The 72089-nt window shown below is 32.3% G+C and overlaps 5 protein-coding genes and 1 pseudogene across 5 annotated transcripts; 2 read left to right on the top strand and 4 right to left on the bottom strand.

Moving 5' to 3' along the window:
* Positions 1-24: 24 nt before the first annotated feature.
* On the bottom strand, positions 25-1899 carry LOC107872585. The gene is made up of 2 exons (XM_016719228.2): positions 1177-1899; positions 25-238 (listed from the first exon to the last, which is right to left on the bottom strand). Exons 1-2 carry the CDS (start codon positions 1559-1561, stop codon positions 201-203), a joined length of 423 nt encoding a protein of 140 aa, XP_016574714.1. The 5' UTR covers positions 1562-1899; the 3' UTR covers positions 25-200.
* Positions 1900-1986: 87 nt separating this feature from the next.
* On the top strand, positions 1987-3883 carry LOC107871996 (annotated as a pseudogene).
* A 7907-nt stretch (positions 3884-11790) lies between these two features.
* On the top strand, positions 11791-12772 carry LOC107872586 (phytosulfokines 3). Its single transcript, XM_016719229.2, has 2 exons — positions 11791-11968; positions 12509-12772. The coding sequence occupies exons 1-2, from the start codon at positions 11861-11863 to the stop codon at positions 12650-12652; spliced, it is 252 nt and encodes an 83-aa protein (XP_016574715.1). The 5' UTR covers positions 11791-11860; the 3' UTR covers positions 12653-12772.
* Positions 12773-17392: 4620 nt separating this feature from the next.
* LOC107871039 (protein PHLOEM PROTEIN 2-LIKE A10) lies at positions 17393-20019 on the bottom strand. Its single transcript, XM_016717833.2, has one exon. It carries the CDS (start codon positions 18778-18780, stop codon positions 17500-17502), a length of 1281 nt encoding a protein of 426 aa, XP_016573319.1. The 5' UTR covers positions 18781-20019; the 3' UTR covers positions 17393-17499.
* Positions 20020-25760: 5741 nt separating this feature from the next.
* Positions 25761-33849, bottom strand: LOC107871040. Its single transcript, XM_016717834.2, has 3 exons — positions 33155-33849; positions 27115-27302; positions 25761-26904 (listed from the first exon to the last, which is right to left on the bottom strand). Exons 1-3 carry the CDS (start codon positions 33723-33725, stop codon positions 26371-26373), a joined length of 1293 nt encoding a protein of 430 aa, XP_016573320.1. The 5' UTR covers positions 33726-33849; the 3' UTR covers positions 25761-26370.
* Positions 33850-38260: 4411 nt separating this feature from the next.
* Positions 38261-40847, bottom strand: LOC107871041 (U-box domain-containing protein 30). Its single transcript, XM_016717835.2, has one exon. It carries the CDS (start codon positions 40217-40219, stop codon positions 38864-38866), a length of 1356 nt encoding a protein of 451 aa, XP_016573321.1. The 5' UTR covers positions 40220-40847; the 3' UTR covers positions 38261-38863.
* Positions 40848-72089: the final 31242 nt, after the last annotated feature.

A 72089-nucleotide genomic window follows, 5' to 3' on the forward strand; every position in this document is an offset into this window, starting at 1 on the left:
AATATCCCACAATATCTATCGATATCTGAACAACCGTCTGCGAAATCTCTAATACATGATTGAAACTAATTACTGTCTGAAAACTGGGACAAGGCCCCCAGTAGACCTTAAACTACTAAATGATAAATGAACTGACAGACATCAGGCCTTCCAAAATATAGAAGCTCACCACTTGATTCTGTAAATCTGTCGGAAGAGATCTACTGGTTATCTGGACCCCTAAACTGTGCCTCCAAACCTGGGAGGGAAGGGGGTCAATACAAAAGTACTGGTACGCAGAGAAAATTATTTTTTTTTTTCAAATATAGGTGAGAGCCATTATAAAGCAGTTTCATATCAAATCATTTGAAAACACATGGGCATAATGTAATAGTTTTCAACAACAATGTAATGCAGCTGAGCTAGGTGAAATACCCTACATATAAAATTTACATCAACTGTCAAATCTCGGTTGCCGTTGAGATTAGAGTATAAGTGAGGGGAAGACACACAAGATCACACAGCAGAGTGTCTCAACCCAATAAAGTATAGTAGCGCCCAAGATACTTATCCTGGGCTCCTAACCATAGTCCCAATTTGGGAATGACATAAAGTCAAGTACACAAGATCACTTAGCCTGGTACTAAATCCCCATATCGGCAAACACGGTTTCTAGCGATGAGCCCTTACACTCAAACGCCTTCTTCGGGCATCCACCTATCTCTTGTAAAATCAATGCATCAAACTCCATTTAATTCAATCACATATCTTATTCTGTAGGGTATCGTCATACCCGACTTGCAAGCCATCAATATCACATTATTCTTTCATGCAACCATTATATTCATCATTTTTCAACATAACAACCCTCTCATTGAAAGTCAAAACTATGACCATTTTCAAAATATTTCATGTCACGCTTGTCAAGATGATTTCAAACATTTCACATCATATGAAAATTTAAGATGAGATCATATAACGAGAGGAATTTCATATAATTCATGCTCTCAAGTTAACATCTTTTCAGAATACATGCATATACATATATCATATATCAACCCACTTCAGGAATAGGCCTAAAGACCAAATCAATAGCATAAAACATTTAAAACAGGATTATATTCATAATTTCAAAACCCTCATTTTTTAAACATGAAGTTTTAAGCCCATGAGATTTTTGAGATAAACCCCACACACCTTCAGGTCTTTTTTTGGTACTATCTTGATCTGCAAACCGAATTGCCAGTAGATCCTTGTGCTTCTCCATAAGCTTAAATTCTTCTTTGCCACGGTGAAATGGTCCGATAGAAACCACAAGGGGCTCATAGCACCTTATGTTTGATTCAATCTCGCGAAGCTTTTTAGGGACCTTCTGAATTTTTAGCTTCTCCAATGAGCCAATGTACCCTCTTCCCTTCTCCAATGAATATAGCCACTGTCTCTCATTTTCACTGATTCCCTGAGAATTGAAGATTGAATCTTGATGAATTATGATGCTGCATTCATCAACAAAATTTTCATCCCCAATGCTCTTACCTTCTTCTCTTGTAACCAGTGTTCCTTTAGAAGATTGTGTGTCCATCTTTTGAGAAACTTCCTCAAATTAAGGATCCAAATCTTGTCTTGATAGTGAGTTATTTCCAAACCAGATACACGTTTTGACTCTCAATAAGAAAACAAAATAGAAAAAGGATTAGACAAAAAGAAACAGCATCTTATTCTTTACCTACCTGATAAGAAACAGTAGACATAGTAAAAGGAGAAAAAGGGCAAGCATCCACAGTAAGCTTCCAACTTTTACTTTAATTCCTTAACTCTAAGAATTTTGTTTGCAGATTCCCCATGTCTAATAACTTCACTTCTTATGTATGAGTGTTCACACAACTTAGTTTGAATAATGTATTGGTGTCCCGCCAGCCTACACGCATCTCGACTAGTTTATGTGGTCAACTCTTACCTTCCACCAGCACGTGTATCGAGTAATTCTGTTCACCAAAGCTTGGACAGATGAATTGGCAGGAACGAGAAGAAGATGCTGGCTGCTTTTGGGTCTTATTGTCACTAGTTGTCCTTTTTTTGGACTGCATAATAGGTTTGGATACCTGATAGATCAATCAATTGCAAACCATTGGCAAGGTTTGCTGCAATAAATACCAAAGTAGACCAAGGGGTAGAAAAATGAGAATACATCCACTCAGTAATCCAGATTTTGACTTTGTTGTTGTAATGTTTCTCAATTTTGATTTCACATCAACAAAGGCATATGGATTGGGAACCAAATCTCTTGCTATCTCATTGAATAGATCTGCTACTTCTTGATCACTTCCAAGAAAGTTAAGAAGTATACCTTTTGATCTCAGCTTCTTCACATCTTCAGCGTGATCAATAAGTGAATCCATGACGCAAAGATAAGATGTGACCCCAAAGTCAGCTGGTGTATCAGGGCATACCTCATATGCGACCAAGTTTAAAAGCTGCAATGCGAGATTGAATCAAACGTAAGGTGCTATGTGCCCCTTGTGGTTTCTATTGGACCATTTCACCGTGGCAAACCAGAACTTCAGCTTATGGAGAAGCACAAGGAGATACTGGCAATTCAGTTTGCTGATCAAGATTGTATCAAAGAAAGGCCTGAAGGGGTCTTGCCATGGCTTTCGACAAATTCAGTGTCTATTGATGAGCTTTACAAAAAGGTCAAGAACATTATGCCTAATGTCAGGGAGTGTAATGATGATGAATTAATAAAAAAATACAGCCACGAGGAGTTTGCACAGATGATGCTCCTGGATGGATGCTTCATCCTCCAATACTTTGACTGCATTGTCACCGGCAATTATAAGGAGCTCAAAATGAAGAGCCATGATACAGCTTTTGTTACTTGAGAATCAGTTACCATTTGAAGTCTTGCAGGTGCTAATGAGCTGTAAGTTCAAGAATAATGAAGGAATGGGGATGATAAAAAAGTTCATCTGGAGTGCACATACAAAACCTACTCCACCTCACGGATTCATTCAAGGTATCAAGGATTTCTTTCTTGATTTATGAGTTTTCTTGGCAAGATCTGTGGAGAAGAAGGGCCTCCCTTTACAAAACAAGAAAGCATGAAAAATCGGCTTCCTGCTCATCTCTTCGAGCTATTAAAAACACATCTCATAGATCCGAAGGCTTTCTCTGAAGGTGGGTGCTATCTAAGGGGTGAGTGGTGCTCTTATCGTTCAGCCATGGAGCTGCAGAGATCAGGAATCCGTTTCATGCCTGGAAAGAATCGCCCATCTTTCAGATGTTAAGTTCACTTCATTTCATTGTTCAGCTCTTTTAACACTTCAATAACTGTAGATGATTCAACCAAGTCGGAGTTTTTAAACTTGGTCGTGTATGAAGCATGTCCTGATACACCAGATGACTTTGGAATTACATCTTATCTTACCTTCATGGATTCTCTTATCGATCACGCTGAAAATGTGAAGGAGCTGAGATCAAAAGGTATTCGTCTTAACTTTCTTGGAAGTGATCAAGAAGTGGCAGATCTATTCAATGAGATAGCAAGAGATTTGGTACCTAATCCACATGCCTATGTTGCTGTGAAAGACAAAATTGAGAAACATTACTATAGCAAAAGCAAAATATGGATTGCTGAGTGGAAGAACACTCATTTTACTTCCCCATGGACTGTTTTTGCATTTATTGCAGCACTTTTTGTCATTGGTTTGGAAGTCACTAGTACATTCCTTGCAGGAATTCATACCTATTCTACGGTCCATCTGAAAGGGAGTTAGTAACGACCGGATTCAAAATCAATCAATTCAGTTTTTTTGTCTGTATTTTCTACATGAATTCATGAGTGTCGTGTCTGTTAAATTCATCGTTTCTTTTACCTTATTTCTGTGACGTAGATCGATCTTTGTACTCCTTGTTTGTGAAGTCACTGAACTAGTATTTTGGTTTGTCTTTTAAGTTTTACTTGTGTAAATTTACTAATTTGAAGCAGATGAATGGTATCATATTTTGTCTTGCTGAAACATTCGTTGAATTCATCATTTGTTTTTACGTTTTTTATGTCTTGGGTAGGGTGCGCTTTATCCCCCAAAGTGAGACTTTCTCCGAATTGGTCGAGCCCAAAGCAGGTACCGGACACTAGATAGGAAACCAAAACAAGAAAAAGAACCTCAGAAAATCATATTAACTCTATTCAATAATCAATACCTCAGACAAGAGGGCACTAGAACGGTAGCTTACAGATTTACAATAAAGTGAAAACAAGAAATCAATTACACACCGTAATGCTAGAATACGTGTGATTCATACTATTGCGATCACCACACCAAATACAAATTCCTAATATCACTGGTCTAAGTTGAGTGGATTCACTTTCCGATGCCACACCTGTTTACATTTTTTACGAGTCCAAGCAACGACCCTAGCACAACAATGTAATCCCCTGAACCGACGACTAGTTACAGAACTTACATCAAGAGCAAAAGCCTCCAATTTTGATGATGCATCTCTGTATAGAAAGAACAGATCTTTCAGCAACTCTTTCGCAGATGGTCTAACAGACACGGGAAGCAAACACTTCTCGATAATATCTCTCACTCCGGAATCCTTCACCTGTCCTAGAGACGCAGGCTTTACATCACCGAACACTTTCTTAAATACCTGCATCTGATTACTGCATTCCATATACGGATATTCACCCGTGACCATCTCAAGTAGACACGTACCGAATGCATATACATCGACCAGCTCGTTGTATTCCCCTTCAAAACACTCAGGAGCCATAAATTCAGGGGCACAGTTAATTTGTTGGTCTTTCACGAAATCACCTTCATTAAGACGAACCGCCAACCCAAAATCTCCAAGTGTAACTCGCTTCCCATCACTATCAACGAACACATTGTCACACTTGATGTCCCGATGGATGATCTTCGGACTCTAACTATGTAAAAACCTCAAACCTTCCAGAATCTGTCTGCCCCAGTTCTTGATACTCGTCAAATCAACGCCAACACCATTATCATACTTGGACGAATTCTCTTTCAAGCTGCCCGAGGGGAATAACTCCGTGATCATGTTAACAGTTTTGGACGTGGAATCATAACCCTTTCATGGTTTAACGACTTCAACAGAATAGTTTCTTCTTCTTGATCTTCGCCGCCGCGAAAAACGATTTTGTTCCATGCAATATCAATTTTATCAACGCCATTCCAACCAAAGTAGACTTTTTTTGGAAGCTCCTTCACCCAACATGTGATTGTATCTAACATATTTACCACAAGGAGATTTCTCAACAACTTTGTATAACTCGAAATCCATTAATATTGCACAACAATATAATACAACAATATTCAAATCTTGAAGAAAGTAGGAAATATATGAGGTGATAGTAATTAGTTACTAATATATACACACACAAGTAGTAAGAAGTTATTCTCCCAAGTATAATAGGATTCGGTTGTGAAAAAAATAATTAGGTAACTTTTCCCTCCCAGATATAAAAGGATTAGTATTGTGTAAAAAAATTAGGTAACTTTTCCTTTTGTATCATATTAGTTATCCAATTTCTCTTTTTACATGTTCCTTAATAAATCATAGATAAAATGGATAGAATTACTAATTTATCTTTTACGCACTACTTTGAAGAAAGAAACTTTTCGGAGCTTATTATAAACTCGTTTAGACTCTTAAAAAATATGAAAGGGGTAAAATAAAAAATTCTAATTAATTTGGACAATGTGGAACGAAGGGAGTAATTAATTATACGAAAAAGGACACCACGTCCCACTTTTTAAAAATAATGGCCCATGTTTCACGTTTTAGATAAAACTAACACCCCGAATCTTTTTAATGCCATTTATTAGCCCTTCATTTAATAAGGCAAAATTCTATTATCTAAAGGAAAAAAAGGCTTACAGTTGTCCTTTTCCCGAAAAAAAGATTTAGTTGTTAGTGATATAATCCTAATTTTGTTGTTAATGATGATGATTTTGAAGATTTAACAAATCGTGATGTTCAATTGAAGGATTTGAAGAATGTTCATCCTACTCCTAGTCGAATTACTAGGTCTCAAAGTAAATTATTAGGTGATCCATCGATGAAGGAACAAAAAAAATCAGCTAAAAAAGGTATATACAGATGTGAGTGATGAACCAAATCTTGTTGTTCTTTGCAAAAAAACAAAAAAAAAAAAAAAAAGAAGTCATTCAAAAAATGATGAAGATGATGGTAAGTCATCTAAAGGAAAGAAAAAAATAAGTGTGAATGATGAAGGAGATACTCTTGTTCCTCCCAAAAAAAATAAAAGAATCGATCAAATGACAGAAGATGATGCTCAATCATCCAAAAAGAAAAGTAAAAGAATTTTTGTTCATTGGAAGAGAAGAACACCCAAATTAACTGATTTTGAGACATTATGTGTGCTTTCTATGTATTAATTATGTCTAATAGATATTATAATTTTTGTGTAGAATTTGTGTGTGTTTGAAATATGTGTGTTATTGTTGTATATAACATGTGTCAGTATTGTATATGAAATATATAGGGTAGTGATATTTGTGAAATTTAATGTATAGTGGTTGTATAACTATTTGTGTATCAGCATTGTATAAGAAATGTGTATAGTTTGAATATTTATATTTTTATTGTGTAAAATTAGTAACAGTGTAGTAATGAATATTGTATGAGTAATATATGTAGCTTTTTGAAATATTTAGACCTTAAAGTATGTTTAATTATAGCAGGTTTGGAATTTATTTCTTGGTCTATCTCATCATTATAAGTGTCAGCTCAGTGTGCACACAAATTGTAATATTGTGACTGCCTTGAAATCTAAGTTGGACAAGAAACAACTTGATTTGTTTAAGAATAGTTGCTTTGGGTATTTCTTATCTTTACCAAGTATTTTTTCTCAAAATCAACTTATCCATGGACTGTTGCTTAGGGAACTTGTTTGTGAGAGAGATGATGAACTATGGATTAAAGTGAATAACTCTAAGTTACGGTTCGGCTTACAAGAATTTGCTATAATTAGCGGCTTAAAATGTACTGAAAATTACAATAATGAGTTTGCTCTTAATGAACGAAGTAAGCTGATGGATTTGTATTTTTCAGGAAAGTCCAAAGTCACAAAACTTGATTTAGAAGAGTGTTTCATGAAAAAAAAGTGGCGATGTGATGAAGATGCTTTATAAATTTCTATTTTGTTCTTTATTTATACCATTCTTTTTTCTATCACGTACAGTGATGTTATAACAAAGAATAATTTCTTATTGGTTGAATCTGAAAACTATGAAATATTTTCTTGGGGAAAATTATATTTTCGTCTGATGTTGGAGTCAATGAAGTCTAAGGTTTATCAGCGAAAAATTATGTATCATTGTGCTGGTTTCCCTCTAACATTTCAGTGTTGATTTTATGAGTGTTGTCCTTATACCGATGGCCATCTTACTGATCAAGTTGGCGGTGGTGTACCATGTATACTTAATTGGTTTGTAAAGCATAGACTAACATGCAGGGAGGTCAAGTCTGCATTTTTTGATATTAGGCAAGAGCAGGTATATAGTTGTTTTAAAACGTAATTTATATATGTTTTGTTAAATCTTTATGTGTTTCTTAAACGTCGAGTGTTGTTTTGTTTGTGCTGGTAGTGTTGCGTAACATTACGCCGACAGTTCTTGAAAACACAATCCTTCAATTACCTGATTTCAAATTTGTGAATGCGGTTGTGAACTCTGTTATTTGCCTAGTAAACAAGAAGCTCAGATAATGAATTGACACTTTTGAGAAGTGATGTTAAAATAGTATGTCGAAGATTTTTATTAATATTTATATGTTTTTGTTAATTGATTTTTTGACTTTTTCCTTTTATGTTTGCTTAACGAAAAAGGTTTCCTTGATGGAGAAGTTTATGAAATCCTCATTTGAATTGATTTTTTGAGCTCTAGATATAAAGAATGAACCTAAGGTATTCTTTTTCTATTTTTTTAACAAAACTTATATACACTATTGTAATTATTTTACAAAGTTTTTTGTACAGCTTGCTACATCAATTGGGGATAACAATGATGACAACTCAAAGGAAAAGGGCGATGAGACACCTAATATTGGTGGTGTAGGTGATGATTAAGCTGATGATCCACCTAATGTGGGACAACAAAATGTTGTTGCACCAAAAGTGGATCATATAAGTGCTAATTTGATGAATGATGTAGAAAAAAAAATAGATTGTGTAGGTACAATTTGATGGATGATGTAAGAAAAAAGATAGATTGTGTAGGTGGTGATGTATTTGGTCATTTGGTGGATGACGTTGGAGAGAAAGTTAATTTTGTAGGTGATTGTTGATGTTGAGTCTGAGGCCGAAACTTTTAAGGATGGTACTTGGAAGAATTTTCCTGATTTTCTGCTTGTACCTCTACTGAATCAACTGCATCTTGCTCAGCCTGTTCTTGAGACTTAACTGAACTTTGTGACTCTTCTTGCAGTGTTCCTTTTCTAATAGCTTTATCATTTTCAGTCTGTGAAGTTGATGATTTAGTGTCCTTCTTCCTGTTGCTCTTTAAAGCACTTCTGTCTTCCTAATCAATTTGATGCCTATCACCCGCTTCATTAATATGACCAGCTGTGTTTTCTTTATTTCCAGTAGGATTTGTGACCTTTTCCTCTAGTTCCCTAAACTTATTATTTGTTGATATGTCATTATCTTTTGAAGTTTGATTCCATCTCATCTCAGGCTTTATTCCATGATTCCACCTTCTTTTATTTTGTTTCATCTTTTGTTGTTGAAACTCTGCTTCCCCTTTGTCCTTGTCATTACTTTTGTCTTCTATGTTGTTTTCTTTTCCTTTGCCCTTGTCTTCTCCTTTATATGCTATCTTTTCTTCTGTTTCAGCCATCTCCTGCTTTTCTTCCTTTAGATACAATTCAGGATGAATGACATAACATTCCTTCTCTAGCGCAACTTGATCTTGTTTTATTTTGTGTTGCTAAATCTACCTGTAAAGGTTTTTCAACCGCAGCCGCCAATGAGAATACAACTTCTTTGGCAAAGAAATTTGGAGGCAATGATGGAAAAGAGATTCATGCCATTGCAGTAGTTGTTTCCCCTCAGGATTGAACATTGGATCTCATTTTAGTGTCCTCATAGGGTATGACCAGTAATTCTTGGTAATATAAAATTGAGGCTTTGATAAAAGATGTACATAATCTTCAATATTTGTAGCCCTTATTAAGACATGTCTATTACTCAATAGGCCAATGTTGACTTCTCCCTTTAATTCACATTGTTTTGGAATTAATTTCCTCAGATCTTGAATATCTGACCAGCCATATGAGAATTTTCAATTCCTGCATATTGTAAATCCTCCTTAATAATCATTTGATTCACTTCCTCTTCATCCCAAATAATATGTCGCTCCCCATGCAAGTACGATATTTCTTTTAATGGAATTTGTTTAATAATCTTATTCTGTGCTTGTAACAGGTTTGCAAAAGTAGGCTTAGGTTTTATCAAATCTGCTTGACCAGTTTTCGGTAACGGAGGCTGGCCACTGACCACTACGGCCATTGTTACCGATGACTTTACGTGTAGGCAAAACTAGGTTCCTATTTTCTGGAGCTGGCTAGGGTTTTTCAGTCTGATTGAGGTAAGAGTTTATTTTTCCCTTTTAAGGTTTGCCACTACATAAACGCCTAACCAAAAAAAAAAAATACAAATTATAATTCATTAACTTGAACTTATATTAACTATTATATTTATTTATCTTAAAATACTTACACTGATAAGTTGGAATACATGTGTAATGTACGTGTTCAAAAACTAGTATTATCATAATCACACAGCTGTCAAAATATATTTTAATTATAGATTTTTTGTTTAAAAACTTTGTTCTTTAACTTTGTATCAATAAATTCACATAAGATGCAACAAAAATAATGAAAGTTGTATGTGATACGAATGATACCACTTATTGTTGTGTTTAGATGATTCGTACTTTGAGGTATTGAAATGTTGATCAGAGGTGTCCGCAGATAAAAAGAGGTAAAAAATTGAATAGATTTTACAAAAACTACTAGTTCTCACTTTTATTAATATTGCAACCTTGAAACAAGTCGCTTATAGATTGTGTATGATTACTTTCTACCTATTAAGTAAATGGGAGAAGGAAACAAGATTTTACGAGTTTTATAAGGATGATCACCACATATATCTCTAACGGAAAAATATAACCAAAAAAAATCACAATTCATCAATACTTGAACATATATTTAAATATTATTTTTATTATTTTAAAACGTTTATATTGATAAGCTAAAATACAGGTACAATACACACGTGTCCAAGTACTAGTATTTTATAATCACAGAAGTGTCATAAAATATTCTAAATTATAGATTCAAAAAAAAAAAAAAAACTTTCCTCTCAACTTTGTACCAATAGATTCACGTAAGATAAAATGAAGAATGAAGAAGATTTACGTGAAATGATATGAATAACGCCACTTATTAGACTACCCTCCTGATTTACTACAGGAAGAACTAATGCAGTAGTGTCAACTTCTCTTTTATAGGCTTAAATGTGTCGTAAACATGATCACATAACGCTTCTGATTGGTAAAAACTTACACGCACCCGGTGTATACACCAAACTAATATTTTTTATTATGGTTATATAATTAAATTAAGTAAAATACATGTTGATTAATCATGGTTAAGTAACATGAACTTTAAATTCAAACGCATGGCACGTATGCATTGGCTTGGTGTTTACACCGGGTGATTGGTTTGCTATTGCGAAAATCAATGCAATGGAATTATCAACTTAATTCACTCTTTTAATGGGCTTAGACATATCATAATATATATAATCTTTCCAGATGACGCAGCTGATTTGCTATTGCAAGAACTAATGCAATGTTGTCGATCGACTTCTCTCTTTTTATAGACTCATACATGTCGTACGTAACACGATCTTTTTAAAAGACATTTTTGATTTGTCAGTGCAAGAACCAACGCATATATGCAGAGGTATCTTTCTAGACAATGCTTCTGATGATTTGCTACTACAAAACTAATGCAATGGTGTTGACTTCTCTCTTTTTATATGCTTAGATCGATGTCTTAAAGCAATTTTTCTAGATGACTCTTCCAATGCAGGCACTCTACCATCTATTTCATTATATTTCATCGTCTCGTATTGTACCGTGTGTCGACTTCTCTCCTATTAACGACTAAGTTATATCACGACATACTTTTAAATTAATTATAACTCTTCACATCATAAAATAGTCTATTATCATATATATAAACATGGACTATGAGATGCAAGTTGAGATTCTAAATGTGGAGTTATCTCCAATTTTTTTTTTAAAATAAGGTAAAAATAAAACCAAATAAATATTTCTTTTTGAAAAAAGTTAAATGCGATCATACCAAATAAACATACTTACACTTAGGGAAAGAATCTATTAATTAATAATCTGATTCTGGATTTTCTAGAATTGTGATCAAGTATGTAATTTCCATGAGATTACAGTTTAACCAAAAAAAGAAGATAAGGGTCGTTTTAATTAAGAATCAAATTATATCCTCATATTTGACCATCAGATATTATCTTAATTAAGAATTCATTAATTATTTCCTTTTTTGTGGCATGTACAAATTTAGTTAATACTACTTCTACTTCCTAACCAACATGTAGTAATTGGTTAACAATTTGGCCTTATCAACACGTCAACAATTTAATGTAAAAATTCAATGAAATCTTTTCCAAAATTAAAGCAAAAAGGCCCCTTTTTTGCCTATAAATTCTCTTGTACCATCCCTTAAGTGATACACAAAAAGTAAAAGAAATCAATTTATTTGTTGTTTGAAAAAAGAGGGGAAAATGTCAAAATTGTGCACTATTATCATTGTGGCTTTTCTTCTTTGCTTCACTACTCTCACATTTGCTGTTCGTCCTGATTCTTCTCTTGTGCTCAAGCCCCAAATTCATGTGAGATTTTACTTATTTAATTAATTTTTATTTAAATATTTTGTGGTTTTTTGATTTTTTGTGTATTGGATTTGGGTTTTTAGAACTGCGTCGATGTGACATTTATAAGGTAAAATCAATCCTAAACCAAGATAAAAGAGAATACACTTGTATTTCGACAACTAACACCTAAAAATGACGATTTGATTTATGTATACTGAAAATGTAAATAATATATATTTTTTTCGCACCACCAACAATCTTGATTTTGTTATACTTTAGTAGGGATAATTTACTTTATTTCCTAGAGTAACAAATTTTAATTTGATGGTCCAAAGCTTTTTTACTAGGTCAATGTCAATGCATCAAGGTTCATTGAGTGGACACATGGGATTTGTATAATTGTTTAACGCTCAGACAAACATGTCCTCGATCTAATGATTTTGTAATCAATTTGCATTTAAAGACTTGATGATAGTTCAGATGGTCGATCAACTGAGCTACTATGATTTCTCGTCTGATTAATTGATTAAGTGATCATCGTTTTGTTTTTATGGGCAGGTTGCAAATGAAGGGAAAATTGAAATTGATGAAGCAAATTGTGAAGGAGTGAAGGAAGAAGAATGTTTGAAGAGAAGGAATTTGGCTGATGCTCATGTTGATTACATTTATACTCAAACTATTATTGACAATAATCATCCATGAATTAATTATGGAGGACCTTTTGTGTTTAAGATTTCTAATCCCCCTTTAATTAGTATACTAAACTATTAAAGGGGTTGTAATGGCATGTTCAAATAATACTAATAAAACTACTTCTGCCTAGTCTCTTTGTATTTGATGCCCTTCTTTTCTTTTTTTTTTTATTCCTATCGAATTGGTTATTTCAATTACGTAAACAAATTGTTCAAATCGCATTAAAAGGCAGGGAATTTCAGCTTATTATTTTCTTGTTTTCTGCCGCGAACCGAAATTGCTTGCCAACTAGGTATATATTATATTTAGATAGATGTCTAAGTTGGATTAAATTGAACTTTCATTTAAGTACGTTCTATTATAATGTATAAGTCGATAAGTAAAACGGAAATGAAAAAAAATATAAAAATAAAACACTTATTCTTCATTAGTAGTTTCAGTGTATCATATCTAATAATTAATTTTAGTCGTTAATTAACAGTAACAATGTCCAAAAGTTTATACCTGATTTTGTTTCCTCACACATTTTTGCATTTCCATGTTTGTATATGGGTGTGCTTTTGATCCATAAATGCGTAATTGCTTCTTCTTTTTTTCAGTATAAATGTGTTTTGCTCAAACAACTCAAATTTGGGAGACTTTGATGAGTTGTGCATCTATAAATTTCTTTTAATTTTATTATTTCACAATGGTCAAAATATTATTAAAATTTAAACTCGTGATACTATAATTCAAATTATGATATCTTAGTTATTGATTGTCACTGTGAAAATAGTGAGTGGTGTACTTTTAAATAGACTACTCTTTAATTATTTAAAATAACAATAAATTATTGTATAAATTGCAAGTTTTTCTCTTAATTTTTACTCTTGAACAATGAAACTTGTGCCTAGTGGGACATAAGTTACTTAAAAAATAAAGTCATGCTCAGATATAACTTGTGGAATGATATAAAAATACAAAAATATAAAGTTATGTCCCGCAAAAAAATTATTCATGGAGCATAAATTAATTAAATACCACCACATATAAGGGTCAAAAGTGAATGACTCGTGTGCATGAACATAGAATCTTTGGTCGTGCACTTAATTTCGTACTGAAAAAAAATAAGATTTTATTATGTTACTACTGTTGATGAGTGTGAATGCACTAATTATGCACATAACCCTCATAAATCCATATTATATAAAGGGAAAAGGCATTATTTCCATCCTAAACTATATCTGAAAAGTTTAAGTCACACCTAAACTATACTAGTAACCTATTACACACCTTAACTATAAAAAAGTGATATTATTACCTCCCCGCAATCCCATTCTAAGGCGTATGTGTTACACTTATTTTAGGCGCGTCCAGTCTATTAAATAACAAAAGTAAATGGCTAAAAAAATTAAAGAAAAAGTCATCGTTTCCACTCTAAACTATAGTTGAAAAGTCGAATCCACACCTAAACTATATAAGTGACCTATTACACACTTTAACTATAAAAAAGTGATACTTTTTACTGACGTGGTGCTGACGTGGCAGCGCGTGTAAAACACTACACCACATGCAAGTGGTGGTAGTCTGACAAGATGTAAATGGTTTCACTTTTTTATAGTTTAGGTGTATAATAGGTCACCAGTATAGTTTAGGTGTGGCTTCGACTTTTCGGGTATAGTTTGGGATGGAAACGATGCCTTTTCCCTTATATAAATGTGAACATGAGAAAAAAAAAAATCAAGGATGATATCTTAGTTGGAAAAAATAAGTTTATAATTATGATACGAAAATATAAACTTATGTCTCGAGAATAGAGTTATTTTTTATGAGGGACATAAATAAAAGACCAGTAAGAAATAGGGTTAGACGTGCAAATGACCCGTTTGCATCGTGTGCATGAACTTAAGAGTCGTTTGGTAGGATATATTAGAAAAAATAATGCATGTATTAGTTTTGGGTATTATTAATATCTTATTTGGTACACTTTTCTTGCATTATTTATATACTCTATTGTTTATTATGTTATGCATAACTAATACATGAAAAACTCTTGATATTGGCACGATGCAATAAACTTTAATGCATGTATTAGTATGAATAAAGATACAATAGTCCCTCAAGACCTTTTCCACATTATTTTCATTATACTTATGGAGAAAATTTTTGTAACTAATTTCTTTTATTAAAAATACACAATAAAAATTATTTTTAACAGATCAAACCAACTGTTGCATATAAAATAATTTGAGCATAATTAAAATAAAAATAAACAATACTTACATTAATACGAATATTACTAATTCATCATATTTTATACGCACCTTAAAATCTTTGATCATGCAATTAATTTCCTACTCATGAGGAGAAAAATGAGTGTGAACACACATTATCCCCCAAAAATTCCCAGATTTTATCAATGTGAACAAGATTAAAAAATAAAGGAAGATGCCTTTGTTGGAAACATAAAAGATTTCCCAACTAAGACTTTGAGAAGACCATTGACTCTCGTCAGAAATTAGCTCGTTTTAAACTAGTTGATCCTTATTAACAAAATATTTTTATTAAAAAAATATTTATTAGAGACTTATTTTATTAAATTAATCCTATTAATTATATTTTAAAAATTTAAATTGAAGAATATATATTTTATTTTATCATTAAATGATAGGAATGATATTGAAAAAACATAGCAATATTCTTCTGATTTCATAAAAATAATAACTAAATTAAAATAAATATTTTGAAAAAGGGAGTCAATTATTTTAAAATTTGAAAAAGGGAGTCAGTTATTTTGAAACAAAAGAAGTAGTTATCAATTTTTCATTGGTCTCATATTAGTTACTCCTAGAAATCATAAATAAGATTGATAGTTTTACGAATTTTTCTTTTACCACTCCTTTGAAAAAAGAATTTTCCTTTTGAAACTTATAAACTTGGTTAGGCTTTCAAATATGTTAATTGTAGGGTCAAAATGGAAACAATTTATGTCCTCCGTCCTAAATTTTTTAATTTGATGTCCCATTTTACTTGTCTTTTTTCATTAATCAAAACAAGATAAATTTTTTTTCCTTGTTTTACCCTTTGCATCAATTATTTTTTCTTCAAATGAAATTGTAAACATCATTTAATAGGGGTACTATTGTAAACTAGGCATGTTATTAATTATTTTTCTTAACCAATGTGTCATCTCAATTTGGAACGGAGAGAGTAATTAATTTTCTCTTAACTCGAAAAATGAACAAGTAATTTAAGACAATTATTGATGGAAAGGTGGAAAATTAATATGTGACGGAGGGAGAGAGAAGGTAGTTAAATAAAGGGAATTTGAACATTCTTTTCATACTTTCACTGGTTAATGTCCTTTTGCATACAACTTTCTAATCTAATTAACAAGCCTCTGAAGATGCTCCAAGAGCATAATAAAGTCCCCACAAAATTAGAGTCAACTGAAACTAGAAGAGCAAATTTAGCATAATTGTGACATTCTTCTGTACATAGTTAATACATGGTGAAGGAATCTGAGCATCTCAAAACCTTAGAACGATGTTTAAAAACTATGTTAACTACCATTAATCTTATATATCAGATGCGAAACATTATGAATACATGAAGAGAATAGTAATGAGATGGCGATCGCCTGCGTTGTTCATTTGATCTCCTTCCCATACACATAACTAAATGACATTATCCTTGGTTATGAATTTTCGGAATGAACACTGAGAGAAGAATTTTTGATACATGCAGCATATTCACAAAGTACATGGAGTAATACTGGCCACAGTACAAGGATATGTAACTCTATGTAAGCAGTATATTAACAGAATAAGGGTCTATTGTACACAGTCTTACCTTGCATTTCTGCAAGAGGCTGTTTCCCTAGTACTATTACCAAAATCAGTTATGGAGAAAATATATCAGCTATCAAAGACAACATTCAGTTCAAATCAGAAAGGGAAACGGAAGAACTCATAACTACGTATAGACCAAAGACTAGGCTAATGTACAGATTAAACCAGACGTAAACAGTATTATAGCATCTTCCCTGATTGTCATCAAACAAAACAGTTAAATGAACAAGAAAAGACTGCCCATCAGCTCCTTACTGAAGGAAGAAATGGCATGCTTGAAATCTCCCAATCCAAAAAGCTTTTTTGAGAGTCACCAAATTATACAAAGGCTTGATGCAGATAAGAGATCGATATCTATTAGATTTCAAAAGCTAAAAATTGTAGCCTTCATGATAGTAATAAAGTAAGTAGAAAATAATGAAAGGATATCAAGAAAAGTAAAGTAAAACGGCAACGGAAGTTGAATTCAGGCAAAATATTTTGAGACCAAGCACAAGAATACCAACCATATAGAAAACTTTAATAGCAATCACATCTTCATAACTAACATGATGCGAGGATAAACTACATGATGCCCATGAATCATTCTCCTCCATAGAATTTGAAAAGGATGGTTGATGTACAGTAGTAGGTGCCAACAACAATGAGCAACAAGTTCAGCTTTTCACGATATAGTATCACAAGAACAACAGAGAAATATATTGATTGACCAATTGTACTCTCAAAGATACTGGCTCATAAATCATTTACATACAAAACTTATAATAGTAGAAAGTTTGAGAGTAACATGAGCATTTATCTCCAATTTTACATTATTTGATCAGATAACGGCGATTGAATACTTCCAATATCGAGTGAACATCTGCATCTGGAAGACAAAAGAATCTTCCCTGGAAGTTAACAGCATAAAGGGAGAATGTAGAGAAACTGCCCGTTTAATAATAGGTTAACAAATGCATGTACATATTTCCCAGTCTACAGAACATATAAGCTTCTAAGACAATAGATCTAAGGAATCACTAATATTTAGGCAGGCAATAAAGCATGAGTACTGCCAAGAATATGTAGAAATAATGCAAGGCATACTGTAAGAATTACATAAGACTTGGCATTGATTTGAGTAATGACATTGAGCCCTCTCTCCACAACTTCTTCATGAACAACGTTAGCACTTCTTTTCATGCTCTCGGATAGCTTCAAAGTGAAAAACTCCACAATAGATCTAACCGTTTCAAATGTCACCCTGCCAGTCACGTCAAGCACAAACCTTCTATTGCTTGGAACTGCCAATGTTGATGACACACTAGTCAGCCATCCATTACTTTGTAGATCAATCGGTTGACTCGTGTTAATTTTTCTTGGAGCCACTTGCTGAAGTGCCTTTCCACTTGCTTGTGTTAAATAATCACTTTGATCAACTATGGAACAAGCAGATTTCAAACTCAAATCAGAATCAGATCCAGAAGCTGTCATCACTTGATGAGACGTCTTCACTAGCGTTTCAACAGCCCCATTACAAACGGAAACTAGAAAGTCCTTCACATTGGCTTGATTCTTCGGATTGGTCAACCCAGAAAACAGATCATCATATACGTTTATATGCATTGTTTTATCGAGGTAAACTGCAACAGCAGTGCTCACAAATGTCTGGATACAATCAGCAATCATTAGTTTACATCTATCAGTACAAACCACATCAACCCATCTTGGCACTTCTGATGAATTCGCCTTCATATACGGGACCCCAGATTGGTAATTCCCAATCAACGCCTCATCCGACTCACTATTCGAATAGAAACCCATAACCAAGTTCCTTGCAAAGCTACCAACAATAACAGAAACAAATCCAGTCCCAACAGTACTCATCATTCTATCCATGACCTTATCAACAAAACTTGAACCACCCACCTCCTCAATCTCACCCTTATTTTCACTCCCATACCCCCTTAAAATCCCTACAGTTAGAGCCTGGGAAACTCTAACCACAGAATTGGTAAATTCCTCAGATCTTGCAAGTTTAGCTAACTGCTTCAAACTCCTAGGAAGTTCTTCAGAATCAGACTGCAAAAACTCCTTTAAATCCTTAGACACAACACTAACAGCTTCAGAAGAATCAGAAACCATTTCAGCCATTGAGATAAAAGCTCCCAACAACCTCATGACCGTCTTTCTTTTCTTCACAACAGAAGGCATGTGATATACTCTATATGCACCATAACTAGATAAACCAACTAATCCAAGAAGAATTATCCATTTCTTCTTCTTTTGAGCATAGTTCAAACTTTTCTTCAACACCTCAAGATCCATATAATAAACTCTTTTTTCCTTTTTTTTCAGTTGAAATTAAAGAAAACTTCCTAGAGTTCAAATTCAAGAAACCCAACACTAAAAAATTGAATCTTTAAGGGTACCCACAATTGTGAAACCAAAAAACTACTATTTTTGGCTTATACAATTGTATAAAGATTGGAACTTTATACAATACTAAGCAAACCCCACTAACACACTTCAAATCACTATCTGAAAAAAACAAGAAAACTCTTTTTTTTTTTTTTTTTTTTTGGGCACAACTGAAATTCAAGAAAACTCCCTAGAGCTCAAATTGAAGACACCCCACAATTAAAAGTTGAATCTTTAAGGACACGCACAATAGTGAAACCCAAGAAAACTCCCTAGAGCTCAAATTAAGCAAACCCCATAGTCATTACTTGAATCTTTAAAGACACCCACAACTGTGAAATCCAAGAAAACTCCCTAGAGCTCAAATTGAAGACACCCCACAATCAAAAGTTGAATCTTTAAGGACACCCACAATAGTGAAACCCAAGAAAACTCCCTAGAGCTCAAATTAAGCAAACCCCATAGTCATTACTTGAATCTTTAAAGACACCCACAATTGTGAAATCCAAGAAAACTCCCTAGAGCTCAAATTACGCAAAAATTGAATATTTTAAAGATACCCACAATTTAGAAACCCAAAAAGATAACTCTTTTTTCTCCTTTTGTTTTTTCAGTTGAAATTCAAGAAAACTCCCTATAGCTCAGATTGAATAAACCACACAACGAAAAATTGAATCTTTAGACATACCTAAAATTCATAATATAGATATAAACATGAATTCCCAAGATCGAGGGACCAAGAGTTTCGTCACTATTATCTGACACAATTGAAAAATCAATAGCCAATTGGTTATATCAAATAATGTAACTATGATTTTTCAATTGATTTTTTTTGCAGAAAAAAAATTGAAATGGTCGTTAAGGAAACTAACCTGTGACGTTTTGTTGTAAAAGAGAATGGAAAATGGAAGAAGTTAAGTGGCTGTTTGGATTGACCGAGCAAAAATGCTGATTGGGCTATTTTATTTTTTTATTTTTATTTTTGTGGGCTATTTTTGTTTGTTTGTTTGTAGGTAATTTAAATTTATTTTCGTCCACAAATAATGGGAATTGAGTGGAAATTAAAATTTTGGAAAAAATGGAAGAGGTTTTAAATTTTTTGGAGGAAAATTATGGGAGATTTTTTATTTATCTGGTTTTTTGGGGATGTGAAATTATTCATAGGAGTGGCGGCTATTTAACTACCCAGCCGGCCATATTTGCATGTGACATGCACGTGACTTGATTTACTATATGAATAGTATTAGTTTATGGCTTGAACTGTAATTGGTTGTTTTAATTCATTGCTTATATAAGCACTTACTTTTGTAAATGACATAATAGATTTTGGATCTCTATGTTTAGATTCAACACACCTTAACATGTGTAATTTCAGTGAAACATCATGAAGAATAGTGTGTAATTTATAATTTACTTCTACAATTTAAACGTAGAAAGAGTTTTTTCAATAGTATGAGCAAAATTTTATAAATGAGCTCTATAGAGAATGATGTATATGCATCTTTTTTACCTTATGAAGGCAGAGAAATTATTTTTGATAAATCTTTATTAAAATATTAAAAAAGAAAAAGATATTAAAAGTAGTTCACACGTGATAAATTTAAATTTTGGGTTGTTAGAAGATATGAATGGAATGGAATGAAAGTCTGAAAAATAAGATGCCATGAAAAAAGACAAAGTCAAGGACTATTCTTATTCTTGAGCCGGAGGTCTATCGGAAACAGCCTCTCTACCTCTTCGGAGATAGTGGTATGAACTGTATACATTTTATCCTCCCGAGACAGTATTTTATGGAAATACACTGGGTCTGTTGTTATTGTTATTTGTTCATATTAATTTTAACATACAAGCAGTATATGAGTTAAAATTATTATATATGTTATATTGAACCTATAATTACCAATATGACTTTGCCAAGGCCATGTATTCATTTTTATTTCGATAACATAAGTAATGAGAATCATGAGATCTCAAATTTAAATTTCAAAAGAGACGAAAAATATCAGATAACTTCCTTCCGTCTATCCTAGTGTTGAACAAAATTGCATATTGTTGATGAACGGTGATAAATATCACATGAAATTATTGAAAATGTATGCAAATCCGAATACTACAATTATCAATAGAAAAATACACTTATACAGAATTCTTAAAATCAATATCATTGGTGAGGCATGTGGTTAGAATCAACATTTGGACGTGAAAATTTTAAATTTTAAATTTTGACTGAGGTACGAAAATTTAGTTTAGTCACTCGACAACCACAAAAACCTAAAGAATTCAATGAACTCCAACAACTAAACAACTAAACAATGTGATAGGTAAATTTAACTGATTTAGAAGTAGAAAAAAAGCTGTCAAATAAAAATTTCACCATAAAAATTTTGACTTAAAAGTGAAAGAGCATTGAAGAAACTTACCTACTCCCTCTGTCCCAAATTTTTTAATTTGATTTTTTATTTTATTTGTCTTTTTTCGTTAATCAAGAAAAGACAAAAAAAAATATTTCATGTTTTACCCTTTGCATTAATTACTTTTTCTTCAAATTAAAATGTAAAATTATTTAATAGGGGCACTATGGTAAACTAGTCATGTTATTAATTATTTTTCTTAATCAATGTGTCATCTCAATTTGGTACGGAGGGAGTATTTTACTTTTCCATCCATTAATATGTTAGTTGGAGATTTTTAATACTCCCTCCGTATGGTTTTAGTTGCCACAATTTGACTTAACACACTCATTAAAAAAAGTAATTAATAACATAATTATTTTACCATGATACTCCCTATTAAATGATTTTTACATTGTGTCTTGAAATTAATTTGGAGTAAAAATAATTAATGTTAAGGATAAAATAGGAAAAAGAAAATTGTCTTTTTTTTATTTGTCAAAAATGATATGTAAAAGTAGAAATACAATTAGGAAATTAGTGACAAGTAAAAGCGAACAAAGAGAGTATCTCTTTACATGTTTGACTTGACATATTCATTAAGAAATATTTTTTGCATTTTAATGTATTTCATCTAAATAAAAGATAGTTTTAAGTATCTTGAGTGTATTATTCAAGGCAATAGCGAGATTGACAAAAATGTAACTCACTGTGTAGGTGCAGTGTGGATGAAATGGAGACTCTCATCCAAAGTTTTGTGTGATAAGAAGATTGAGTCATCAAAATTTAAAGACAAGTTTTACACGGCGATGGTTAGACCAACTTTATTGTATGGGATGGAGTGTTGGTCAGTCAAGAACTCTTATATCCAAAAGATGAAAGCTACGAAAATGAAGATGTTGCAATAAATGTGTGAGATATTTGGGATGAGGTAGGAGCGACTACGGTGGAGGACAAGATATGAAAAGCACATTTAAGATAGTTGGGGTGTGTAAAGAGATGTACAGATACCCCAGTACAAATGTGTGAGAGGTTGGCTATGAATAGTTTTAAGGAAGGTGGGGGTAGACCGAAAAAATATTAGGGGAGATGAATAAACAGAATATGACACACTTTCACTTATCGAGGATATGATTTTAGATAGGAGGATATAGAGGAAAGAATTAGGATAAAAGGTTAGTACGAATCAGGTCGTTGTCTTACTATTTGGTCATACTAGTAGTAGTGGTACCGCCGCTATAGTTTCTTGTCCTTAAATTTTTATTTCTATTTGTTGTTTCTTGTACCTCAATTATTTTGTTGTTTTATTATAGTTTTGTTCCACTTTGTAGGAGTATACTGATTATGTTGTCGTTTATTGTAATTCAACTATGTTGTTATTCGTTGTTTATTTTGCTGTTGTATTTGTTATTTTTTGTACTTTTATTACTCCTTGTTTGGAACTGCTCTGAATTTATTTATTTTTTGAGTAAAACAAGCTCTCTATCTTCAAGGTAGAGATACGGTCTGAATATGCTCTACTGTCTCCAATCCCTACTTTGTAGAATTATACTCGGTATGTTGTTGTTTTTTACTTGACACAAAATTTAAGAAAGATATATAAAATGTTGTTTTTTTTTTAGGACTTTTGAATCTTGTAATCTTAAACTAAAGATATATGAAATGTTTCAAAAATCTTGTAATCTTAAATTAAAGATATATGGAATGTTTCAAAATGTCCACTAATCTTCTAATTTTAAACATTTATGTGAAAAATTAAAATTAAAAAATTACCAAAAAGTTAACAGAGACATTCTTTAACGGAGTAAAACATAAAATAAGACAAACAATTGAAACACTTAGTAAAAGAATAGTATTTAAATGATAAATATTCTCTTCATTTTTCAAGGTATGAATAGGTCTTAATTAGGGGTGTTCATGGGTCGATTTGGGTCAGTTATTGGTCAAACTATAACCAAACCAACTTAGTCCGTTTTTAAATTTCTAAAACCAAACCAAACCAAACCAAAAAATAACCATCGGTTTGGTTCTTTCCGGTTTAGTTCGGTTTGGTTAGTTTTTTTCGATTTATAACTTTAGTTAATCATAAAAGTTGATTTTTTTTTTTAAAGAAAATTCAATCTAACATATGAGATGTTAACCGGGCGTTGTATCTCAACCTTGGAATTAAGATGTCAACTGAGTGTTATACTTCGACAAATCTATGAACAACAGCATATGAACGCTTCTAAAAAAATATTTTAAAACTACATTTAACAGAATGATATGATAAATCTCCCAAAAGGTGAACACATAAACTTCTTGTTCAATAAGGTTCAAAAAAGAAAGTTAAAATTAGTGATTGTCTATAGTCAAATGAATCTCAGCTATAAATTTCAATATACAACAAGATATTATTTTTCACAATTAGTATCATTTGTCATTCAAAGTGCGAAATTCATTTACAATCTCATAAGGTACTATCGGTTCAGTTTGGTTATTTTATCGGTTATTTTAGAGTAAAACCAAACCAAATCGAACCTAACCAAATATCAATTTTTTAATCGGTTTGGTTTGGATCGTGGTTCGGTTTGGTTAAAAACCAAATCATGAACACCCCTAGTCTTAATCATTCAAATCAAGAATCAAGCCTTAATAGGTCTGAAGAGGTATTCTGGTGTTGGATAATATTCACTGCAGTCTATTCATAATCATCAGTCACCACCATTAACCAACTCTGCCACCGCTACCATTGTTAACCACCTCCACCATCAACAACGAATATCGCTATCAACCGCTGTTGTCAACCGCTACCACACTTACTATCTCTATTATTCCAATTATATTCACCGCCATCAACACCGTTGACAACACCACCATCATTAACCACACCGGCCAATCCATACTATCGACCAACTCATCTATCACAACTAGCACCACCACTAACTACCACTAATACATCACAACCTCCACACATTCTTCGGCCGCCACTACCATTATTACTAATAACGCCACCTCTACCACCACTTCAGCCACTACCATCGCTACAGTTTATCTCTACTAACAACCATCTCCACCATCACAACTAACAACATCTCCAACTAGCACCAACACGTCGTCAATCATCATGCATTATCACAACTAACAACATCTCCAACTAGCACCAACACATCGTCAATCATCATGCATTCATTTTTCAGCCATCACAATCGACACCTCCAACTATTAACATCAAGCAATGTCACATCACAACCACTACCACCACCACTATCAACCGTCATCATCATAACAGTCACCACAATACCAACCATCACAACTATCACCACCAACATTACTAATCACTAATACCAATCATTGTCACCACAACCATCATCATAAACCATCTCCACTATCACTAACAAACATAAGTATTTTTTTTTAATTAAATAATAATTTTGTTGTATTAAAGTACATACTTTTCTGATATATAATTAATTTTTTACTTAAATTGTATTTTTTTATTTTATTATATATACAAATAAAAACTTTTTGCACATTCAGATGTTGAAAAACAAACAGTTTTAATCATTCAGTTTTCAAATCTATAGAAAATATTTTAATCATTCAGATATACATTCAGATTCAGACCAACGTCTAAATCTTAAAAAAAAAACAAATGAAGCCTTTTAAAAAAAGGAGGGAATATAAACTTCGACATTTGGTTCCCGTAAATTTCGTTCTATCACAATTTGTTTGACTTGTCCAAGTATACTTTGGTTACTTTATTGAACATGTTGGGACTTTAGATTAATACAATTTCAAATTGAGAAGCTTCTTCAAGAAATTATTCGAAAAAATACAACTTCAATGAGATGCACTTTCCTTCGCACAAGACGACAAATGAATTACATTATGAAAGTTAAAAGAAACTTCAAATTTCTTAAGACTTTCAGAAAGCAAAATGTTAAAAGAGTATTTTAATGGGTATAGTACTACCTATTACTGACTTATCAATTAAATAGTGCTTTCCTTCGGACAAGACGACAAATGAATTACATTAAGAAAGTTAACAGAAACTTCAAATTTCTTAAGACTTTCAGAAAGCAAAATGTTAAAAGAGTATTTTAATGGGTATAGTACTACCTATTACTGACTTATCAATTAAATAGTGAACAGTGTCAATGGTGACTTCACCGTGGGAAGAATTGCACCCTTTTTGGTTGATAGGAGGCTTCCATTCACCGGTGCAGACGTTGCTCTCCGGATCATGCTGAATAGTCACCCATCATGCGACTCTCGAGCCCAGAGTCAAACAACACCGCTGGTGTGGAATGCTCTTGTGAAGGTACAAGGGTTTAATGAAGTGTGTGAATCTTATGTTTTACCAATTACAAGGAAAGAGAAAAAGCAAACAGACATGCAAAAGGATCCTTTTTGCTTTAGTAAATCATCCTCTTCTAACTCACAGTTACACCACCCTTGAGAGAAAGAAGAGCAGGCCTATGTAGTAAATAAAGAGCATAGCTTGCTAACTGCAGATGCATTGATAATAGCACAGATTCATTTCAAGAAGAAGGATAGATGAACAAACCAAATAGGGATATTCTTCAATATGCAATTACAAAAATACGGATGTCACGCGTCCTTGCATGCACCCCACTATATCCGTTGCCTTGTTACAGGGCACGGTCAAGCTGTAAGAGATTCATGTATATGTACAAATACAAACGCAGTTATGAGAATTAGCTATCATGCCCTACTTTGGTCATGGTTAAGCTATGATCTCAAAACACACAAAGAATGTAGGCAATGGATAAAATATAAGCTGCTTACTGCCTTGCACCACACTCTGCAAGTAAAGAAGCATCTTGTGATCGATTTTGTGAGGTTCAAGAGATGATAAGAATCTGGGACGACCAACTTGAAACATCGACACCCGGAACTAGTGAAAACCACGAGAAGTGGACATTGCACAATTGCTAACTTCTGCAAACCAGAACAGGCTAAGACACAGCCTAACAAGCCTGAACCATGGAGAGATTGAGTGTTACCATTTTTCGCTAGGAGCCACAAATTACTCAGAGGTTGACATGCAGGTGGGTTCACTCCTAAAAGATAAATAAGTATCTCCCTGGCAGCTGAAGATAATTCACAAGACATTAAGTGCTGTGTTATAATCTATTGACACTGATTTGGGTTTTATAGGCATTTTATAATCAGTATCATCTTCAAGATCACTAAACGAAACATCTTCCTCATTCACAATAGCAGAACCTGTGTAACCCTCTAACTCTGAATTGTCTTTCAGCCAGTCATCCTCATGCTCATCATAATCAAACACTGGTGGCTTAAAAGATGGACCACCTACCACCTCCTTTTCAATGATTTTGCTTGGTGGATCTTCTTCAGTAACTGCCTTGTCAATAAATTGGATCTCTGTATTTCCAATTGAGTGTTTCTCAGTTTCAGTATCAGAAGTGTAGCAAGTTGGAGGTTCAAAAGCAAATGATCTTGGGAGCGCAACATGTCTAGAGAGAGCATCTTCAGATGAGTTGGATTCGAAGTCTCCACGTGGGGAATACGTGCTATCCTTTGATTGAAATGTGCCTATGCCAAACCAATCTGACTCTGGTTTTGTTTTCTTTTGCAGTTCTTGCATCCACATAGCCCTTGCCTCTACAAGCTAAGGAAATGACCCCAAAAAAAGGAAAAAAAAATCAGCGCACATAGACAGCTCATGTCATCAAAGGTCGTGTATATAGAAGTTGCATCACTGAAACTGCTTCCAGATACCCCACTACTAGTTCCCAAAAAAAGGAAAAATATTTTCATCATAATTGTATAACCCCACGCGATGATGATTCTGTAAGCAAGAAGCGTAATATTAACAAACCTGAGGTGTAGACAAAAGCTCAGTGTCATGCTTTTTCAGTCTTGAGTAAAGCAGAACAAAATAGACCATCCAGAAGAAACCTTCACTCAAATGAACAGGGCAAAGTTCGAATCTGAGAGCAGCTAGTCTCGGTGTTAGACGTTCAACAGCATATGCATGCCTCTGTTGGGCATCAGAGAGCTCAAAATCTAAAAAAAGGAGAAAGAAACTCCATTAATAAAAAAGCTTCTCCTTCAGAGGTCATCATCATCACCACCTAAGTGACAAAATAGTATTATACATAGATGCCTTGAAAAGTGATCTTCCTTAGCAACATGATTACCATGTATTAACTCCGTCCAAATAGATATGACACACTAATAATGACATTTTTTTATGACCATGGTGTCCGAGCCAGCTTCTAATACTGACATTTTAAAAAGTAAAATAATGGCATATAATATTAATAACACCCCCCTCGTCACCTTCTTTTGACACTATTGAATGGACATGCAGTTTACGATGTTAATTTATCTTGTGAACTATATCAGTATAGGAAGAACATATCAAGTAACGAAGAGTAAGTTTGATAGAGAAAACATCATATCAAAGTTTGAGATTTGAATATTTAGATGAATTTGAACTTGTGCAAATTGTATATAATAATATTAACTATTAAATGGAGTCAAACACTTTAACACGTCCAAATCAGGAAGAATGTCAAATAAATTGCGATGAATGGGAGTAGCATTTCACACAATGTTCACAAAACTGAAAGTACAAATTCACTCAACCATACAAATTTGAACTTTTATGTGATATTTTCTGTTAGAATAAGCTTGTAACTATGACTTGAAAACTTTTCTTTCAATGATACTCACAAAATGCACATGCCATAAATGAAGTTAAACTTTGTGGTAATGCGCTCTCAACTCTATCACATATTATATATTTAAGGAGTAACAGAGATGAATTCTTAGGAACCAAAGAAGGTACAAAAACTATCTACCAAAGTCAGTTATGTTGGCTACTTGATTTTTGGAAGTAAATCAAAATCTCCATCCAACCAAAGGCATGATGTCACTGCATTAATATTTTTTAATTTTTTCAAACAACTGCATAATCAATTTAAGAAGTGCAACAAGCTCCTTAACAAATTTTAGTTGACCGAATTTTAGCCCGCCTAAGAAGAATGACCTCTTCTTTTAAATGGCAAAATCTAACATATCAATATGTCATTCAACATGCATTACAGTGTTATATAATGTGAACTTGAAGTGAGACAATTTTCACATTTTCAAACTCTAGGAGTGTCATATTTCTACTGGAATTCAAATAAGAAAATCCATCCATTTGTTCTATAATTTATTAATCTTCGTGAAAAGTTCGTCAACCAATTTGAGCACAAGGAAATACATGTTATCGAGGACCATCACTTTTCATCAAAATTACCCAATATGCACCGAACACTGCCTTTACTTGGGCCAATGGTCATTTTTATTTAAATTGTTTATAGGCATGGTTTTTTGCACTTCCATTTCTAAGTTACCTCTTCTTTATTCTTTTTTTCAGTTTGACACCACGAGATGCACAAAATAAATCATTGTTTGTTTATGACAGTTCACTTTTTAGTAAACATTGATGTTCGGTCCACCAACTACCTGCTATCTCTCACCACCACACGCACCAAGTAACTCTACCCATGAAAGCTATACATATGAGAAAAATCAACTAGTGATTTGTCTCTTCCGGATCTGAAACCTACATGCCAAGGTTGGGATCCAATTCACTGAACACTAGGCTACACTAATGGCCCAAGGGTGCTTAAAGGAGTTCTTTCAATAGACAATGCTGGTCAAAAATGGAAAAGAAAATATCTGGCAACAGAAGGACCCCCTGCTCCCCCCCACCCCCACCCCCAAAAAAAACACCCCCCAAACACCCTTCTTCTCTCTGTGAAAAAACTATATCAATCCTCCGTTGACAATAACAGTTCAGAGCAAACACTTAGATTGTTTGTTTTGCCGACCTTGTTCACTGTAATCATTCTATTCTTTTTCATTCCCTTTCTAGAAACTTGCTGCTGGAGGTTCGTTGCAAGTTCTGGACTTCTATTACACAAGTTGCTCTTTGTAAATTCAGAGTAAACTTGTATTGATTGTAGTTATTGCTCTTCTAGGTGGAAATTTGTTTATGTAAGTTGCAGCAGGAATACGGGTAAAAAACATCTATTCCATAAATGCAAATATATTGCTCGAAACTACTGTCAGATATTGAAAGATATGATCACTTCCAAATATGCTATGGAAGGTATCTCTGCTGCTGAATTTTCATTATATTCAAACTCATGCGTCATGCTTTGACCAAAAGGCCCATCCCGATGAACGCCGTTACTCCTCTTATGCTTGGAGCTTTTGATCCATATATCTCCCTACTTTCTAAGCTAGTTTGAAGCACAGACATTCTTTGCTTACTTGTAGGTGTAGCACAGACATAAATTCAACAGTTCCAGGCATTCTCATAAAATCTAGTCGCGGGAGAAAGAGGACTTCTACCATTTTAGTTCTCTCTCTCTCTCTCTCTCTCTTCATTTTCTTTTCACTTTTTGTAGCTATATTATTATGTATTTTGGGTGGGTCTATGATCCCGGGAAATGGATAAATTGACGAGGATGTCACTCACCGTATTCGCGCAGGGTGGATGAAATGGAGGCTCGCGTCCGGTGTCTTGTGTGATAAGAACGTGTCTCCTAAACTTAAAGGTATGTTTTACAAGGGGCGGTCAGACCTATATTGTACGGGGCAGAGCGTTGGCCGATCAAGAACTCTCACATCCAAAAGATGGTGGCGGATATGAGGATGCTAGGATGGATGTGTGGGTTTACCAGGAAAGATAGGATTAGAAATGAGGTTATTTGAGATAAGATGAGAGTGGTTTTGGTGGATGTTAAGATGCGGGAAGCGAGGTTGAGATGGTTTGGACATGTGATAAGGAGGTGCATGGATGCTCCAGTGCGGAGGTGTGTGTGTTAATTATGGATGCATACAGGCAAGGAAAAGGTAGATTGAAGAAATATTGGAGGGAGGAGACTAGACACAAGATGGAACAGCTACAGCATACCGAGGACATGACCCTAGATAAAAAGGTGTGGAGGATGCGAACTAGGGTAGAAGGTTAGTAGGAGGGAGTGCAATGTTTTGGTATTTGTGCTAGTAGTCATAGTGTTATGCTTGTAGTGTCTTGCTTGTGGAAATTTGGTAATGTTTGTTGTTTAGGATAGATCGATTGTAGTATTACTTTGAGATAAGTCTTCTTTATGTTATTTTTTGTTGTTGTGTTGATACATATACCTATTTGTTCCTGTACTATTTCCTTTTATAGACTATTTTTGTCTTGAGTCGGGGTCTATCGAAAACAACCTCTCTACCTCCTCTAAGCTAGCGGTACAGACTGCATACACCTACTTCTCCCCAAATGCCAATTTGCTGGAATATACTGGGTGTGTTGTTGTTGATGATCTTGGGAGGGAGACATGTTGCGAGTACTGCCTATGGGATTAAACTGCATGGTAGTTTATCATGTTTATTAGAGAAAGAGAATTGAATGATTCCATCACCATATAGTGTCGAGCATAAAATGCTTAATATTGGCGAAAGGAATTGATTAACTCACAGACACCTGTATAGTTCAAGTTCTTACATGTAAAGAAGATGACAAAACCTTTGAGCTAAGCATCTGTAAGGGCCAAAACATCCTAAACAAGAACTTTGCATATAGGTACAAGATTAGCCTAACATGAGTTGTACGATTAGTTATTAGAGAAAGAGAATTGAATGATTTCATTTAATTACCATATAGTGTCAAGCATATGCTTAACATTGGCGAAAGGAATTGATTAACTCACAAATACATTGATAGTTCAGGTTCTTACACGTAATGAAGACAACAAAACCTTTGAGCTAAGCATCTGTAAAGGCCAAAACAGCCTAAACAAGAACTATGCACATAGGTACAAGTTTGGCACGACGTGAGTTGTACGGTTAGTTATTGGAGAAAGAGAATAGAATGATTTCATTTAATTACCATATAGTGTCTACTGTCGAGCATAAAATGCTAAACACTGGCGAAAGGAATTGATCAACTCAAAGACACATGTATAGTTCAGGTTCTTACACTTACCGAAGACGACAAAACCTTTGAGCTAAGCATCTGTAAGGGCCAAAACAGCCTAAACAAGAACTTTGCACATAGGTACAAGTTTGGCACGACGTGAGTTGTACGGTTAGTTATTACAGAAAGAGAATAGAATGATTTCATTTAATTACCATATAGTGTCAAGCATAAATGCTTAACATTTGTGAAAGGGATAGATCAACTCACAAACACATGTATAGTTCAGGTTCTTACACGTAACGAACACGACAAAACCTTTGAGCTAAGCATCTGTAAGGGCCAAAACAGCCTAAACAAGAACTTTGCACATAGGTACAAGTTTGGGATAACGTGAGTTGGACAGTTAGTTACTAGAGAAAGAGAATTGAATGATTTCATTTATTTACTATATAATGTCAAGCATAAAATGTCCAACATTAAAGGAATTGATCAACTCAAAGACACATATATAGTTCAGGTTCTTACACGTACCGAAGACGACAAAGCCTTTGAGCTAAGCATCTGTAGAGGCCAAAACAGACTAAACAAGAACTATGCACATAGGTACAAGTTTGGCATGACGTGAGTTGTACAGTTAGTTATTAGAGAAAGAGAATAGAATGATTTCATTTAATTACCATATAGTGTCTACTGCCGAGCATAAAATGCTAAACACTCGCGAAAGGAATTGATCAACTCAAAGACACATGTATAGTTCAGGTTCTTACACGTACCTAAGACGACAAAACCTTTGAGCTAAGCATCTGTAAGGGCCAAAACCAACTAAACAAGAACTTTGAACAAAGATACAAGTTTGGCACAACGTGAGTTGTACGGTTAGTTATTAGAGAAAGAGAATAGAATGATTTCATTTGATTACCATATAGTGTCAAGCATAAAATGCTTAACGTTGGTGAAAGGGATAGATCAACTCACAAACTCATGTATAGTTCAGGTTCTTACACGTAACAAAGACGTCAAAACCTTTGAGCTAAGCATCTGTAAGGACCAAAACAGACTATACAAGAACTTTGCACATAGGTACAAGTTTGACATAACATGAGTTGGTACGGTGATTTATAAAGTCAATAACATTAGAAAACTAAAAGTTCTAGGTTCTATCTAAAAACTGACATTTGTAACTTTACGAGAACGAACAAAAAATTCAGGCTTTACATTAAATCCGACAAGTTCTCGAAAGATATACTTCCTCTGACCAACTAAATAATCCATTGACTCCTATTCCCACATCTTAGGACTCATCAAGCACATATATGAATGCCGTAATTGGATATTTAACAAGTCCAAATGAAACCAAAGCATAAACTTTCCCAAACAGCATCAAACCAAAAAATACACTTTTCAAGCATGTCTAGAATTTCAAGTTTACTACATAACTTCCATACTTCCAAAGAAAGATACTCTATACTTGACACTACTTGCCTATATTTTTCTCAATCAGAGACACTACTTGTGTATGCTCAATAACAAAATTCCAGTGAAATCCCACAAGTGGAGCCTGAGGAGGGTAGAGTGTACGCAGACCTTGCCTCTTACCTCATGGAGGTAGAAAGGTTGTTTCCGAATGACCCTCTTCTCGGGCACATCAATTGTCTATTCTTAGTCATAAATCCGATTCCCAGCCTAGAAATAAGCCAAAAGATCACCCACCCTATTCAATATACTAACACCAGTTCCTCAGAACTTCTCCAATAAGAAAAACTCAAACTTGCAGCTGAACATCCTGTTGCCCTATAATACTATTACCGAAGTTAACACGACTAATATCCTAATCAAATTTTACACTATGCACCATCCATTCTACGAATATCTTAACCAACAACAAATCAATCAATTTATCTTTGCACCCAAAAACATCAATATAATAAAAAGGGAAGATATACAAAACCATCAAATTCTTCTTCATCAGCAAACGGAAAATCCAACCACGTCTCGGGATGATGCGCTATATTAGCAGCAAAAGCCAAAACTTCCTCCGTCACTCCAACAGCATCACCTCCTTCACTCTCCACCACATCATCATCCTGATAATCCGAATTCCCAACATATTCCGCTTCTTCCTCATCGGATCCACCAATCAACTCAGGTCGATCAATTAACTCCGCATCCGTCTTAAATAGATCCGGTTTCCGCGGCGGTGGAGGCGGCGGAGGCGGTGGAGGCGGAGGAGCGAGAAATGAAGCGACACCCCATAACTGACGCGTTAGGGTTTCTTTAAATTCAGATAAATCTTCCTTAACGCTTCGGTTACGATCATCATTATCATCAGAATTGTAATCGTTATTAGATCGTTCTTCTAATAAATCGATGTCTTCGTATGTCGATGCGTCTTCGTCAACATCAGGCGTTACGACGTCGTTTTGAGAATTGTGATTGGATAATTGTTGTTGTTGATGTTTGTGTTCGTCGTCGTCGTCGAGACGGAGAGTGTTGGATATGGAACGAGCAAGCCATGACATGATGGCTTTACGAGAGGGTATTTGATTGGATCGATGAAGAACAAGGAAGAAGATATTGCCTTTCAATTTTGATTAAAAAAAAAATTTGGTTGGTTGGTGATGATTATTGTTGGTTGATTTTTTATTTTTATTTTTTTTTGTGTGGGTTATTTGGGAATTGTTGTGACGTGGATTTGGGGCCTACATCTAGTCATTGAAGGGACCTTTACTTTGCATTTATTTTTAAATTACATTTTTATTTTTATTTATTATTTTTAACGTATTAAGAAAAATAAGTTTTAAATTTCATTTTATATTTAATGTTAATTATTCATTTTTTAAAATTTATTTTAAAATAAATAATAAATATCAATTAATAAAAATACTATAATAAATAATTATATTAATAATTATTTTTTACTTAATATATCAAGCCGAATGTGATAAATAAAAATAAAAGAAAATATTATATGAGCTTATCTGATTCGGTGGCTTTGTAAAAAGTTATGCGAGACACCCGGACCCGGTAATGACGATTTGGGGCACTGGCTCACTCACCATGATGAAATTGTTTTTTTCTTTGAGTTAATTTTCTCTCATTTAATTAAATTTCTTTTTGGGTATATATTTTAACACAATAGTAATTAATAGTCTGTATGTTTTGTGGTAAATAGTTGGTGATAGTTTAGATAAAAAAAATTTTATATTTGATTGTGTATATATGAATTAAAAGAAATAAAATAAGAATAAGAATGCTTTATATGTATTTTTGCCCTTCACTCTAAACCTTCTTTCATTTAAGTAAATTTCTTTTGGGCATGATAAAATTATAAGATAAATGTAACGATGAATTTTCACAAACTAGAGCTGTGGTGAAAGAGTAAAATTTCCCTATTCACGCAATGTGATTTCTGCCCAGTGCTCCGAATATCAAAGTGAAGAAATTCAATCAAGCGCTGATAAACGACAGGATATTTCTTATGGAAGCTTTGTGCATAAAAAGAATATTGATAGTGTTTTTTCTTTAATGAATCTTCCATTCCATGCATCATGACAATTGCCAAACGTCTAAAGGAACTGAGAATGTGACTCAATATTTTTACCTTAAATAGCATAATAAAGATCGGATGTGACGTTTTAGAGTTCTTGCAATTTGTTTTAGCTTACGAACTCAGTTTTGGAAAAATTCAAGAATTGGTTTTTGAATGTTTTCGAGGAACTTGAGAAACAAAGTTTAATTATTTTTTTAATGTGGACTATGTCATCTTTTTGTTGGACAAGTACATACTATTTATTAATTAAACTAAAACCTAAAAGATCAGAAACGTGCGTTGAAATAAATATATAGTTAGATGACACATAATTATATAGAAAATACAAAGTGAAGAACATTCAAAACCAATTAACTAATATTTAGTTTAATTTGATATAAGAGGTGCCAATATAAATAGATTTTCCTAAGTATTATTTATACTGAAAATAAAACTAATAGTATCAAAAACAATGTTAATCTCATAAGTATGGTCCGAGAAGAGTAACATGTAGGCAATCATAGGTTTTTTTTTTTTTTATTGAATTTGGGACCACAATGTGAACGAGCTCACGTATATAAATATAAATTATAAAAATGATAAAGTAACAAATTCTCAATTAATGATACTATCTTATACACATTATTTTGTCTTATACGTTAAACGCATCAGACAGGTACCATAATCGAAGTTAGATCTGTAATAATCACTAATTACTCTCACAGTTTAATTTATCATAATTGTTCTCGCACACAGGATAAAACATTTTCAAAAAAAAATAATCTAGATTTCTGTAACATTAGTATTAGAAAATGTAATTTATTTAAGTAAATGAAAAATGAAATTTAGTCCTAAGCACACGTGACACCAAAGATATTTTGAATCCTCATTGGATCGTGTGCCTAATTAAATTAATTAATCCAAGTGAAAGCTAAGTATAAAAAAAAAATAATGCAAAAATTTTGAATAACTATAGTGTGCATTAAAAGAGCATTCAGATCTCAAACTCTTTTATTGCAGTATGAAATTTTTGGCTCCACAAGCAATAATTCAACTTCAACCAGTAAATGAAATTAAAGAAATGTCCATTAAATTCGAATTGTTAGATTTGTTAGCCTATGACCAAAACAGTGGCTCTTTTTGCAAAATTTTATAGTATTAATTGTTCAAATGCGTAGAGAGCAAACAAATGAGTCATGTTGATTGTGACTTTACTATATGCATTTAGGCTTGAAAATTTTGTTAGTTGAAAATACATTTAATCCTTGGCCTTGGAAAATGTATATACATGAAATACCATTATCACTTTTAGTTATTTTAGTCAATATACAAAAAGTGGTCCTTCTGAGTTATGAAATGTGAATTTATACGTCTGCTCCAGGAATTTTTAATTTCAAATGTTATCTTAGTTATATAACTTTTTCATAGGAAACAGTAAAAAGAAAAACAGTATATTTAAATGAACTTCAAGAGCTATTTATAGGATTTCATTTTCTTTTATTTAAATCGTAAGTGAGCGCAAACAATCTATTTTCTGTTCCGTTCGTCAAGTGTTAGTTTTCTAGTTCTTTCTGTTAATCTAATAGTTGTTATTGTGTTCAGTCCGAGAACAATTTATCCACATATTGATGTTGTTGACATGTTTTCCTTCTCTTTGTTGACTCCTCGCAATGAAATTTTTCGATGAACAAATTGAACTATCCATGTGACTGAAACCCTCACCCCTCAGGCATAACGGCACACAATTATCAAGAGCATGATCTACCACCGAGCTAATAAGCCATCATGCTAGCCTTCTACTGGGAAGCGTTATGCCAAAAGCGAGAGATACATTGCTCTTAAGGTATATGACGACCTAGTTTGATAATCTCATCTAAATCTTGATGGATAGAGTTGCGTATAACATATATCAATCTAGGGACATGCAAGCTGATTCGTAAACCTCCATTATCTGAATTCGAAAAGAAAAGAGTAGTTCCTGTTAGGTTTTGCCCAAAGGTAAGTATGCAAACAAGCAAACAATGTTCTTTCACCTTTAGAAAAAGTGCCCAATTCAGAGCTCTGTCCAGCTTTCAAAATGTATGTGTCCACAACACATACTTGCTATGCTAAAAAGAAAAGGCTTAAAATGGGGTTCACCTCCAAGACCACAGGCAGTAAGTAGTATGCTTTTATCAGCAAAATTTGCTCACTTTTATTAAGTCCATAGATCTCAGTCAAAGTTCCTATTTTGCAATGCCAACAAAGACTACTAACTTGTCTTTCTCTACCTCCTCTCCTTTTAAGGTAAGCTGTTTGTCCCTTTTCAAATCCCCCACCCCACCCCCATCACCCATTCTTTCTTTTTTATATCTGCTTTCCTTTTCTTGGGCTAAGAAAAGAGTACGTGGGGTGTGGGGTATCTTCATACCCTCTCCTTCCAAGGCAAAAATGAAAAGAAAGCCATATTAGTACCCTAGGAATACACTTCTCTGAGGACATGGGAGTATAAAATACCTCATCTGCACGTGTTTCCAAATCTTGAAATTCATAATTTTGACCATTTGGACAAGTCTTGTTAACTACAAGAATGGCAATTCTCCTGGTCACATCGCATTTGTCGATTAATTTCACCGATTATTTTGTGCTTTGTTGCACAAGTATCAAATAACTTTGATCTTCAAGACTTGAATTGACTATTAGGATATGTCCTTGGATGCAGTTTCTTCATTCTTTGTTATAGTGTGCCCTGATAAGCTTCCACGCACCCTGACTACAACTACTAAGACGGTAGTGTATATGCAGCACGTACCCCTACCTCAGGAAGGTAGACACACATATTGACGAAATACTTGATATCTCCCACAAGCGAAATACACATGGAAATTCGAACCTGACCAGTGCTTATTTGAGTAGTAGTTTTCTTGTAGACATTTCACCTACCCCTCTTCTTACCAATTGTGTCTGCATGCTTAAGGCAGGGACCAAGAGCTGAAGGGGAAAGCTTTGAAACTTGGGGTTTATTACATCATTGGAATCTGTTCTGTTTTCACCTGTTCCTCCACATCTTTTTTTGGAGTTTTTCACTTAGTTTCATATGCATTATGAGATCCATGACAGTGACTCTATGCTAGTGCTATTTTTCTTGTTTAGTGCCATTATTACCAGGACTTTAATGGAACATGAAAGTTCCAGTTCAGTTCAAGTCCTCTTTCTAATTTTTTTTCCTTCTCTTTCCTTTCTTACCACACAAACAAGCTAGAAAGAAAGAGAAAGGTATCCTGACAGAATTTCCAATCAGCAAAACAACAGGAGTACTCTTTATTGAAAACTCAAGTACCACCATCCTCAAAGAACAATCTTTAACGTTCAAGAACTGCTCATTACATATCAAGATTCTGAATAGAAGAACAGAACACCAAGTAAACTTTAAAGTTCACCAAGGGAAAGGGGCGAATCATCACTCAAAACAGTGCGCTGTCGAAAAGAAGCAGAGTAGATCAAACATAATAACTAAAAGCTAAAACAACAATTAAGAAGGGAAAATTGAATCAATTTCGAATGCTGTTTTCATATTGGAAATGTTGTTCTTTTTACAAATGACAATCTCCGCAAGGAAAAAAAGAACTCCCAAGTGATACATTCCGATCGAGCAAAGTGAAAGTCACTAAGGACTTGCTAAAAATAATTGGGGAAAATTTGGGAATTGGGATAGACTCGGAGAATTCCTAAACAAATGTGTACAATTACAATTTCAAACACAGCTGCCTTTGCCCGGACATTCTTCCACATTTTGCCACCCCCATCATTTTACATAGCAAATATGATCTATAGCATTCAATTATAGCAACGGGGCAATCAAATCGCCAGTCTAACTGACTACAAAGATTTGAAGAATCAATTTGAAACCACGGTGTGCCTTACGTTATTAGAAAACCTCAGCGGAAAGATCAAATGGAAGGCACCTAACGAGAGTCTGATATAAGCACTTTATCTATAATCCACATTATGAATCCTTTTTCATGGAGAGCTAAAGCTCTTTAATATGTACAAGTCGGCACCTTCTTTCCCAATTATACAGATTCCGCGAGCTGTTGAGCACCTTGCCCTTGCGGGTATATAGAACTGTATGAACAACACCATGGTACCTCATTGCATTGTCTTGGTAAGCTTACACTTGGAAATGAAGATGGTCTCTGAGTAATTTAGACTGCATAGTTTCAAGAGCTCAGCGGACCGTTGTTTCAGTACGGGATTGCATCCACTTTGAATAACAAGCAACAACTTGGCTGCTAGACCTGCCTCAACAGCCACAGATGAGCATTTCTCCGGGGCAAGTTTGCACACTGCCCATAGAATCGACAACGCAAATTGAGTACAGCTCTCTGATACCTTCATGAGCAATTTCACCATATTCGGGATAGTGCTACGACAATCCATCAATGCCAATGCTCCCTCTGGAAGGGTAGACAGGGCTTCAAGGATAACCAAAGCTAACTCTAAGCATTCAGCATTCAAGTTAGGCAATACTTCCACCAATTGGGGGACTGCCCCAATACCAACAATCGAATTCCTCAGTGATTCGTGCGATGATATCAAACTAAGCAATCTCAGACCAGACAACACCCCATTAGGGTGTCTCTTATCTTTGATTAATCTCAATAATCCTACCAAAAGACTCAAACTTGACAACACTTCCCACTCTGAATCCTTCCCTTCCATCAACATTTCGAGCAATTTCGTACAATTTATCTTGGTATCAATAGATCCCTCATTCAAAGTATCCACCATCAAGGAAATCTTATTGGGTTGCATCAAATTAGCCTTCCCATCTGAATTCAGATCCAAGTGTACCAAAATACCAATTGCCTCAGAAGCAACAACATGTTTGGTAAAAGGACCTAACAGTGAAGTAATTAAACTAACACCACTATTATCTATCACTGTTTTCTTGGCTGAATCATGAGCACTGACAACTTGTCTAAGTTCCTTTAAACCTTGAACTCTAGCCTCACCTTTAACCTTCTTCAAGGTTTCCAAAATCTCCAAAACCCTTCCTTGCACATCCTCAGACCTCTTTTTCATAGCCAAATACTTCTGAGAAAACCAACTATAAATCAACTTATGAAGAGTACTATTAGGTGTGATTGAATCATCCCACAACTCTTGCATTGTTGTGGGACAAGTAAAATGACCCAAAGAGAACCATTTAAGAATATTAGACCTCTCATATGTTTGTCCAGTACAAAGGGTCACTGGATCTTGCATTGGTTCCAAAGAAATTGGACAAATGAACACGGATGGAACTTCAATTGAATCAAGTTCCTCCATCATTTTCTTCAAACTCAACTTCTTCTCTCCACCACCTACACCATGCACCCCCACCACCCCACCCCCACCACCCAAAATCCCATCTTTAACAGCAGTTTCCAGATCCAACACCTGCCCACCACCACCCACATCAAACTCCTCTCCCCTCCCCCTAGATGGCACATACATAGGCATTTTCACTACCCCCCGTCACTCAGCCAAAACTAGCAAAACAAACAAATATTTTTCAACAACAACATCAATTTAGAGGCAAAAAATGAAGCGTGTGGATGAAAAAAGAGAAAAAGAAAAGAACAGTCTTTGCACTCTTTTGTCTACTCTTTTCTTTTTTGCACATTTGACAATTACAACCAAGATTTGACAGGAGGGGACATCTTTTTCTTTTATCTACTAAACTCTTTTTCTCTGGTCAAAAGAACCATAGTGCTCATTTTCACCATCATTATCATCATCAAAAAAAACTATCACTTGACAAAATCTTTTTCCCAAATATCCCTTCTTCAATACCAAAGTTACTCACTTTTCTCACTTACCCTTCAACCACCAAAAGATTGAAATCATTCCAATCAACAAAAATATACCCAAAAAAACAATTAAAATCAAAGAAAACAAAAAAAACACAAAGAAAAGATATCAAAGATTTAAACTTTGAAAGAAAAATATAAGATTTAGATCAAGAAAAGAGAAAAAAATTATATAGAAAGAAGTTAAAGTAAAAACCTTAGCCAAAAGTGAGAGAGAAAAATAAAAGGGCAAAAAAGGGAAGAACAGCTACCTCTTTTGAGTGTGAGCCCCCTACCCCTCTACCCACAACCCCAATGGACATGGGCCAACTTATACCTGGAAAACGGCATTTGATCAAAAGGGACAAATAAATTTTCAATTAAGTGTAGTTTTTTTAAGTTTTAAAAATTAGGTGAAAGTGATAAAAAAAAAAAAAAAATTTAAAATATTTTTGTTTCAATAACTTTACTTTGATAGTTGTTTAATAATTTTATAAAATTGTTCAATAATTATTAAAATTATTTGATAACTATACAAAGTTATTGAAACAACTAATATAATTATCGAATAATTATTCCAGTTATTCAAGTAATTTTATTTTTTTAACTTAGAAATATTATGGGATCCACTTATTCTAATTTTTTAAATTTTAATTAAAAACTTGAGAAGGTTTATGGACTCAATTTTCTCCTGAAAAATCTATAAAATTAATTTTTTTATAATTTTATTTAAGCATATATTTTAGCTTATTTTCCCTATATTTAGTATGTACCCATTAGCTTTGAAGTAATTGTAAAGGTGTCATATAATCGAAAATTGTCTTTTGTAAAAATATAATAATAATAATAATAATACATTCAGTATTTTTTTATTAAGTGAGTGTGAGGAAAATAGAATATACGTCGCTAGTATTACTACCGCAAAGAGAAATAAATAAGTTATTTTCGATAGGAAGTAACATAAGTGGCGGAGTCACTAAGGGAATGTGTAAGTGAACGTATGAGCTAACCGAGAGAATTCAACATCTATTATATATACATACAAAATAATTTTAATTATATATATCTGACATAATTTTTCACTTAATCCAAGGATAGCTCCACCTTAGATAACAGTCTCTTGCAAAAATATAATATAAAATTGTATAATTAACTCTTTTGATTCAGCCCTTTCATGAATCTAATGTATAGCGAAAATTTTAATGTTCCAAACCGCCTTGGCCTCGATAATGTACTTGCACTTTATTTTATTTTATTTTATTTTCAAAGTTTATACACTTTTATCAAGCATATTTGACGTCATGCTATTACTAGCATCTTTAATACGGTACTTAAACTTTCAACAATTCAATGTGCATTTGTTGTCTTACATTCAATATTTTCTTCTACAATAGCAGAAATATAGAAAATGTTATAGGCATAAATTTATTTGGAAAAAGGAAAAACTTGATTTACCGGTGATAGACAGTAATTTTGACCAGAAAAGCTCGTGGACCACACGTGTATTGTGGTCCAAAGTCCAATGCCACCGAGATATCCGGTTTTTCTTTTTTTTTTTTACTGAATATTCCCATTAATAATTATTTCTCCGTTTTAATTTATTTATCTATTTTTACTTGATATTAGATTTAATAAAAAAAACTTTATAATTTTATACTCTTTAATTAAAAATATATAAATATACTAAAAATAAATTAATCTTATAGTTTTAAACATATCAAGGCAACCGAAAAAACATGCTATTAAGATATTTCATATTATTTTTACTTTAGGCAGACACTTGGTTATGAAAATTAATATTTATTCAAGTTCGAGTTTGAGTTGTGTTTGGCATAAAATTAAATTGAAGTTTCTTACAACTTTATATAAGAGAAATTTAATTAAAAAAAATAAAAATATTCACTTATTTTTATTTTTTTTAAATGCAAATTTTATATTATATTTAAAATCTCTTATGATTAAATATCCTATAATTTTTTTATTTTTTATTTTTTAAAAGAAAAAGTTTCATGACAAAAAAGGTGGAATTGGCTTTTTGGAGTGTAGGAAGGGAGTTTAGGTTAGAGGGTCAGGGATGAATATTAATTGGGCGATTATAATAAAGGACCCAAAGATGGGGTCAGATGGTCAAACTGTAACGTGCGGCGTAGTCTTGGGGATATAAATTACTATGACTCTTTCCTAATTATCATACACTTTTTCAAAAGCTAATACTATACAATCATTTAAACATTTTCGTAACTGATAGTACTTTTTTCTCTTTACATTTTACGTGGCATTATTTAATTTATCATGATATTTAAAAAATAAGCTTAAAATTTATAATTTAAAATTATTATTAAATATTTTTTAGATTGTATATCATTTCATTAAGAATAAGTGAAAATTTACAATTTCAATTATTCTAATTATATTAAGTAAGGTGACAATTTTTTGAGACGAAATAAAAGAAAAAGATAGTATTTTTATAATGATATTTTTATCATAACAACTAAGTGTTTTTTCAAAAAAAATAATCTTTCATATCAACCTATATTATATGATCTTTATAGCAGTCATGTCGAGGGTTTTTTGAGAGAAACTCTCTACGTTCACATAGTAGTGATAAAATTTGTATACATTGTATTCTCGTCAAACTCTATTTAAGAAATTTCATTGGGTACAATATTATTATTATTGTTGTTGTTGTTGTTATTGTATGTTAGTCATAAATTATCTAGATCAACAATATCATTATAAAAATATTAATTGTGCTACTAGAGTAACTATATGTTTATATGATTTGTTAAGAGATAATTATTTGAGAATATAATTTATGTGTTTCTTTTGAGTCGAGGGTTTATCGGAAACCTCTCTATTTTATTTGAGGTAGTGATATGAACTACGTATATTTTATCTTCTTCAGACCCTACTTTATGAAAAATATACTGAATATATTATTGTTATTGATTATTAGTTACAACAAATAAAAGTTAATTTATCAATATAAAAAATTCATATTGAAATTATAAATATAACTTAAATTGTCTCATTTTAGTCATAAAGTGAAAAAAGAAAAGAACAAAGGAAATGTACCTACACACCTCCAATATTGACTTAAAAATGAAACCGTTGAGATGTAGATATTCTTATAATGATTTTACCAATATAAAATAACGTTAATTCAAAGAAGATGAGAGAATTTACACTTTACCATACTTTAATTAAAGTTAAAAAGTATCAAACATGTCATTCATGTGAATATAAATAATGTTTTATTTTTATTTTTGGAGGTAACAGATATTACAATAGGAACTATAAACATATAGTCTAGTAATGTGCTAAATCGAATAATGAAATATAAATTAGAACGAAGAAGTTTAAACTTTTCTTTTTTAACTATTTGTTGCAAAGGCTTGGACTGAAAATCTTGACATTTTTATATACTATTCTCTCCATCCATTTTTATTTATCAATTATACTAAAAATAGATGTTTAATTTTTTAATTAATTTTTTAAAAAATTATCAATTAGAGTTATTTTTTAAAATATTAAAATTATTTTTATTTAAATAATATTATAATAAAATTATCATTCGATTTATTGTTCAATACGTATTATATTCCCATCATATATTACCTAAATCCTTGCATTAAAATAAAAGTCTATAGTTATTGAAAAATGAATTTACAACAAAGAAATAAAGTACAAATATTAGGAAGGGTTGGAATTGGGACCTTTGCCTTTTAAAAAAGGTAGCAGCTAAGAAAATTGACTGGTCAATAACTAGGACAGTGTGTGCTGTATGTGTGTGTGTTAGTGTGTATATGTTTTTGTGTACTCTATTCCTTTTTTATTTTTTTTTATATTATCCCCTAATTCTTATTTTTTCGCAAAAAAATAAAAATAAAAACTTTTAAATTTTTATTTATTTATTTAAATATATTTTTGACAGTCTTGGAGTTTGACTAGATCGCTTTTAAGTAGTGAGTGCGTCCCCTCAAGCAAATTGCTTTGCTGCACCCATTCATGGGGACACTGACACGTGTCAGTTGGGAAAATGTGCTTCTTTGTTTTTTTCATTTTTTTGGCTTAAATAAACCACCTGTTTTTTTTCTCTTAATTAATTACTTTAATTAACTTTTTGGTTTTATTCTAATTTCTCCCCTTAACTTTATGGTTGAACACTATGATGACTCTAAATTTTCTTTTAGAAAAAAGGGCAGTTTGGTACACTAAATTTTCGGAAGGATCATGAGTATCTATTATACGCAGTCTTATCTTATATTCTTATTAGAGACTGTTTTTATGGCTTAAGTTCATGACCTCCTAGTCACATGACAGTTATTTTGCTTGTACCTCTAAATTTTTTCGATTATCAAAGAACTGAAATTATTAAATAATTTTGAAATACTAGTTGTAGACTTCTATAATTCGTAGACAATGAGAGCAAAATACTCACTATTTGATATTTGAGTCGAGGATATAGTAAAAATATTTTTTGTATTTTCATAAGGTAAGGATAATACTGCATAGTCGTACACACATTACTTTTTCAGATTTTACTTATGAAGTTATACAAGATATCTTGTTATTATGATTAATGATGATGACAAAAAAAAATTATGCAATTTTGAAAAGTTAAAAAATGCATCCTCAAAGCTATCAACATTGAAGTGATGAACTATATAACTTTTGATTATTCTATCAACCAAAAAGCACCAATTGGGACAAAACATGACATGAATGGATTTTACTTTTATCATGAATCTTTTGGTTAGGTTCATATTATGTAAGAGAACTAATCAATTTTATATCGAAATATATGTGATGAAACACCACCTTTTCTTTCTAATTTGATTTCTTTAAGAAATAATGACATGCTCCTTGTCAAAATTCATCTAAATAGTAACAATCCATCAATTATAGACACTATTCAACTTGTATGGAGTTCACAGGAATTTAAAATTAACCTCATATTTAAATAAGAGTGAAAAATTAACGATTATATATAAAATTAAGTTAAGGATTCAACTGTTGATATGCTTTTGGGGTTGAAATTTAATGAATAAGATTGTGTGGGTCAAAACCTTTAGGGCATCCAAAGGTCGGTTAGAGCCAATATGATGGTTAAAAAGTATTAATAAAGATGCTGAATTTCTGAGGAGAATGAGTGTAACAATCCGTCACGTATAATTGATTGTTGATGATGAAACTCGATAGCTATTAAAAGTCGTGCTAAAACAAACAATCTTTGATTGTTGGACATGAAATAGAGACACTGAGTCCCTAAAGGGTGAGTACAACTTTGTGCATATTTTACGATCCCTTTTTCCTTTTCCTCTCCTTGAATGTGGGAAGTTTTTTGAATCAAATATCCATATTGAAATTTAATGGAATAAAATCGCGAGGCTCAAAACCTTTAGATTATCCAAAGGTTGGATTAGAGCCTATATGATGGTGAAAAAACATCAATAAAGATACTAAATTTGCGAGGAGAATGAGTGTAATAATTTACGAACAATTGATTATTGATGATGAAACTCGATAACTATTAAAAGTCGTACTAAAATGAACAACCTTTGCAGTTGGAGTTGTATCATATAATAAAGGCGCTGAGTCCGTATAAAATGAGTATAACTATTTGCATATTTTACGACCCCTTTTTCCTTTTCCTTTTCCTCTCCTTGGATGTCGGAAACTTTCTGAATCAAATACCCAAATTGAAATTTAATGAAATAAGATTGTGAGGCTCAAAACCTTTGGGTCATCCAAAGGTCGGTTATAGTCAATATAATGGTGAAAAAACACCAATAAAGATGCTGGATTTCTGAGGAGAATAAGTGTAACAACCCACAAACGATTAATTGTTGATGATGAAACTCGATAGCTATTAAAAGTCGTGCTAAAACAAACAACTTTTGCGGTTGGATTTGGATCATAAGACAAAGACATTGAGTCCTTAAGAGATGAGTATAACTATTTACATACTTTACGACCCTTTTTTCCTTTTCCTCTCCTTGGATGCCGGAAACTTTTTGAATCAAATACCCAAATTGAAATTTAATGAAATAAGTCTATGAGGCTCAAAACCTTTAGGTCATCCAAAGGTCGGTAAGAGCCAATATGATGGTGAAAAAGCATCAATAAAGATGTTGAATTTATAAGAAGAATGAGTGTAACAGCCCACAAACGATTGATTGTTGATGATGAAACTTGAAGTCGTGCAAAAACTAACAATCTTTGATTGTCTTACTCAGGTCATGAAATAAAGACGCTGAGTCCTAAGGGATGAGTATAACTATTTGCATATTTTACGACCCCTTTTTGCTTTTCCTCTCCTTGGATGCGGGAACTTTTTGAGTATGCATCTTTAGTTTGCTTTTTCTTCCTTCTCTTTTATTAGTTGTATCAATTTTCTATTGTTTAAAACTTCTTCTTTTTGGGCATTTAGAACACAAAAAATGAAAGCTATGAAATTCTATTCCCCTACTCTATGTAATATAATTTTCGTTGTATTATCTTGATTCATTAGTAGCATTTGAATTCAATACTTTAATTAGTATAGGGTAGGGAGTGCTATTTAATGTACCAATTCGGTTCTTAATTTTGGAACACATTAAGACTAGTTTGATTAAAAAATATATATATAATTTGATAGTTAAAATCAACTAATTTAAAGAAGAAGAAATACATCTTTAACTGAAAATTTTGCAAGCAACGTGGTACACTAGTAGAAACAGAGGATTTTTTCATTGTCAATCAATGAAAAGTTAGCGTTATAAAATATGATTTTTCAAAGCTTATTTTCATAAACTAACTGTGAAACCGCATGTTGAGGAATAAATTCTCATTGAAACAGTGAGAAGTTTCTTAATTGAAACAGTGACTTTTTAATAGTGGGCTAATTAGTACTAGGGAAAAATCACGGGTTTCACTGGATTATCCTTAAAGTTAAGGGGTCAAATTGTCATTAAATTGCAACTTTAATCAATCACTTAAAGCAGTAGCATATTATATGAGTAAATTAACACTATAAAAAAATGAACTGTCTAAGGTGGGAAGCTTTTTGTTTTAAATTATTTTGTTCTGTATTGTTGCATCATTCAACAACTTAAATATTTTGAAAAAAATTAATCAAGTGGGGAACTTGGAAGCTAGGATTTGACTAATTATTCTTTGGTCACAGATGGACCATCTTTTTCTTATTTTAATGTGTGAGTAAAATAAAATAAAATTTTGCTGCACTAATTAATTAATGATCCCTACTAGCTCAGTCACCTAAGAGATACCCCATTCAAAAGGGCAAATATTAACGATCAGTAAACATAATTATATTAGCTAATCAAATATATATATATATATATAACGATCAGTAAACATAATTATATTAGCTAATCAAATATATATATATATATATATATATATATATATATATATTTATTATTATTATTATTATTTTTTATTTTTTTTTTTATGTCAAAATTTTATACTTCAACTTATATCATATAAATAATATATTAAAAATTTGTATTTATTTGCTATTACTTTGTTGAATAGTTATATAATATACTTTCTCCATTTAGCACTCGTATTATTTGCCCCAACTAATTGTAATTGTAATTGTAATTTAATACTGTTATTTTTTATTTTTCATATCATTATAGTTGTGACTTAGATTGATTCGATACATAAAATTTGACATTATGTTGGAGTACTCGGATTTTTTTTTCTCCTTTACAGCACATGAACATTATTCATATACACCTATGAATTTGTTTTTATCACAAGAATAACTTCTATTTCTATAGGCGTAGAGGGTATTCCACATAAATAAGAATTAATGAGTTAGTGTTAATTAAACCAAACATGTGGCTTCTAAGCTCACCTTAACAACCACTAACATGTAATGTGATATAATTTTTTTAATTTTAAAATGCCTAAAACAGCAATATTAATAGCATAGTAATGGTACATCCTCAAGGAGTATACTTCTACTAGATACCAAATTAAATATAAAGGGTTTTATTATTTTTAAATACAATTTAGAGGGGATTGGACTCTTACGTTACTCCACTTTAGTATTTTCTAATGGAGCATCTCGATATGATTAAAGACGTTTCCCTTTTAATTAGAGATCTTGGGGAGCCTTAGAAAATACATGAAAAGATCTGATTATAAATGTCGTCCCCAAAAATGGTTCCTGCAATATTTGAAATCAAATTTAATTAAACTTTAATATGAATATCGAACATCAGATGAAAAGTCGAAACTCAAGGTACATATTTGTATGCATGGTTGATTTCACCTTTCAGAAATGTCCATATTTTCTTTGTCTTTTTCTTAGACATGTTAGGAATGAAATAAAATAAGAATTTGAATTTTATGAAATCAATCTTTATGTTTCTTAACATTAACTTATAGTTTTAAACTTTACATATTATATAGTAAAACTATTAAATTTAGATAAATACGTTACGAAGAGATGGATGGCAGCAGGGGCAGATCTACGTAGTGGTGAGGGGATCATCCGAACCAACTTGATAAAAAATTACGTTGTATGTATAAGGTAAAAAATTTATATTTATATACATATATTAATTTTGAACTATCTAACACAAGGTTGTTGGATAGCTCAATGGTACAATCTCCATTTCTTGGGGTGCTACTTCAGGCTTGGTCGCGGGTTCGATCCTCATTATGCTATTTTTTTTTACAAGTAGACTGAAACCTACAGCTGAATGCAGACCTCACCTGCTATATAAAAAAAAAACTTTAAAATATAAGTTTAAGTATAACCCTTGTTGACACCTAATTTTTGCCCTCCACAACTACGTTTAATTTTGAGTTTCTTCGATTTTCAAATAAAACTACAACAATTATTTTTTCCAAATAAATGCATTTTAAAATAGGTAGTTGGGCTAATTTTGTCATTCAGGTGGTAATTATTTATTTTCGTATTTGCATTGTATAAATGATGTCGTTTAAATGAACATTTTCATCAAAATTGAATTTTTAAATTTAGGATTATTTGAAAAATAATTTTAAATAATTAAATCTTGATTTAAATATAATTTATTCTCACAAGTAATTTATTTCGAGAAATACTTGTTTGGTTTATTAAATCAAGAAACTCGGGAAAAGAAGTATTAATTCGTATTTAATTTCAATTCAATTTAATCAATCTATTAAATTTGATCATTAATTGAAATTAAATTGGCCACAATCGCAATATATTTGGCCAATTAGCCTTTAATTTGATCAAATTTTAATTAGAATGGGTTAAATGTTAATTGAAACTATCTTTCTAAACTATGTATCCCAATTTTAAACCCAATTTTGCCAAACACCAGCCCAACAACAAAGCAATTTCAGCCCCCTTCCCATTGGGCCAATAACTGACCCATTTATTCCCATCAACGTCAGCCCAACAATTCAAGACCCAACCCGGTTCGGCCCACATCCACAAACCCTTTTTATCTCTTCTTCTTCACAAAGACCTAAGGAGAGAATAGACAACAACCCTCAACCGTTCAGCTACCCGAATCCGATAACCCCCAATCGAAAATTCGGTGAACCCAACCTCCTGACGTCGACCCGACCATAACCCATTGTCAATAACCTCAATACCGCATACGAACAATACCCGACCCGACCTCAGTCAAAATCGATCAAGAAAACTCGAACCAGCTGGATCTCGTCCAAACACCTCCCTCTTCACTCAAATTCGTATATCCTCACGTGTTTAGCATGATATTTAGCGCAAAATCAGTTTCGAATCTTGTAGGAAAAGTCCAGATGTCTCCCCCTTAACGGCTAGCTCCGCGAATCTCGGGTACCATGTACGAATTCGTACGTTGGTGGGAATTTTCCATTGGTTTAGGGTGATAATTTGTTTTGCCCTATTTTCAATTGGTCCATCTATCTTTGTCATCTCTGGGATAGAATCCTTATCCTCATTTGGGGTCCTAGAAAACCCTAGTGGTTCTCTATAAAAGGGAGTGGGCAGAAGTCTCAAAAGGAAGGGGGGGGGGGGTTCTTTTGATTTTTTTTTTTTCCTTTTTCTTCTTTTTTCATCTCTCGTCTCTAAGGTTCTAAGAGGGAGGAAAGAAATTTTGAGTTCAGGGCTTAAGTTTCTTTTAGGTTCTTAATTCCTTTCCGAAGATAGAAATTTTGAGGAAGAAAGAATTTTTGGTCAATACTTTGGGCGGATTTTCCTTTTCTTTTCTCACTGCTTTAGGGAGGAAATGAGTAAGGCAAAAGAAGTCCTTTTTGAGCAATCACTTCCTTAAGTAGAAATTTTCTTTTCTTCTCTCTTTTTGAAAGCTGGTTGATTAGCCGGAAGCTCTCCGGCTGGTAGCGCTGATTCTTAACGATTTTACTGATAGCATCATTGTCCCGTTTGCTGCTCCGAAAAAGGTACAATCCATTTCTTTTATCTTTAAAATATGTTTGCTTCATCTCAACCTTTCGTAGAGAGAATATTAATGATGTTGTGTGCTGGTTTGGTTGCTGTAGAGGCTTGAAAAGAGATAGGCTTCTTCTAGTGAAGAAGGATGTTTACTTTCGTTAAGATAGGGTTGTTTCTTATTATAATATGTCCATATGTTGTTTCAGTTTTCACTATTTGAATTTTGTAGTTGGTATCAAGTAATTTCCAATTTAGGACCTCATCTTGGGCACTAGTGGAAGTTTGGGTCATCGTCTCATGGCTGCTGTTATTATTGGGTCTTTTTTTTTTTTTTATGATTAAGGTCTATGTTTTGTTTTCTATTTAATGATTACTAGTCCGACAGGGTCTTAATCGTAGTAGTACTTTGATGTTAAGTTGCTCGACGTCGTCGCTAGACAATGTCGTAACAGCCTGGTAGCATTATCTCTCAAGGGCCAGTTGGGGTGAGGCTTTTGGAAAGAGGACGGAAATAAGACCAATACCCCTGCCCTCTTTTGCTTTAACTGGACAGTTGCGCCTATTTTGGGTATCAAAGTTCAAAATTTATTTTCCGTTCCTCCTTTAAATTTTTATCCAGTTTGGTTTTTCTTCTGTTAAAAAATCTTCAATGTGGTTCATGATGAATTGAAGGAGGTCTGAATATGCCTATTTGGAAAATCCCATAATTTTCTTTTATTGTCACTATGACATGCGTATAACTTGTTTGAATTAAGGTTTCCCGAAAACTTTTGTTTTTTTTTTCTTTCCTTCAAGTGCGTTACTGATAACCTGACTTTGCTAAGAAATGCCCTTAAAAAGATCATTGAGAGAACCCAAGATCGATGTATTGTTTCTTGTATCATCCACATTTAGCTTCTCATTTTTCTGTTTGAACCCATCCCCTGTTAGATGCCTTTCGGTTGAAATCTGGGATATTCAGCCTTTCACGGGTTAGGAATATTAAAATTTGGTTCGATGCATTAAGAATCATCGATACTAGAAACTGTATATTTGAACCATGGTATCAACCCTCCCTTAAAATTTTTTTACAGGGAGCTCTTTTCTTTTGTATCTTTCTGTGACCTTTTTGTTTGTGCTATTCACTGCTTGTTATGTTTAAAAATGTACCTTTACCTCTGAATAGATCATTTGGGTATGCCCAAACCATGCGCAATATGTTTTACTGAATTATGCATCAATTTTGGAGAGGATATCCTCATTCCGATTGTCTTATTTTGTTCGAATTTCTATATGGGTTCGTCAATTCTTTTCATCGTATCAATTGATTCTCCTTATTATGAGCATAAATGTGGGCATCATTATTTTAAGACATTAGTCCTTGACGTTCTTTTTTTTTTTTTTTTTTGAAGTATGTTATGTCTTTAATGGGCATTAATTCATTCTTTTTTTTTTTTGGCATGAACTCTTTCCGGAGTCCCATCGGGCTCTTTTCCCTTGCATTGCATGCCATTTAGAAGACTTTGGACGTCAACCTCATTTACATGGATACGAGGAGTCGAGAGGATAAAAATGGGTTGAGGCCCCACATCTGAAGCGGCTGGAAGACTTAGATGTCTCATTCTTTTACTTATTTAGCCATTTATCATCATCTAATGTATTCATTTATTTTTCGTCTTGTTTCTTCACTTTATTCATTTGGGCCTCGAAGCCAAAGTTATACTTAATATAGGTGGAGCGAGTCTCGAGCCAAAGGTTCGCGAATATAGAATTAGGACAGGTGGAAGACGGACTGAAAGCCCAATATCTAGATTAGGACAGGGTCGTCAATTTGGTCCTAATGGCTCAAGTCCTTTTACTTCTACCCTTTCCCTTTTACTTTTGCTAATTTGTTGTAGGTGTTTTCTCGCGAACCTAGTTAAAATCCCTAACTAAGTCTCTACAAAACTGATTTTGCAAAAAAAATTTCCCTAATCGATCAGTTTTCAACAAATAAATCTTTTACAAGTTAATCAAAAGACGATTTTCAAACAGTCCGGATAACCGCAAGTTAGCGGACGTTTTAGGTGCCTAACACCTTCCTAAAACGTTAACAGGAACTGCATATCTAGAATCTATAACTTAAAATGATTTTCCTGTTTTGAATCGTTTTAAGTAACTCTACAAAGGTTTCTTAATTCCTTTTCAAAATTAAGTGGCGACTCTTCTTTCAAAAAGTTAAAATTTCTCCGCAAAACAACCCTAAAAAAAATAATAATTAAAATAAGTTAAAATATAAGTTTAAGCATTTTATATTTATAGACTATATACTATTACGTCCCTTGAAATTATATTTTGTTTGCTTATTCACACAGTACTAGTGATAATGGTCGCGCTTTGCGCGGTTAGAAATAACATTAGTAAATTTATATTAATAATACATATTGTTGCAGATTATTATAAAGAAAATTATTTATTTTTATCTTATACCTGTTATAATTAATTGTATATAGTTAATTAAATTACAAATTCTTCCTTGTATTTATGTATTTTGTTGGATAATAGAATTTTTGTTTCTCTAAAGTTTTCTTTTATATATTTAAATGAAATAAAGATGAGATAAGAATTTAAAAAAATTATGATCAATGAATACAAATTAAAAGAAAAAATTTTAGTTATTATTTTGTATTTCATAATTAGTTATGTCAACTATTATTTCATAATTATGTTTTAGTGTTAGTTCTAGTTATTCATAGTTTAAATAATTTGATATAATAAAAATTAGCATTGCTTCGAGTTTGAAAGTTCTATCTCAGCAAGAAAGATTGCAAGTATCATTTCACTAAGAAAGGGGCTATAAACAAATATTGTTATCCTTCAACTTTTCATTGTTGATTGTTGCTCACGTAAAAAGGACCTCCCTCCCCCCGCTCATTTGAGAAGCTTAGAAAAGTTAGATAACATTAAAAAAATACTTTAAAAATTGTGCAATATATTTAGAAGAAAACGTAACAATTCTATTAGCATCTATCTACTTCTCTTTCATCCTCTTCCATAGTTACAAAGTTGGGTCTATGTGTTTTATACACCATGTTCATGAAACTAATAAAACAAACGACAGAAAACTTAAAAATAAAAATAAAACGTTCTATGTGACATGAAAGGATGTCAAAACTAATGAAGTCTCCCCTTTTAATGAAATGATATCTAACTTCATGTACATCAATCCTTTTATAAGATGATGATAATACACTTAGAAATTAAGGATATAAAATAAAATAAAAAGAAAGAAAGTAAACAAAAAAGATAAAAAAAGAAATAACACACAATGAGATCCCATAATTATATGAACTAAAATATAAATAGGCAGGACAAATGAATTGTGCACTTAATTATGAGAGATTAATTATATTTAAAAAAAAACTATCTAGGCATACTATATAAATGAGTATTGATACTATGTGGGTGAAACAATGATATAATTAGACTTTACTGCATATAGTAGATAACTATTTTAGATTTTATTTAATTAGTCTTTAGTCACATACATTGTACGTGTGTTTCATGTAGTAAATTTTTATAGATTCATAAAAATGATTAAAATTTTATAAAAACATGTGTGCAATGAGAAATGCAATGCAACAACTATATATAAATCTTTATAAGTATGATAAAAAGCACCAAATAAAGGGTGCATTTGAATGTTTAAAATTAATTCATAATTTTAATCAACAAATGTAAATTATGAACTTTATTTAATTATTAGCAAACCTTTAATAAAGTCAAAAATGACTAATTTGAGCCTAAATGAAAATATAGATTTACTGCAATTAAAAATTTATAAAAACTTAAATTAAAGAAGTTTAATGAGAAAAAAAAATAAAAGAAAATAACATAAAAGGAACCAAAAAAGGTAAAGGGGTCGACCAGTTAACAGACTTAGCACACATTGAACTTGTATTAAAAAATTAAAAGAGTAAACAAACCTTTTCATGATAAATAACAATTGTTTCATTATAATTGATATTTATATTAATTATATTTTAAAACTTTATGGCTTTAAATGTAAAAGAAATAAATGTACTAGAAAATATAACCACTTTTGTAGAAACCTAAAGGCACATATGACCATTTGAATAGATTAGCATTTATAATTTTTCATTCAAATTTATATTAGTTTCAGTAAATACTTTATTTAATATTTAGTCTAATATGATATGATTACTGTCTATATTTAATTAGTATTTTACAATATTTTAATTTAATGTAGGAGTAAAATAAAAATTCAACTTTTCACTTTGAAACTTACATCATCAATCGACAATAAAAGCAAAGAAAACACCATTCTAGATTCAACAATTAAGAAAGAGAAGTAACAAATATAATAGAAAAAAATGTAAATAAATGAAAAAAATAAAGAAATCGTAGCTTTGAAGAGTGTCATCTCACCTTCCACTTTCTCTTTAATTGAGCAATGAATATGAACAAAAATTTATTGATCTTTAAAAGAATTATTTCTTTTGACATTTTTTTCACTATATTTCTTCTTTTCATTATTCACTCTAATTCTCTTGAATTTTTTTTTAATTAAAAACTCAATTTTTACATTTAAAATATTTAATCGAACATTTTTTCTCTTAAAGATCAAAAAGCAAATCTGCTTGTGAAACTTTTGTCAGGTCATTTTGACAATAGGTTCTTTATACAAATGAATTCTTTTGGCCAAAACAAAATAATATGTATGTATGTATATATATATATATATATATATATATATATATATATACTTTTTGTATTAATTGACATATTTTCAAGTTAGGTTGTGAGATGTTAGATTTTTTTTTTTTTAATTGTTGATACTTGAAGAAAAAAAATACTAAACTGGGATGCTTGATTATGAAAGTCGAGTGATATATAGTTCGAATTAGAGATAATCGAACAAAAAGAAGATCTAAAAATTAAAGAAAAGATCCAAAAATAATGAATCATTGGCCAAAAAACTACGAGCCAATAAGTTCTATGTTATCAACAAAGCAATAAGTTGAAAATATTTTTAGTTGCCCACATAGTGTTAGACTTTGTAATAAAGTCTTGCTCTTGAAGGGTGCATTTCTTGCATCTGACGAAATAGCTAATTGAAAATACTAAATTAAGCAATAAAAATATATGTATCTATATATCTATATATCTATGTACTCACACACACACATATAGAGAGAGAAAGATCATTCAAACTTCTATACTTCGCCATACTAATTAAGTTGATAATCTCTCTTGGTGAATTTTCCAAGACATAATCTCTCTTAATGAATCTTCTAAGACCATTGAACTTTCTTCTTTGTCATGATAAACTTGTATCAAATTAAATTAATCCTCTCTTTGATGAATTTATATGTAAGACCCCGCAAACTCCTCTAATAGTCTGAGCTTTAGAGGGTGTCAAGTGAAGTGTAAATCCGGCCCTAAAAGATTTTGAAGTGATTTTTCAAGTGAGAAATATTTTGAAACATGTAGAATTTTCCTAATATCAACTTTTTGTTATGTAGAGAATTGAATATGCTTTTCGTCGATATCAAATTCGTCCAAATCCGACACTCGGGCGAATAGTCAGAGCCATTTTAGTGAGACAGTGTGTCACCTGGTGCTTTAGCACGTCGCAGAGTCAGCCAAAATGGCAATTGTCAAATTTCAGTGAGCATCGCGGTGTCTTTTTGGTTCGCAACCAAGATGGCAACGCGAATTCCACCATGTCGCGCCATCATGCAGTTTCTCAATTGTCCACTTTCTAGTAAGCTGGCGCGATTATGACGTATCGCGCCAGTGTATAAAATCGGAATTTCGTTCAGGTTCCATTATTTAAATTTCAGGGACCCTTTGGTAATTTTTCTAAAGCCCCAATCAGTCTCTACACGAAAATTAAAATTCCAATAGCCAAAGTTGCTCATCTATTCTCATTACTTTATCAAGAACAAAACACTCTCTCTCAAAGATAGAAAATCCTAGCCCTCAAGTTTCAAAAGCAATCTCAAGAATCCTTCCAAGAGTCTTCAAGAACTTCAAGAATCTAGAAAACTAAGGTATGCAGATGTTGATTCTTGGGTTTCTTTCACCCAAGAAGTTCAAGAATCTTTTTCTAAATTCAAGAGCATATATATTTATGAGATTTTCATGATTTTTTTTGTAAATAGAAATTGAAGTTCATGTTTTTAATGAGTTTTAATTCATGACTTGATTTCAAAGATCCAAGCTTTGATCCTACTATGTGACGTTCATGATAAAATTCCTTCAAGTTGCATGATATTGATGTATTCATAATAATTTATGTATAGAATCTGTGGTATAACCAATGCTCCCCATATGTTTGATAGAATGCTTAAGTAAAGATAATAGTGTCTTTTAGTATGCTAAGCATGAAATCCCCAATTATGCGATAGCTAGTGCATGCCAAATGTTTGTTGAAATGCCTTAGTGAATGTATTATGATAAGTTGCATGCATTCTTGTCCATGAGTATTCCTTATTGAACAACTATGAGATATTAGTATGCCTACCCTATATATTTACATGCTTATGGCATTCAAGTGATTAACGAGATATCGTATTGATTGTGTTGTGAATGATATTCTATTATCATTATATTCAAGTGTGGATCTGTCTTATTAATTTATGCTATCGAGTCCTGGAGTATTTATACCCGAAAACTTAGCTGCTTGTCTAAAACCGAATCAGTCTCAAGATAATCTCAGTCGTGCTATGATCCATAGAATTCAATCAGTGACAGAACATTCAGGAAAATTCAGAAATTTCAGTCAGCACGAGCCACAGAGCACCCTTAGCAGTCCAGACTCAGTCAGCAGCAGTAGACGTAGCAGTGAGTCCTTATCATCCGAGGATTCTTCTTATTTCAGTACTTCATTAGATTCACTTTATTATCAGTAGACAGAGTTAGTTGGGGACATGTCCCATCAACTCCACAGTTCAGACAGTTAGAGGTTTTTTCAGACAGATGTATTAGTATTCAGTTTTCAGTTTGAGTATTTTAGACGTTTTGAACCTTATGGTAAGTTTTCGCTAGCTTTCCGCATTTATTGTATTATATTATGTAGTGCTCAGGTACAGATATCAGCAAAGGGTTAGCTTGTGGTCCTTCGGGGTCATGAACACTGTGTAACGACTAGGGGGTAGACTCGGGTCGTTACATTATACCAACATCAAACTTGCTTCTTAATCTTGATAAACTTGTGTATGTTTGACTATTATAATACAAGAAGAAATTCTAAAGAATACTTAATGATCTTCATCAAAATGATGATTACCACATTATCACATGAAAAAGATGTTAAAAAAAAAATACTATTAAAGAAAAGAAGGAGAAAATGAAATAAGTATCCAACAATTCCATAGATGAATGGTATTTATAGATTGATTAATTCATAAGAACTAAGCAAAATGAAGTTGAGAAGAGATGTTATTTAAGTGGAGAATACAAATAGATGAAAGTTTTTTTTATAACTTATGAATATAATTACATATAGTAAAATGATAGAGTTTTTCTTTAATTAATAAATAATGATTTATATTTTTATTTTTATTTTTCGAATCCCCTGAAGAAAATTTCTGGATCCGCCACTGGATGACAGACAGGTATATTGTCTTCCCTTGTCGCAGTGTTACCCCGTTACTTTTCAAAACAAAAAAAGTGCTTCTAGTTTCCGATAATTTGGTCAAACAGGCTATTAATATGTCACCACTAAACTTCAAAATTACACCTATATATTACTCCTATGTCATTAAATTGTACTTTATATTTATAATAATGTATAATAATTAGTGTAAATTAATATCACTAACCATGGTGGTCATTAGCAACATAAGTTTTAGGGGTCGTTTGGTTTGAAAATGGTTATCCCGGGATAACTAATTATCCCGGGATAAAATAAAAGAACACATTTTTCTCTTAGTCCCGGGATAACTTATCCCGTATAAATGGTGGTATTAGTTATCCCGGGATAACCATTTTCAAACCAAACGACACGTTAGTGTGTTATATGCTACCACAACAACAAATTTAGTGCATTCCCACAAAGTGGGGTCTGAGAAGGGTAAAATGTACGCAGTCCATATCGTTACCTCCGAAGAAGTAGAAAAGTTGTTTTTGATAGACCTCCGACTCAAGATAAAAAATAGTAAATAAGATCGCAATGAATAATGAAACAGGATGGATGACATAACAGAAATAAGGAATAAAAAATAATAAAAATAAAAATAAGAGAAATAAGAGAAGTAAGAAATATGCTATGACACCAAAACCCTCAATATCATTTAAAAATACATGAAAACCACTGATCTTTTTAAATTTTTATCATCCACTTTTTTTAATTGTGGCTCATATGATTCATTACCCCGCCTTAAGAAAAAAACATGCATATAATACTTCAATATCATGCATAATTAATTAGGAAAAGACAGCAGACACAACTTAGTTTTGACGTATCAAACTATATAATATAACAATATTATTACTATGTAGTGGGGCGAATTCTTGTCATTTAGTTTTTTGTTTCCGTCTCATAATTAACGTTTGGCCCCTTTACATGTTACAGGAATTAATTATAAAGTTAGACCAAATATAACATGCATTTAGCCAAATATAACATGCATTTAGCATTTGAATTTTTTTTTTTTATATTTAGAAATTACACAAAATATAATTTGAAATTGAATTTATAAAGCAACAATTTGAGATGAAAGCAGTACACAGCAGTATAGACATGCAGATTAATACGATTTTCTTTTTGGCAAAATGATCTTCTGGATCCTTGTATTAGGTCGGTTTTGTAAGTTGGACACTTCTACTTACATGTTTGTCATCTGGATCACTGAGCTGACTAAAAAACAATATTTCAAACTCTTTGACTGTTGACTTTGCCTATGTGGCATTAAATGACTGATTAGGACAAGGAGAGTGTTGTCACTCATCTAGGGGTGCGAGTGGGAGTCAATTTTTGACCAATTTTATATTAAAATAATTAAAAATAATATTAAAATTTAAAAAATAAAAAATAACCTTTTTTTCCCTCCATTTTTAATTAAAAAATATTTTTTAAAATTTAAAAATAATAAATTTTAAAAATAAAAATAAAAAATCCTCATTTCCCCAAACCCCCCTCTCCGTCCAGCCCCAACCCCACCCCACCCATCATATATGACAGATTTCTGGGCAATCCCTGAAGAGGGTTTTTGCTTTTTTTTTTTTTCCTTTTTTTGTCAAGTCTCTTTGTTGTGTTGATATTGTTGTTGTTGTTCATCACCATCACCATTGATATTGTTGTTGGTTGTTCATTGCTGTGACAGATATTTTTTATTTTTTGTCTTTTTTTAGTCAAGTCTCTTTGTTGTGTTGATATTGCTGTTGTTGTTCATCACCATCACCATTGATATTGTTGTTGGTTGTTCATTGTTGTGGCAGATATTACTGTTGTTCTCAATTTAAATTTTTTATTTTGCTTAGGATTAATTTTATAACTTTTACAAATTGTTAAAGATATTTAAATAAAAATTAAAAATTCATTATGTTTGTGTATGTGAATTTATAGTTAAAACTTTAAATTAATTGGAGAGAAATTTTAATTATTTGGAATATATTTGATGTTTAATTAAATTTATTGAGTTTGTGTATTAGAATTTATAGTTAAAAGTTTAAATTAATTTAAATAAAAAAATTATTGTGTTTGTGTATTAGAATTTCTATAATTTATAAAAATAATTTATTTAATTATTTTTGTTAAAGATATTCAAATTTAAAAATCAAAAATTCATTTATGTTTGTATATATGAATTTATAGTTAAAAATTTAAATTAGTTGGAGAAGATTTTTTAATTATTTGGAATGAATTTGATATTTAATTTGTGAGCAAAAATAAAAACATGATTAGTTAAATTTTTCTACAATTTACAATTTTTTTATTTATTAAATTAATTTTAATATTTAATTTGTCATGTAACATTTTAAAAATAACTTGAAATTTCATGAAATACTTGAAAATGACGTGGCAGATGACGTGGCACACATGGCAGCTGGCGTGGGAGAGTGTGTTACACTCTCTCAAAATGTGTTTAAAATATTGTTTTTTAGTGGGTTCAGGAGTCTAAATAACAAACATGTAAGTAGAAGTGTTTACCTTACAAAACCAACCTAGTACAGCGTCCAGAAGATCATTTTGCCTTTCTTTTTTGCTATTATCTCTTGGGACATGATTTAATTAATTGCCGACTAAAAGGATGGTAAAATACGAGTGTTGTAATTTGGTTGCTTTATTCGTATGAATTATAATCCCTCTATTTTATTTTAGTTGACCTTCTTTATAAAAATATTTATTTCAATTTAATTGTCCCAATGATGAAATTAAGAGGATTTCAATATGTTTTTCCAATAATATACTTATCATTAAATGACTAAATAAGTTGTATATATTCAAATTTATATTTTTAAAGCACAATTAATAAGGCAAATTTGGCAAAATAGTTCCCTAATAAATATTTTTCTTAATAGGCATGCCAAGTCTATAGAGGCCAACTATTATGAAACGAAGGGAATAATTCAAACTAATGATTACAGAAGCGGATTCTAAATTTAAAATTAATAGCTTCATGATTGAAGTCAAGTTAATACTTACTATAATAGAATCAAACATTTACAAACCTACTAAAGAATAAATCCTTATGAAAGGAATAAGAGAATTCTCTACATCCTTTTAAGATATTCACAGCGACTTCACTAACATTTGCTATATATTTGGAGTTTCTCTATAATCACTATTTAAATTCAAAACTTATAATTAAGTGTAAATTAAGCACAAATAAATCTCATCCATCCTTCTGTACTCCGCGCAGGACCCGGGTATTTAACCCGTTTCTTTCTTTCCAAAAGGAAGTTTGGTTGGTCGTTGATGATGATAGGTTTGTTATAACTACGCCGACCAAAAGTCTCCAAACAATTTAATTCCCACATTGACTTTATTCTTAGAAAAAATACTTCTCTTCTCTTCTTATTTACTTCTTCATAATCCAACATGATAACATGTTCAAAACATGATCCAACGGCAAAATAATGAATGAAAAACAATCGAAAAAAAAAAAAAAGTTAGTAGAATTATTATTAGACAAACAAACATTAGTTTTGGTAGTAAGTCTTTTTGCCTTCTCAACTTCTCATCAAGACACATGCATGCCCCATTTCCTAAGTCCCACCATTTTAAGACTGCCTTGTCCCACACTCGACTGGTTTTTTCACATAAGTTTTTGTGTCCACCCAAGGCCCACCCCACCCCCCACTTCCTCAGTCGCGTAGCTGTGTGTGATATAGAGTGGTCAGTTTAATACCCTTCGACATAAAACTTTACTAATGTACATAAAATATTATACGAAGAATATAGGTCTAAATTTTTTATAAGTTTATATTAAATTTTGAACACTCCTTAACGAAATATCTAGCTTCGCCACTGCTCACTCCCACCCCATCACCCTCTCTCTTACATCTTCACTTCTTTTATAATTGGAACACAACAAAAGGTGTAATGCAAAGACTATTTTTTCATCAGTTTATTAGTAGCAATTTATATCATGGGTGTCTAGAAAAATCTCTTCTTAATACCTAATCAATTGTATCACGTAATAAAGTCGAATCACCCTCCCATTCACCAAAAAAGAAAGAAGAATGGCAATGGCATAATTTTCTTACAGATTCTTTGGTTACGTGTGTATGAACTATGTAAATATTTAAATAAATTATCCTTAAATAGATACTGCCCTTTTATTCTATCTATATATTATTTTTAATAGTACAAATTTGACTTAACATGATGCTTACGTACTGAGAGAAAGCTAAATTTACTACTATCATTATTTTAATTTGTTTGTCTTATTTTCTTTTTTAGTTTTTTTAATTCGAAAAAAAAAATCTCCCTCCATATAAATCGTTAATTTTAATTTTTTATATGATATATTTAAAAAATCTAAAATTAAAAAATATTTTAATATATCCTATAAATAAATTAAAACGGAGTAATTCATTCAATGAAATAAATAAAGGTCGTTTGTTCAATGAAGTATTTGCCACGGCAACACTAGACAAATTTATTGACTTTTCTGTTTAGAGTCGTATTCTGATGTGTAAATGAGTATAGCTCCCACATCAGTTAAGGAATGAAACTATTTCTACTTATATGATACACGTATTAATTAATAATAAAAATAATAATGGAGTTAAAATTTTTATGAATTTAAAATATAAAAAAAGTAAATATACAAAAAATTCGAAAGGATTCAACCTCTTCTCTATATGTATACATAAAAGTAATTTTAATTATGTAAAAATATGTATTATTTGTTGAGCGAGATTTGAATGAACCCCTCAAAAATGATCCGATAGCGTTAAAAGTTATTATATTGATGGTAAATATAATTTAAATTTGACTCAAGATCTAAGCAAGGTGTAGAGCGTCCAACAATGTTGAGTCATCATTTTTATCAATCAACTTACATTAGTAGTAGAGTCATCATTTTTATTAAGGGTTCAAATTATGAAGAAGTAAACGTCAATGGAGTAGCGTATAATTTTTCATCAAAGAAGGTTTTACCTGCTCCACTCCTTTATAAAAATGATTTTATTTTGTAAAAAAATAATTTATATATATATATATATATGTTAATTAGTTAACTTTTGGAATTAAATTAAACTCAAAATCTAAGCGAGGTGTATAGCGTGGGGCATTAGTTGAGAAATTGAATGTATTTTGTATGTTTCTTAGCTCTCCTCATCTCATAAATTTAACTTGAGAGATTAAAATTAGCTACAAAATTCATTTTCTTAATAAAGTGAGTCTCTTCCTAACATATAAATTATTCTTTGACGTATATAAATTGCAAAATATGTATATATACAATATAGCATGACAAAAGATGATCTTAATCTGAATAGTATTCTTTAATTGGATATTTTGGCCTCTAAATTGTTGAGGGTTACAAGTCAAAAGATAGACATAAGAATAATCTCACAAGAATGTTTTAGTCGGTTATTTATAATTACTTTTAATTAGCTCTTGAATTTGATCAATAATCACCTTAGTTAAGGGGTTGATGGTGAAGAAAGAGCCAATAGGCTAAAAGTGTGTGCATAACCTTTCATACATAAATTTTATTTTGATTAGAGACAAATTTAGAATTTTTCAATCACTTGGGAAAAAAATTAAGAACAAGAATTTGCAACACTTATAGTTGGGGTTTTGTTTGGCATGTGACTTTGTATTCTGTCCACAATAAATTAAAATTTGTGATAATAATATAAAATTTATATTATTTGTCAACCTTTACCCACATTTTATATTTGATTATAACTTATCCTTAATTTGACAATACTACCCGACAGTGAAATTAACCTTATCTACTGAGAGACTAATAAATTATAGAGTTGAGGCAAAATAATCTCTATTTGTAATTATGTTTTACTTTCTAGTTCACAAAAGTCAAATTTAGAATTTTTACTTTCTATTACTCGTTTGAATGCGAACTTCGCCAAAATTTTTACTTTTGTTCATTGTCCCCAATAAATTAAAATTGATTTTCCGGTATTAACAAGTCTTATACATAATGACACAAGTCTTAATTTCATATTTTATGTTTGATTGCAGGTCCTTGATGACAATACTACAAAAAAAAAAAAAAAAACGAGTAAACACTATGACCCTAATTACACAGCTATGGACTGAAAAAATTTGGCCAGCATTTAATTTTTTCTTATGGACGTCAACTTTAAATCGCACATATTGGTAATTACTGTTTTCAATAAAAAAATATTTTAAAATAGATTCGCGAAAATAATTGTTATAAACCAAACCGGAGAGTCCAACCCAAAAAACTAGCCTGATAGGTGGGAGAACCCATTTGGCATATAAACCCCTTAGCATTTCTCTATTTTTTTAATGGGGGACAATTGGTTCATAACAATCGCCTCCGCTTGAGAACCAACGACCTCGTTGGTCACGACGGCTGGCACCCCTCTTAGATCCAGGCCACTACTCCTGGCGCACAGACCACCACTATGAGTCGCGGCTCCACGCGTGGATCGATCCTCGTTGGTCACCGCTGGGCCCAGCTGGTCACGGGTTGGCACCCCTCTTGGGTCTATGTTATAAACCAAACGGGAGAGCCCGATCCAAAAGACTAGCCTGATAGGTGGGAGAACCCATTTGACCTATATTTAATCAACTAATTGATGTTATTGGGAACTTGTATAGTTCACACGCTTTGGCTTTACCCATGAATTATCCGATATTTAATTATGAAAGTTTGCTGGGTAGTTGACCCTCTTAGTCCGTTCTTGCCAGATTGGGAGCCTAACTAATCTTTATGTTTTATGCTTTTAAAATAAGATTTCCTCCGCTTAATGGATAACCATTTGTTACCAATGGAGAATTTCTTATCATCTTAAATTCAGGTGATTGGATTTACACCAACGGGAGAGCCCGATCCGAAAGACTAGCCTGATAGGTGGGAGAACCCATTTGACCTATAAACCCCTGGCGCACAGGCCACCACACTACAAGCACGCAGGCCACCATTTCGAGTCACGGACCAACAAAGCACCAATGTTATAAACCAAACGGGAGAGCCCAACCCAAAAAACTAGGCTGATAGGTGGGAGAACCCATTTGGCTTATAAACCCCTTAGTATTTCTCTATTTTTTCAATGTGAGACAATTAGTTCGTAACAATAATTCATTTTTGTTATTGCGTTTTTACTTTCTAGTTCCCGTAAATTTAATCTTTTTCAATCACTTATAGTTAAATACTTTGAATACGAACTTGTAACACTCATTATGAGGCTGTTATATGACTTTACTCTCTAATTTTTATCCTCAATAGATTAAAATTGATTCTCAAGTATAAACTAGTCTTGAGACTTAATGACATAAATCTTTACTCATATTTTATTTGTGATTTCATGTCGTTGATGACTATACTACACGACAATAAAATTAGGCAAATATATTAAGAGACTAATCATACAGCTAATGCCTTTACAAAATTTGGCAAGCGTTTAATTCATTCTTATGAACGCCAACTTTGAATACTACTATATATTGTCCCTTAATTTGCACAGATTTGTATTTACTGTTTTCAATAAAAATAGTTTTGAAATAACTCCACCAAAATAATTTCTTTTTGTAATTGTGTTTTTACTTTTTAGTTCATGTAAATCAAATTTAGAATTTTTCAATCATATATAGACAACTCTTTCAAATGTGAACTTGCAACAATCCTGTTAGGGCTTTGTTTGGCACTTGACTGTGCTTTCTGCCCCTAATAAATTAAAATTGATTCTTAAATATTACTCCTTCTGTCTCAATTTATATAACATCTTTTTCTTTTTAGTAACAGTTTAACTTTAAAATAGAGTACCACTTTACTCTTAATGAAATGATTTACAACCACACAAACATTATTACTTATTTTAGACCACAAATTTCAAAAAGTCTTCTTTTCCTTTTTAAATTTCCTATCAAGTCAAACTACATCACATAAATTGAGACGGAGAAAGTAACTTGTATTGGACGTGATGTCACACGTTTTTATTCGCATTTTGTCACGACCCAAGCCGGGGCCCTGGCCGCGACGGGCATTTCGAACCATCAAGGCCCGAGACACCCCCGTAACTCCCCAACTCACTAGTGATATTGTCCGCTTTGGGCTCAGGCCCACATGACTTTAAAACACGTCGCTAGGAAATAAGATTTTCTTATTATATACCCAGTATCCCTCCTGTGTTTTGCCGATATGAAACTCCTTCCTAAGTTGGGGTGTTTCACATTTTATATGCGACTAGATTCCCGATGACAATACTACACAATAAGAAAGATGTATATACTAGGAGACTAATCATACAGCTAGTCACTTGCAAAACTTATTAGATCTTATGAACGCAAACTTTGAATACTACCATATTAATTAAGGGTGTCAAGTGGCCCGGCGCCCTCGTAACTAACTCGGCCCGATTTGATCCCGCCCGATAAGTCCTAGGCTTTAGGGTTTAGGGTTCCGGACCAATTATTTTTTTAAAATGAGCCCGACTAACCCGGCCCAGATACATTTTTATTAAAATAAATAAATAAATAAAATTGGAATTTTGGGTCAAACTAGCCGTTGGCCCAACGACTATATAGCCGTTTTTGGATCCAAATAGCTAGTTTGGGCCCATTTATTTAAAAAATAAAAATTTAACTTTAAAAAATATTTTTTAATCCAAAAAAAAATTCTATAAATACCCTACAATTTCAAATCATTTTTCACACAATTTTTCACTCTCTCAAATCTCAATTCTCAATTCTCAAATATTCAATATATTTAATTTCTTAAAGTGTTCACTTTAATTTTCTAATTTTTCGTTTACAAAGTACGAGCGAAAGTTTCTAAAGTCCCAACCTTCGGATATTTCCAAAATTTGGTATTATCGTTCCATCTCTTACATTTAATTTTTATTTATTGTATTAATTATTTAATATTTAATTTTATTATATTTGTGTATTTTGAATATTTTTAGTTTAATTTAATTTATATTATGGATAAATTAATAAACCTCGCTACTAAAGGTGTTAAAATTTTTTGTCCTGGAAGCAGTAGTGGTAGTAAAAAGCGAATTACTAGCGATAGAGGTAGTTCAAGTAGTAGATTTACTCGTGTGCCTTCGCCTCCGGTACCGCTTCGTACACCTTTTGAGGAAGAAATTGGTGTAGGTGCTCACGATATGGATTATGTAGAAGCTCAGGAAAATTACGGTATAGAAGAAGAAAATGAAGTAGATGCGGTTAATTTAGACGAAGATAATGAAAATATTGCTGAGACACCCGCAGTAGGAGATGCTAACGTTAGATCTGAATCGGTTAATCTCCCTCCCCGTCCTCCCAGTGCCCCAAGACCTCGTAAAAGAACTAGTGTTGCATGACAATTTTTTGAGCGTATATCAGATATTGAGGTGCAATGCAATATTTGTCAACAAATATATAAGCATAGAAGTGGAGGCAAGCAAGAGGGTACGGGTACGTTAATGAGACATATAGCCGAAGATCACAAAAGAGAGTTAAATATTAGACAAGGTGGTGGGGATGTTGGTGGGCCAACGCAAACTAGAATGGACCCAGAAACCAGTCACGTAGCGAAGAAGTATAATAAATTGAGGGACCGGGAAGAAATAACTAAAATGGTAGCTGTGGGTTGTTTGCCTTTTAGTTTTCCTTCTTCTGATGCCTTTATTGGTTATATACAAGCAATTTATAATCCTATGTTTAACAGTATTCCTAGAACTATTTGTCGGTCTGATATTTTTAGACTTCATTCACAATATTATTTTTATTTATCAATATTATTAAAAAATATTCAATGTAGATTGTCCCTAACTTCTGATCTTGGTTGTGCTGTAAATAAAAATAATTATTTAACCGTTACTTGTCATTGGATGGATAGTAATTTCGTGATGCAAAAACGTATTCTTGTTTTTTTATATGATGAAGATCGTAAACATATTGGACAATTTATTGCTGATTCTATTGTTAAAATTGCCGGATATTATGGTATCGAAAATAAAATTTTATGTATTACTTTTAATAATGCTTCTAACAACAAGACTGCTATAAAACAATTAAAATTTACGCTATCTCCGCCCTTGCCTGAAATTTTTCATATTAAGTATGCATGTCATACATATAATTTAATTGTAAAAGATGGTCTTGAGTTTTTTGAGCTTTATATTGAAAAAAATCGTCTTGCCATTGGTTTTATTCAAGGAAATAATCGTAGATCGAGAATTAGAGAATTTAAAGTTAAATGTCAAGAAAATGGACTTACACCAATTTTGATGCCTGAGGAAATTGATACTAGATGGAATTCTACGTATGAATTTTTAAAAACTTGTTGTAAATATAGAATTCCTATTACACTAGCTTTTAACCAACATTGCGGTTCATTTGCTGATTCTGCTGATTGCATGCTATATAATTCTGATTGGGTTGTAATTAATGATCTTGTTAAGTTTTTAGAAAAAATTTATGTAGCTACGGTTGAATTTTTCAGTGCTTATTATCCTACTGTTTGTAATATTTTGGCATATATAGCCGATATTTCTGGTTTGCTTAAAGAATATAAAAATAAAGAAGGTTATAAAGAAGCTGTTGGCGCTATGTTTACGAAATTTAAAAAATAGTTTTTCCCGATTCCCCCTATTTACTTGGTTGGTGCTATGCTAAATCCGTGCATGAAATATAATAATATGTGCCACTTTAGTACTCTTATTTATACTAACTTAGAAATAAATACTAACCATGATTCTGAACAAGTACAACCTGATTTTTGGACGGCTACGGCTGATGCAAAGGATTACATAGAAAAATTATATAATCACTATGCTGATTTATTTGATTTAGCCGTACCTACAAATATCACTCCAACTGTCGCTCCTCATCCTCCCGAGGAGCCATCATCTTCTAGAAGGCCGGCATATAGTGATTTTTCTGATTCGTTTTATGATTTAAATTGTTGGAACAGTGTTGATGAGAGAACTTACACATCAACTTATCGGGAAGAGCTGAAATATTATATTCGGATGGCACCGGAGGATCGTAGACGACGGATCAACATGTTGGATTAGTGGAGGAGTAATGAAACACAATATCCTATGCTTTCAAGATTAGCTAGAGATATCTTGAATGTTCCAATGTCAACCGTTGCATCAGAGAGCGCCTTTAGTCAGGGACGACAGCAGTTTGGAGACAATCGACACTCATTGGGAAGCAATGCAATTAATGTTCTAGTTTGCCTCAGAGATTGGATTAGAGCGGAAAGAAGAAACCAAGGAATGAAACCGGAGCCGAGCGACGAGCTGAAATTTGAAGAAATTACGACTTCACGGGAGAACTCAGCAGAATCAAGTCCAATGCATGGTTTTGCCCCCGTTGACTTTGACTATCCTATGCAAGTTTCCGTTAATATTAACATGAATGAGTTGGAAAAAATGATGCATAATTTGTAGATTTTTCATTCATGAAAATTATAAAATTTGGATTATTTTGCAATCAATAAAATTTCCCAAATTCATTCACTCCTTAGTCCTTGCTTTTTATATTTTTTCATTTAACGATTTCAAATTTTAAATTGAATTTCTAGTTTTCTACTTTAAATTGTAAACTTACTTCTAATATATTATTAATTTATTATATTAAGTAGCATATGTTTTGTATATTTGTGCATATATCTTCTATAGAAGTGTATATTTAATGTATACATGTGTATATGTTTTATAAATTAGTATATAAGTATATCTATATATATTGTAATGTATATATATTGTAGTATATTTTTTAAGTAGTAGTATATATATATTGAATGGTGCGTATATATGAGTAATTGACTAATTGTGTATATGTGTATATATTTTTAAAATTCTAATGTAGTATATACTATATATATAGTGTATATATATTATTTAACGTATTTATAGTGTATATAGGTAGGTATATGTAATGTATATTGAAATAAAGTTTTTTTTTTTATATTTTTGACCGGGTTTGGCCGATTTTTTAACCGGATTTGACCGGGTTTTGGTGGGTTTGACCGGGTTGGGTTAAGTGGGCCGGGTTAGGGTGAGTTTTAATTTTTTTATTGTTTGGCCCGGCCCGACCTGTCTAGCGCCAAAACTGGCCCTTAACCGGCCCTCAACTCGGTTAAAATAGAAGGGCCGATTCCGGGTTGACCCGGCCCGGCCCGTTTGACACCCATAATATTAACCCTTAAATTGCACAGATTTTCATTTATCTTCTTTAATAAAAATATTTTGAAATAGCTTTGCCAAAATCATTTTGTTCTGAAATTACATTTTTTACTTTGTAGTTTACGTAAAGCAAATTTAAAAATTTTCAATCATTTATAAACAACTCTTTTGACTACGAACTTGCAATGCTTTGGGGCTTCGTTTAGCATATGACTTTGTTCTCTGTCCCAATAGATTAAAACTGATTCTCATGTATTAACCAGTCTTATAAATAATGACATAAGTCTTTACTTATATTTTATATTTGGTTGCAGGTCATAGATGACAGTACTGCTGTTATGATCTCGACTGAGATTTAAAGTAAATCACAACAATTAAGCATACAAGAATATTTTGAAAATTTTCTAATTTTTTGATGAACGAAAAAATGGACAAAGGGAACTCGATTACATGAAAATGGAAACTAACTAAATGATTCACCATAGCAATGATTGTTATTTCATTTGTACTTCGGGTACACAAAATTTGTATATTACAACACCAACTTCAACTTGAGTTCAAGTATAAATTAGAACACAATGAAGTATATCAAATACGCTCAACACAAGATCAAAATGACCTTTCCAAGAGGTGTATTTTATTTTGCAGAAATTAAGATGAAACAGAAAATAGCCAAGTCGTCCGAATTCACAGATTTTTCTTAAGAAAATAATCCCCCTCACTGTACCCGAGGTTGTGGAATTTTTTCTCCCAGGATAAAATGGCTAACAGACCAACAGTAGCGGTACCTCAAACGGTTGAAATATCTTCGAAATCACAAAACGTTTTGGGCGATCACACAAAATATTTTTAAGACAAGAAGAGAGTTTTTAATCTGAAAAATTCGTACTAAACCTGTAGAAGAAATCAGGTTTATATAGTCACAACATGCCTCTTCTGAAATGAGGCAATGGTTCACTCCAAAGGTTACACCTTTGCTGTAAGTTCATGTCTGTTCATCAAAGATTGCATCTTTTCCTAAACAGTCATCTCATTTCATTAACGAGTGTGTCACTTCATTGAAGGATTACATCCTTCTGAAGGATCATTTTGAACCATTGCAACCTTCTGTAGCCTCAGTTCAGAACAATGTATCATTTCTGAAGCACTAGTTCAAAAATAATGCATTAGTTCACTTGAAACAGTGGAACTGTTACTACATGTATATATAAATGGAGGTCCGATACTGCAGAAATTTTTTTTACTGCATTTTTCCTTGGCATTCTTCGAAATTCAAATTAAGTTTGTCCAAAAAGATAGATATCATCAATCGATCATTTACCAAATCTAAATCCGAAGCCGAGCCGAGCGAGCGACGACGACGACAGCGCGAGACATC

Source organism: Capsicum annuum, chromosome 4 (genome assembly GCF_002878395.1).
Source record: "Capsicum annuum cultivar UCD-10X-F1 chromosome 4, UCD10Xv1.1, whole genome shotgun sequence".
NCBI classification, from domain to species: domain Eukaryota; kingdom Viridiplantae; phylum Streptophyta; class Magnoliopsida; order Solanales; family Solanaceae; genus Capsicum; species Capsicum annuum.

Bases quoted from the DNA above. Each gene is read 5' to 3' on its own strand.
- LOC107872585 (XM_016719228.2), bottom strand. From the start codon at position 1,561: ATGGACACACAATCTTCTAAAGGAACACTGGTTACAAGAGAAGAAGGT. The intron at 239-1,176 runs GTGTGTGGGGTT...CTTCCCTCCCAG, and splicing joins TACCAAAAAAAGACCTGAAG to GTTTGGAGGCACAGTTTAGG.
- LOC107872586 (XM_016719229.2), top strand. From the start codon at position 11,861: ATGTCAAAATTGTGCACTATTATCATTGTGGCTTTTCTTCTTTGCTTC. The intron at 11,969-12,508 runs GTGAGATTTTAC...TTTTATGGGCAG, and splicing joins TGCTCAAGCCCCAAATTCAT to GTTGCAAATGAAGGGAAAAT.
- LOC107871039 (XM_016717833.2), bottom strand. From the start codon at position 18,780: ATGGATCTTGAGGTGTTGAAGAAAAGTTTGAACTATGCTCAAAAGAAG.
- LOC107871040 (XM_016717834.2), bottom strand. From the start codon at position 33,725: ATGTCATGGCTTGCTCGTTCCATATCCAACACTCTCCGTCTCGACGAC. The intron at 27,303-33,154 runs GTTTTGTATATC...TCCTTTTTTTAG, and splicing joins TGATGAAGAAGAATTTGATG to ATTTTGAGCTCTCTGATGCC. The intron at 26,905-27,114 runs GTTTGTTAATAT...TCATTTCCTTAG, and splicing joins AGCTTTTGTCTACACCTCAG to CTTGTAGAGGCAAGGGCTAT.
- LOC107871041 (XM_016717835.2), bottom strand. From the start codon at position 40,219: ATGCCTATGTATGTGCCATCTAGGGGGAGGGGAGAGGAGTTTGATGTG.